At 35.5% G+C, this 72,089-nt stretch overlaps 1 protein-coding gene across 2 annotated transcripts; it reads left to right on the top strand.

The window, feature by feature from the left end:
• Nucleotides 1–3,842: 3,842 nt before the first annotated feature.
• Nucleotides 3,843–36,744, top strand: LOC131971017 (carbohydrate sulfotransferase 11-like). Of its 2 annotated transcripts, none has more exons than XM_059332283.1 (4): nt 3,843–4,251; nt 33,009–33,085; nt 34,126–34,284; nt 35,561–36,744. In XM_059332283.1, exons 1-4 carry the CDS (start codon nt 4,158–4,160, stop codon nt 36,242–36,244), a joined length of 1,014 nt encoding a protein of 337 aa, XP_059188266.1. In that variant the 5' UTR covers nt 3,843–4,157; the 3' UTR covers nt 36,245–36,744. The 2 variants fall into 2 exon arrangements, with proteins under 2 accessions (XP_059188266.1, XP_059188267.1); XM_059332284.1 differs by having other exon boundaries at nt 34,129–34,284.
• Nucleotides 36,745–72,089: the final 35,345 nt, after the last annotated feature.

Consider the following 72,089-nt stretch of genomic DNA (forward strand, 5'->3'; position numbering starts at 1 on the left):
AATGCAGACTAACTAACTGAATTTCCTTTCGGGGATCTCTCCCCATGATTCGGCCCAAAACATGCCTCACCACCTCCTTGCTGACGTCGTAGCCTTGTTGGGACATGGTGGCCGTCCACCAACCATCCACCACTCCATCCATCTGGACCATCCAGGGTTGCACGGCACTCATCAGTGAACAAGACTGTTTGACGATTAGTCTTCATGTATTTCTGGGCCCACTGCAGCCATTTCTGCTTGTGAGCATTGGTTAGGGGTGGCCCAATAGAATAACTGAGAGAATAACGCATAACTCTCTGGAGGATCTACACCTTGATGTTCGTGGGACTCCAGAGGCACCAGCAGCTTCAAATATCTGTTTGCTACTTTGTAATGGCATTTTAGCAGCTGTTCTCTTAATCCGATGTTTTTGTCTGGCAGAAACCTTCCTCATTGTGCCTTTATCTGCACAAACCCGTGTGTGCTCTGAATCAGCCACAAATCTCTTAACAGTACGATGATCACGATTAAGTTTTCGCGAAATATCTAAAGTTTTCATACCTTGTCCAAGGCATTGAACTATTTCACGCTTTTCGGCAGCAGAGAGATCCTTTTTCTTTCCCATATTGCTTGGAAATGGTCATCTGCTTAATAATGTGGAACGCCCTTCTTAAGTAGTTTTTCCTTAATTGGGCTCACCTCGCAAACTAATTATCACAGGTGTCTGAAATTGATTTCAGTGATCCAAAGAGCCCTGAGACACAATACCATCCATGAGTTTAATTGAAAATCAAAAAATGTAATCTTTATGACACTTAAATACTATTTGCGTAATAATTTGGAACGCGGTGTATTTAGCTAATTTCTTGCTAAGTATTTAGCTAAGTAGCTAGCTAAGCTAACTACTAAGCTAACTTCTTGGCTAAGTAGTTAGCTTGGCAAGCTACTTAGCCAAGTAGCTAGCTATGTTATAATACAAAAACGTTTTTTATTCATCAAGTATGAGAAGCAAAATGGAAATAATGATCTGTTGTTATCAAAAACAAGATATTTAAAGAATACTTGGAATATTCAATCATAAAATAAGTTGATATCAAAAGATAGAGCACAGAAACACACAGCAGCATTAAATAACATGAAGGGAATGAATGAGGGTCATTTTAGACACATGTTGTGCATCAAAGGGTTAATCATACTGGATGCTTTAAGGCCAAGTGTATTTTTAGTCGTCCCTAAACTTTTTGTGTTTGTCGTCATCCTCCGTTGGTAATGTTCTACCATTCATCAGAAATGTTCCCCTGTAGCCGCGACGTGTGATTGAAAGCTTCAGTTCAAGCTGTAATAACTTCTCTGAGAAGGAATGTGCTCTTCTTGTCAGAAAGGGATTATGAAAAAGACTGAGGGGAAAATGCAATTTATCTATAAAGTCAGAAAGATCTTGGAATCTGATCATGTCCAGACAGCGAGGTTTAAGAATGTCACAGAAATGATCAAAGAATACTCTTCAGGAAAACACACACGTTTAGTCTTTCAGATATCAAATCTATACAACTGATAATATATATATGTATATATATATATATATATGTGTATATATATATATATATATATATATATATATATTCATGTATATATATATATATATATATATATATATATATATATATATATATATATATATGTATATATATACTGTTCTTGTTCTTTTATGTTATATGTTGTAAGAATCTAGACCAGATTGTGCTGTGTGATTATGAGCAGACTTATTATCTCATTATTTATGATGGAGCACATAACAAAGGAAAAACTGGGTCAGTACTGCAGCCATATTAAGTTTCACAGTGACACAGAAGCACCGCGCTTTCCCTGCAACTTCTACAGTATGTTCTCAATCAGCAAGTTAAAAAAAATGCAGATATTTGACTTTCACAGCAGGTCATATGGCCATATTGTGTGTTTTGTTTATTTTATGTGCCTATTTATTTACCCTGGTGCAGTAATGTGCTGCCCACTGCTCCTTGCATGGTGTGTTCAGGGTCGTCTGTGGCCTAGAATTTAGGAATCAGGCTTGTAACTGGAGAGTCGCCGGTTCGAATCCCACTACTGACAGGCCAAGGACTGAGGTGCCTTTGAGCAAGGCACTAACCCCCCGGGCGCAGTAATGTGCTGGGTGCATGGTGTGTTCACTTTTGTGTAAAAAAAGAAGAAGGATGGGTTAAATGCAGAGGTTGAATTTCCCCATTGTTTGGATTAATAAAAGTAATTCATCTTAATCTTATTTTCCCAAATTATGTTTTGTCTGGAAGTGACATGTGGCTGCAATTTACTTTTTTTAAATTACATAATTACTGCAAATGTTTTTTAACAATCAGTTATTGCATTAGATGGGACATGATGTTCCTTTAGCTCATGTTGAAATCTCTCTAATGCTGCCTTCAAATGCTCCCTGTAAGTGTAAGTACTTCTGAGAACTTTTGTCATAAGGTGCAGGCGCAGACTGTGAAAAAAAAGGCATGTTAACTTTTGATGATTAGACGGAAAGACTGACTGCAGTTTTTTTTATGACCAGTAAGTGATGACATATCTTGATGGTAGTAGGTTATAAATACCACACACAACAACCATCAGTGGAGCATACTTTAAAAAAAAAAAAAAGACACAAAATGACTAAAAAAAGACACAAAATGACTAAAATTGACACAAAATAACTAAAAAAAGACACAACAACAGACACAAAAAACACAAAATGACTAAAAAAAGACACAAAATAACACAAAATGACTAAAAAAGACAAAAAAGACACAAAATGACCAAAAAAAAGACACAAAATGACTAAAAAATACACAAAATGACACAAAATGACTAAAAAAGACACAAAATGACTAAAAAAATACACAAAATGACTAAAGAAGACACAAAAAGACACACAATCATTAAAAAAAGACACAAAATAACACGACAATGACTAAAAAAGACAAAAAGACACAAAATGACACAAAATGACTAAAAAAGACAAAAAAGACACAAAATGACCAAAAAAAAGACACAAAATAACTAAAAAAAGGCACAAAATGACTAAAGAAGACACAAAAAGACACAATGACGAAAAAAGATACAAAATGACACAAAATGACTAAAGAAGACACAAAAAGACACACAATGACTAAAAAAAGACACAAAATTACCAAAAAACCCCCAAATAACTAAAAAGACACAAAATGACTAAAAAAACCCACAAAATTACCAAAAAAGACACAACATAACTTAAAAAGGCACAAAAAAGACACATAATGACCAAAGAAGACACAAAACAACAAAAAAAGGCAAAACAAAAGACACAAAATGACCAAAAAAAGACACAAAATGACTAAAAAAAGACACAAAATGACAAAAAAGGACACAAATTAACTAAAAAAAGGCACATTAAAAGACACAAAATTAAGAAAAAGACACAAAATTACCAAAAAAAGACACAAAGGGACCATAAAAAAGACACAAAATGACTACAAAAAGCCACACAATGACTAAAAAAGACACAAAATGACAAAAAAAGACACAAAATAGCTAAAAAAAAAAGACACAAAATGACAAAAAAATACACAAAATTACCAAAAAAAGACACAAAATAACTAAAAAAGGCACAACAAAAGACACAAAATCACCAGAAAAAAAGACACAAAATGATAGTATAAATACCACACACAACAACCGTCAGCGGAGCATACAAATGGAAACTACCACTTTAGTTTGTAATATTTCCGACGGTCCTCGAACGCACCACGCAGCCCCAAGAGAGGAGCTGCTGGAGAGGGGTGGGCGTGACGTCATGGCACGGTGCCCCGTCCATGTTTGGCGAAGAAGAAGAAGAAGTTTGTAGTTTGTGTAGTTTGGAGAAACTCGAGACACTAAACAGCGACTCGAGCTCCGCAGAGAGCAACAAATGATGATTTATTATTAAATATCAGCGGAGAATTAACTCATGTTTCACCCAAGGGGTTAATCAGGCTTCATTACTGAGTCGCCGGCTGTGGATTTCTTCTTCGTCTCCCTCATTTGTTGCATCATTAAGTGGTGGAGGGTCCCTGGCCGGGTGGGGGGCTCCTGTAGGAGCCGTGTCCGGCCACAGAGCACCGCTCCGGGGCTCCGGGGCTCCGCGGGCAGCAGAGCGGGGCTGCAGGATGAAGATGCCCAGAGGAGGACGCCTGTTCCTGGCGACGTGCCTCGGATCTCTCTTCGTCCTGGTGCTTTACTTCCAGAGCATCACCAAGACAGGTAAGACTTAAATCTGCACAAATAACTACACACAGCGGGTTATAACGGAGATATTTGGATGTTTTTATATTTGCATACAACCGAAATGCTGCTTTGCATATTATTCTCTGCAAGAAAGTGCAAACTATACAGGTTGTAGTGTAGTGCAGGTTGTGTTTAACCCTCTGGAGTCCATCTATTTATTGAAAATACACGTTTTATTTACACTAATAACTTTATTTATATCTGATATGTAGACAAGCTGAGAAAGCCGGTTAAAGTTCAATCATAGGAGCTTTCACAGTGTCACATTTATGTTTCTAGACCATTTTTAAAATGTGGATTTTCTTTCTACAATGAAAACTTTTACTGTTTTTAATTTACATGCAAATAGACTGTTTTGGAGTTGTATTATTTTATTTTTTTCTGCTGTTTTTGTGTATGAATGGTAAAAAAAAAATTGACATATATGACCAAAAAAAACACAAAATTACCAAAAAAAGACACAAAATGACTAAAAAAGACACAAAATGACTATATAAAGACTGTTTTTGTATGTATAAATGGTAAATATATGTGTATGTATAGTTATATATAGACACCTGTGTCTTTCGGTTCCTGGCAGCTTTATACTTTTTTAATTAAAATAAAATGAAAAATCTGACTGCTAGCCAAAGGAGCCATGCATGTGATGTAAGGACAGACTGAAAGATGCTGAACAGAGACAGAAATTAATGCAGAGGAAGTTGACAAATTTGAACCAAAATTTTCTGGACTTCAGAGGGTAATGGACATTTGTAACATCATGAATGCTCATAATTACATTCATGGTTATCAGAAAGTCACTTCCTGTAGGAATATATAGGCCGTATATGAGGCGACATACAGACATTATACAATATAGAAGTAATAACTTGTGGTTTATGGTGTATGCACCAATTTTTTCCACATGCTCTCTATCACTATAAGTTTCAATTTTTGGTAGGAGCCACTTCATCATGATTGTGGATCAGATATGGCAGCCATATAAAGTCTATGAGAACCAATATATGTTCCAAGCCACTCAGAAGGTCAATCTTGGTGTCAAAATATACATTTTCTCGGTCAAAAAATCATTTAAAGTGATTGAGAATATCATTAGAAGATTATTTGACTGTTAGGCAACTCATTCTTCTTAAATCTGGTCCTAAGCTGTCCTAATGTGGGCTGTGTGGTCTTAACATCATTTTGGAAAATGGAAAATACGACATTTTTTTTTTTTAAAGACATAAAATGACACAAAATGACTAAAAAAGACATTAAATAACTAAAAAAGACACAACAATAGACCGAAAAAGGCACAAAATGACCAAAAAAAGACACAAAATGATTAAAAAAAGACACAAAATGACCAAAAAGACACAACATTACTAAAAAAAAGATACAAAATGACTAAAAAAGACACAAAATGACTAAAAATAGATACAAAATGACACAAAATGACCAAAAAAGACACAAAATGACTTAAAAAAAGAAACAAAATGACCAAAAAAGACACAACAGACACAACAACAGACACAAAAAGACCAAAAAAAAGACACAAAATGACCAAAAAAAGACACAAAATAACTTAAAAAAGACACAAAATGACAAGAAAAGACACAAAATGACCAAAAAAAGACACAAAATAACTAAAAAGACACTTCTTACCATCGTTTTACCATCATTTTGACACAGTAAGCAGCAACACCTGTGTGTTACTGTGTAAAAAAGACAGAAATGAGAATGAAATGAAGTCTGAATGAGCTCACTGTGAAGCCCCCCCACCCTCTAGTGACCCCCTGCATTCCTCTGTTTAACCCTCCTTCACCCCCTTTTTTTTGTTGTTTTTACCTCTTCACCTCCTTTATTTCCTGGCCCCCGGGGGAGAGGAGTCAGGAGAGAGAGAGAGGTAGAGATGATTGATTCTGAATGGCACAGAGGAGAGTTTCTACACATGTTTTCCATGTGGAGCAGAGAAGAAGAGGAGGAGGAGCAGAGAGGAGAAGTTCTGGTTATCTGGTAGAGAACGAGGAGCGATCCATGTGGGTTTTTGGTGAAATAGTTTGAATAATTTCGGTTAGAGTTTGGCAGATTTTTGACACTGATACTGATTTTAAAAGGGAAAGAGACACAGATTACCAACATGGCAGTATGTGTACTAATTTAGAATGAAAACAGACCTTTTCTATGTGGATTTCTCCGTAGAGGAGGTGTGGTTTACGATCCTCCGGAGCCGTTTATTGGCCGCTATGAATGTCTATCATAGCGTCTGTAGGTAGTAGGGTTGTCATGATACTAAAAGGTTCAACTGGATGCCGATACTCAGGAAAATATTCGATACTCGATACCATTTTCGATACCACCAGGATAAAAACAAAGACCCCAAAATTTAACAGAAATATTTTTATTAACAAGAAAAATGCAACATGTAAAAATGAACAGAACCGAACAGGTTAAATATTTATAATAAAAACAGTTGTGCGAAAAGAAACTGCAACTATGATAACAAGCTTCAGATACTCAATACTTTTGAAAATGAGTATTGTATCCGGATACAACGTTTTAGTATCGATACTTTTTTGAGTATCGATACTTTTGACAACCCCAATAGGAAGCTCTTAGCCAATCGTATCAGTTATACCAGATGACGCATGTAGAGCGACAGAAATTGATGTTTACATAGCCAGACTAGCCCATCGCTACTTTGAGACTAAAATGCTCAATTGTGCTTCTGCACCGTTTTTCTGCAGCATGTTCTGACTCCGGCTGCTCCGTAGTTTCAGCTCTCAGTCTACCGCCAGTGTTGGTGTGTGTGTTTTTAGTGTTTTTAAGCCCCAAAAACGCCGTCACCGTCTCAACGAAAGGCACTTCACATGAAATATTTTGTCGTTTTTACCTGCAAGCGTCCTGGTGTAGACGCCTGAATTTCCTCTCAGGGGTAAATAAGGTCATTTTGATTTGATTTGAATAATTGAGTAATCGCTGCCAGTAAAGCACCAGCTGCCACATGTAACCAAACCAACAGCTCTCTCATTGACCCTCCTCCACTAACTAGGTGTAGTCTGACCTGTTGAGGCTTGTCTGTTTTACGGAGCCACCAGGAGACATGAACGCCTCATGAACAGCATGTTGGAGCCACTAGAGACGACAAAGCTCAGGGCTTCATTAACCCTTTAATGGAGTCTTTGGCTGTTCTGTTGGTTTTGGACTCCTTTTCATTCCGTCTGTATAAACCACTTAAACAGTGTTGGTGTCATTGTTTTCAGTACAACCTCACCTGTATGACCTGATTATTATTTTTTCATTTTGACTTACTGGATCAACATTTTGAAACACACCAAAAAAATACAAAAAAAACCATAAAAAACACAAACATTTACAAAAGAAACCCACAGAAAACACACAAAAAAATTGCAAAAAACACATAAAAAACACACGTAAAAATTACACAAAAAATTACAAAAAACACACAAGAAAATTACAAAAAACACACAAAAAAACCCATAAAAATCACAATAAAATGACAAAAAACATAAAAAAACACACAGAAAACACACAAAGATTTGCAAAAAACACATAAAAATGACACAAAAAACACATAAAACACACAAAAAATTGCAAGAAAAACACATAAAAATTACAAAAAACGCAAAAAACATTAAACACAAAAGATTGCATTAAAAATGCATTGAAATGCTGAATGCACACTGCAAAAAATCTCTTCAAAAACTTCAGTAAAATCATGTTGACTTGGTCGAGGCGGTTTTAACCTTTGCTGAAAAAGAGTTGATGTGATAATGAGACGTGGAAACTTGTAGAAAAGTCTAGTCTGACTAAATATCTAGTCAGAGACAGTTTCAAAACCAACATAAAATGTCTTGTTTTGTTCTGTACTGTCCTTGTAATTTCCATTCTCTTTCATTTCTCACATCTGCTGTGATCAGTCTGACTGGAACACAGTGAAGTGAAACCAGCCAGTTACAAACTGTTACATACGGGAAGTTAAAGTAAAAATACATCAACATTATACATTATAGATGTAAATATATGTATTTGACACCCAGGTCCCTGTATAAGTTCTGTCTGGTATAATGACACACTGCTAAAAAGGTGTTTAGTCTAAAAACCAGATCAAACAGTAAATCTGAGGGAAATGATCTTGCTGCATGGACAGATAATTTACCTTGACAAGATTTATTCAATTAAGATTATTAAATCTAGAAATAAGCATGTTGAACACTTAAAATCAGAAATTAACTCTTAAAACAAGGTCAATTATCTAACACTTCTAAATCTAAAGTTGTTTTTTTTATCTTGGTAAGAACCAAATAATCATCAGGTCACTCTGCTCGGGCCAGTTCATCACTGCTGGCTGCTTTCATTTATCTCTTTTGTAATTTTTTTGCCTTTTTTGGTCATTTTGTGACCGAAAGAAGATGTAAAATGACACAAAATGACCAAAAAAAGACGCAAAAAAGACATAAAAAAAGACATAAAAAAAGACACAAAAGACGTGAAGTCACAAAAAAGACATAAAAAGACAAAAAATGACCCCCAAAAAGACACAAAAGACGTAAAAACACCAAAAAAAGACACAAAGTTTTTTTTATCTTGGTAAGAACCAAATAATCATCAGGTCACTCTGCTCGGGCCAGTTCATCACTGCTGGCAGCTTTACTTTATCTGGTTTTAAGAGTTAATTTCTTATTTTAAGTGTTCAACATGTTTATTTCTAGATTTAATAATCTTAATTTCATAAATATTGTCAAGGTAAATTATCTGTCCATGCAGCAAGATCATTTCCCTCAGATTTACTGTTTTATGTGGTTTTTAAACACTGTTTTTGCAGTGCTGATACTTTTGAAGGAGAACCTTGAGAACCTTTTCATTAGAAACGTCTAACAGCTCATATTCATCACTCATGTTGTAGACAAATCATAGAGTGTCACACATGGAAATATCTGGACCATGATGATGTCACGCTCCAGACGGGATGATTATGTGTTCAGCAGCCTTTTCCTTTAGCTAATACCAGCAGCTTTTACTGTGTTTTCCTACTGAGTTCATATGCCAACAGCAGATCAGACAGTTAGATCTGACGGCTGGAGGTCTGGTGTTGACCCAACCAGCCTCCACAGTACAAAGGAGAGTTTCCTTCCTGTAATGTTCTGGTTGCTGGTGGAGGGATGGTGCTTGGTGGAGATTACAGAGAAGAAAGTAACCGCTGTGATGCTGTGGTTGTGGTTGGCTAATGACTGTTGTACTGTTATAACACAGGGCTGTCACGACAAGTTAGAAGCTTCATTCAAAACATTGACGTTTATATTCTATATCAAGGTTCACATATTACACAGCATGACTATTATCTGTTAAATCTCATCTATTACACTAATAGTATTAGTATTAAGGCTGCACAATTAATCAAATTTTACGATTTTACGCCACAATTAAATTAACCTGATCGTCGGTGATATTTCCATTTTTAAATGCTCCTGCATATCTAATCATCACTTTCTACACCAGTAGTCCACCAACCACCAGGGGGCGGGCCGTTTTTCTATCCTGTAAAAAGCCTGGTTGCTGATTGGATAGAACGCTAAGCAGGAAGTGACGTAGTACTGGACACCACAACAACACGCGACATTTGTAAAAGCTGGTGAAGCAGTGTTGACAACTTAGCAACTTTGTTGCTATATTTAGTGACTCTTCAGACCCCCTTAGAGACTTTTTTTTTTTTTTTTAAAGCGACTGGAGACAAATCCTGTGACTTTTTCTGGTGTTATTGGAGACTTTTGGAGACTCCTTCTTACTCTTGTTAATGAGCCACGGGGGCCGGAGGCTCGTTAAGAAGAGTAAAAACGAGTCGAAGTGGCACAGTCCTCCTGCAGCAGTCTCTCCCAGCTGCAGAGCCAGAGGGGCTGTTAACCCCCTTAGCGTCCAGTCTGCAAATTGCTAGCAGGCTAACAGTTAGCTCTGTAGCAGTACAGTGTGTATGTGCTAACAGGCTAACAGTTAGCTCTGTAGCAGTACAGTGTGTATGTGCTAACAGGCTAACAGTTAGCTCTGTAGCAGTACAGTGTGTATGTGCTAAAAGGCTAACAGTTAGCTCTGTAGCAGTACAGTGTGTATGTGCTAAAAGGCTAACAGTTAGCTCTGTAGCAGTACAGTGTGTATGTGCTAAAAGGCTAACAGTTAGCTCTGTAGCAGTACAGTGTGTATGTGCTAACAGGCTAACAGTTAGCTATGTAGCAGTACAGTATGTATGTGCTAACAGGCTAACAGTTAGCTCTGTAGCAGTACAGTGTGTATGTGCTAACAGGCTAACAGTTAGCGCTGTAGCAGTACAGTGTGTATGTGCTAACAGGCTAACAGTTAGCTCTGTAGCAGTACAGTGTGCATGTGCTAACAGGCTAACAGTTAGCTCTGTAGCAGTACAGTGTGTATGTGCTAACAGGCTAACAGTTAGCTCTGTAGCAGTACAGTGTGTATGTGCTGCTGCTGCAGGAGGTGTTCACTTAGCGATCTCTGTTTTGGCTGATTTCTAATTGCTACGGTTGCTAACTGAAGTTGCGTCTCCAGAGCTACTATCTCCACCCAGCAGCATGGCGTGAGGTGGAGGCTCCGCAGGGCGTGCTAGCTCGCTAATTCTTGTCTTATTTGTGATCTGATAAACAGGAAGAGTGACAGCAGGGCAAGGAGTGCTGAGCTAATTAATGTACTGCCCACAACTCAACAAGGAAATAATATTTAATCCTATATTTAGGACAAAATAAGTCAGTGTTCATATTGTAATGGGCGGCCAGTATAAAAGCTTTTCTTTAGCCTTCTCCTGAGTCTCCTGTCATCTGTTTAGTTTCATTTTTTGCCAGTTTGTTGCTTCCATAAAACTCTCACTTCACACCAAATTTTGTAATGCTACAAAAATCATATAGCATGAACTTAAACACACACATTTTCTACTGTAGATGTGATTATAAAACATGTTTCCAAACCACTTCTCTCAATTAAGCTTTCTGTTTGATAGCAGACAGGAAGCTATTGTTGTGCTTCTATTGTCTAACTTCCTGTGCCAACTCCCTCAGAGGGAAACACCAGTCTTATCTAGTGTGCTATTATAAACTCATCAGTCAAGTCATGTCAGGGTTACTGCTCCTTTAACTCTTTATTTATTGAGGAATCTGAGCTGACTAGAGGTGTCGCCTTGTTTTGAGCTTTAGCTAAAGTTCCTTTGTGGGCAACATGGTGTCATTTTATTCAAGGAAGTGAGATGCAGAACTTCCTCAGGTTTTATTTGAATGAGATCATTGGTGTTAAAGATGCTGCACACATGATAGATACATTATATGTAGCATTGTGCTTCAAGTTAAACCAATGCAAAACTTTAGCAAAGTGTTTCCCAACCTTTTTTGAAAATCACATGGCATACCACCAAACAAAAATGTCACAAAAAGTATTTATAATGAAATATAATGGAAATCTAGTCTCAATTTACTGACTCGGTGTTAAAGCTGGGCCTGTTTAGTTGAACACAAAGCTGATATTCTGGCAGGCATTGAAGAAAGACAAACAGGAAGATCTTCAACAGCTCTGAGTCTGTTTTCTCAGTCTTTACAGTAGTAATGTTTGAAAAGCCCAGCTCACATAGAAAGGTTGTGGAGAAAGGGAGAAGAGCTGAAACTGCTTTGTTCCTCAGAATAGGGAACTTCTTGGCAGAAGTCACCCAAAAACTGTCCAAAGATAGATCAGCAAAGTTCAGCTTTAGACCACAATTTTGTCCCAGTTCAGTTATTTGTTTGTCCCTTCAACTGCAGTTAGCTACATGGGTTCCTAACCCAGTCAGGACAGTTAGTGGGAAGTGAAGGAAAGAACATGACAACTTCTGCTCAAGACTTTGCAGATGTTTATCTATCTCACAAACTGCAGCACTCGATAGCGTGCTAGCGTTAGCGTGCTAGCAAGACCAAGACTGACTTGGTGCCGTTGAGAGACACCAGCTAAAACGTGTATCATTAATTTATTTGATTTGTTTAACTGTAATGTGATTGATACGGGCTAGCGGGCTAATGCTAGCGGGCTAGTTAATTTTACATCTTTTTTGGAGTCATTTTTTACATATTTTTTTTTGTCATTTTACATACTTTTCGAGGTAATTTAACATATTTTTTGGGTAATTTTACATAATTTTCGGGGTAATTTTACATATTTTTTTTTCAATTAATTTTACATATTTTTGGGGTAATTTTACATATTTTTTTCTGTTAATTTTAAATTTTTTTGGTTAATTTTATATATTTTTGGGGTATTTTTTTACATCTTTTTGGGGGGTAATTTTACATATTTTTTGGGGGTAATATTACATCTTTTTCTTCTTGAAGCTCAGATCTCTGGACATCTGTAGTAAGATGCACACTTGTGTGCCGCGGAACTGTGTCTGGGAATAACTGCTTTAGCATCCTGTAGCTTAGTTACAACCAGATTTATGGAAAAGTGTTTAGCAGAATGGCTTGACAAGTTTTTCGACTTTAATGAACATTTTGTCTGATAGAATAAATCCTGTGTTAATTACCTACAGTAATGCATTTACAGTTTAAGTCCAGGTCTTGACTCACATCACTGGCCAACTACCATATACCATTATGTAATATTATCTAATATTATTATTATGTAATTTATTTTTAAAAAAGTGCTTTGCTTTGTTAAGGTCCAGAGACTGCCAGGAGCACTTCTTTCACAAGTTGTTCTCATAAGTTGATGGATAATTTATGTTTCTAGTGACTGCTGTGTTTTAAACTGTGTGTGAATACTGAGACATTATTTATACGATGATCCATTGAAAAAAAAAGTGATTAGTCATCAGTTATGCAAAAGTGCCCACTGGAAAACAATCACTGGTTGCGACTTGACGGTTTCCAAGATCGTAAACTGCAAAATGAGACAATTAAACACATCACATTGGACTTGAACAATATTGTTTGATTTGATTTGTGATGGATTCAGGCTCTCTCAGTTGTACCGGCCAAAATATATCAGCCAGTAAAATGCCATGTCAGCGGGATCTGTTCAAGCATGGATTTAATAAATGAATGTAGATCATTGCTGTTTTTTGCGCGGTGGGCTTATATTTTTGGGTTAAATTTACATATTTTTTTGGGGTCATTTTTTACATATTTTTTGGGGTCATTTTTTACATATTTTTTGAGGTAATTGAACATATTTTTTGGTAATTTTACATATTTTTTGAGGTAATTTAAAATATATTTTTTGGTAATTTTACATATTTTTCTGGTTAATTTTACATCTTTTTATTAATTTTAAATATTTTTTTGGTAATTTTACATATTTTTTGGGGTCATTTTTTACATATGTTTTTCGGTTAATTTTACATATTTTTTGAGGTAATTAAACTTTTTTTTTTGGTAATTTTACATATTTTTTTCGGTTAATTTTACATATTTTTTGGCTAATTTTACATGTTTTTGGGGGTAATTTAACATACTTTTTTGGCTAATTTAACATACTTTTTTGGCTAATTTTACATATTTTTTGGTTAATTTAACATATTTTTTTGGCTAATTTTACATCTTTTTTGGAGTCATTTTTTACATATGTCTTTCGGTTAATTTTACATTTTTTTACGGGCAAAATATTCTTTATGGTGGTTCGTAAGACCCCGACACGGACCACAACACAAGATCCGTGGATCTTGTGGTGCAGTTTTTCAATCTCAGTTTCAGAACTGTAACCCATCTATTGCCAGAAACATATTCCCATCACTGCTTTATTGTTTAATTCCCAGCCCCAAAAAACGTTTGACATACTGGGAAAAAAAACCTTGTGCTATTTCCAGTCATGCCCTCGTATTAGATACATCGTAATTTCAACCAAAATAGAGATGAACACCCAGTTTCTGTTTCCTGTCAGACTCTTTCATGTGGCTGCATTGACTCAGCAGTAGCATGGTGTGTGTGCCAATTAAGGATATATGTTACCAAGAATCTGAGCTCAGCATGAAAGGGCGGTGTGCAGCGTGTGCACTTGTCAAAGGTGGAATGAACTTGTCAGCATTCACAAGTTAAGTGGAATCCAAACTTGTGCTAATTTTAAAGTGTGTAGCTCTGCTGTTTGACACAGGAAACCGTTTGCTGTCATCACCCTGAGAACCAAAACCGACTCACGCATTTAAAACTGAGATAAAAACAAGAGAGATAGTACGACTCGGCTACAGAAGCACAACACGTCTCTCTTTAATCAACTTGTGTTGTTGTGTTCGTCACAATATCAATAAGTCTTTCTGATTAGAGCCCGGCAGGTATTATGAAAGACATATCTGTATCTGTGTATGTGCTGTCTGATATGTGCAGTTATGAAAACTTTTTTTTTTTACACAATAATGCAGAAAATGTAGCTTAGTGTGAATTAGGGATGCTGTTAGCTGCTCCTACTGAACAAGGTGTTTACCTGGATAATAAGTTGGACTGGTCTCTAAACACAGACACTCTCTACAAAAAAATGGTAATTTTTACATCTTTTTTGTAATTTTACATCTTTTTGGGTTAATTATTATTATTTTTTTTTTTACATTTTTTGTGGTAATTTTACATATTTTTCGAGGTAATTAGGGCCACGGGGCAATCGCACCGAGCGCTGGTCCCATACAGCAATAGCTGAAAAACTGCCCAAAATTTTGCATTGAAGTGAATGGGACGGCCGAAAAAAAATGAGCGAAAAAGAACAATAATTGGAGATTTTTAAACGTCTACTTCTCCGGCATAATTTCACCTAGAGACTCCATTTAAACTTTAAACAGTAGACACAAGTCTTGTGTATCGGTGTATTAATCCACGTTTCGATAGGTCATATAGTTTTTTATCAATCCCTGTTCAATGACCATGATCATTTTTGGAGAAATTCTGAGATTATAATGGGTGTGTATTGCACGGAATGTTCGTGTCACAGTGTGTGACATCATCGCTCAGAGTGTAGAGGGAGAGAAGAAATTGTCAAAAAATAAATTTGAAAACTGCGCTCCAGGCCGCAAATTCCACTCTACAGAAATAATTTATACATAGAAACGTAGGAAAATTAGTCTTCTCACTCACAATCCTTTGGTAAAGTGAAGTCGGATCAATGATAGGTATTATGGTTTTGCCAAAAATGCTTTCTGTTCGAGGCCAGAAATTTCAGTCTGTCCACCTCTGCTGTCACTGAGCCGGAACAGGTGTCAGTTAATTCTGTTGATTGCTTTGATCTGATTGCCTTTGATCTTTGATGTGATTACAGTTACAGATACACACATGCGTGTAAGCGCGCACACTCCTCACACATGCATACACATGCTTCAAACACACACACACACACACACACACACACACAGGTTAAAGGGCATAGTTTGAAATCTCTGAAGAATCTCATTGAATCTCATTTCCCCAGAGGAAATTTTCTAGTTATTATTATTATTATTATTATTATTATTATTATTATTCTCTCCTACAGCCATCAGGCTGTCTCATTCTAACAGGGATTCCACCAGACTAACTGATTTTCCCCTCGGGATAGATAAAGAAATTTTGATTGATTTAATTTTGATTTCTGATATCACATGGTTTCCATCATGGCTAGGAAACTAAACTGACAGATGATGTAGAACCAGGACTTTTTGGGGATTTACTCTTGGTAGAATGATCATTTCTGACCCATTAACATTCTCTCAGTTTGTGGTGCTGTTTGCTACTAATTCAAACATGGCTTTCCATACTGGAGGGTGGGAACACTCTTCTTTGTTTTCTCTTTCCCAGCTGCAGGAGGCATTAGTGAATTGTTTGATCAAGCCTGTACGCCCACAGGCATCTGTACGACATATTTTAAAGCATCCTTTACACCAAGCCACTGTGTTAGATCTGGAGCATTTTGTCACAAGTCTTGTCTCACATGCTGATCAAATCTGAGCCGAATGAAAAAGTGAAGTGCCACAGATGGATGACAGCTGTTTGCAGACTGTTTCTGCCAGATATCACTGACGCTCCACACTCTAGTCCACAAACGCAGAATCCACTTCGCTGATGTTTCTGACAGTGATGGATTCCACCCCACAACTCTAAACAGAGGCAACATCAAGGCCTGCTCTCATGCATCTCGGCCACACACTCAGTTTTTAAAATCTCAACATGCTGCTTTGCACAAACACACACTGTAAATACATGTGTTCAGTGACACAAAACGCTTACAAACAGCCATTCACAAACACGACATGGAACATTTTAACCAACGCTACAGTAGGGCTGCACAATTAATCACATTTTAATCGTGATCACGATTGTGGTCGCCACGCCATTTGTAAAAGCTGGCGAAGCAGTGTTGCTAACTTAGCAACTTTGTTGCTATATTTAGCGACTTTTCAGACCCCCTTAGTGACTTTTTTTTAAAGATTGGAGACAAACCCAGAGACTTTTTCTGGTGTTATTGGAGACTTTTGGAGACTCGTTCTTACTCTTCTTAACGAGCCGCGGGGGCCGGAGGCTCGTTAAGAAGAGTAAGAACGAGTCGAAGCAGCACATTCCTCCTGCAGCAGTCTCTCCCAGCTGCAGAACCGGAGGGGATGTTAACCCCTCAGCGTCCAGTCTGCAAATTGCTAACAGGCTAACAGTTAGCTCTGTAGCAGTACAGTGTGTATGTGCTAACAGGCGAACAGTTAGCTCTGTAGCAGTACAGTGTGTATGTGCTAACAGGCTAACAGTTAGCTCTGTAGCAGTACAGTGTGTATGAGCTAACAGGCTAACAGTTAGCTCTGTAGCAGTACAGTGTGTATGTGCTAACAGGCTAAGAGTTAGCTCTGTAGCAGTACAGTGTGTATGTGCTAACAGGCTAGCAGTTAGCTCTGTAGCAGTACAGTGTGTATGTGCTAACAGGCTAACAGTTAGCTCTGTAGCAGTACAGTGTGTATGTGCTAACAGGCTAACAGTTAGCTCTGTAGCATTACAGTGTGTATGTGCTAACAGGCTAACAGTTAGCTCTGTAGCAGTACAATGTGTATGTGCTGCTGCTGCAGGAGGTGTTAGCTTAGCGATCTCTGTTTGTTTACAACAAGCACCGGATACTAAAAACTGTTCCTATTGTTTGTTTGAAGTAGTCCAATAAAAATACAGATGTTTTCCATAACATGATGAATAATCATGATTAATAATCGTGATTACAATATTGATAAAATAATCGTGATTATCATGTTGGCCATAATCGTGCAGCCCTATATACAACGCTGACAAACAGCCATTTGTAACCTTTTAACAAGGCTACAGTGCAGCACATTGCTACTTATCATCTGACTCTGACATCAGTGCAGCTGTTGTGCAACAAACAAAGATATTTGTGAATCCTCTCAGCTGAGCGCTGTGCACCACATGCTTCACCTGCTGGCTATTTGTTCTGCCACTCTCTGTAGGGAGCCTCAACAGTGCATTTGTTAATATCCCTAACATGCTTTATCTTGTAAATCGTGAGGCCTTCTGGCTGCTGGCTTTATAAAACGACTCGCATTAGGGATCGTTTTAAAAAGAGGAAGCACTAAAGCATAAGTGGTTTTATATGCAAAGAGCAGAGCTGGAGGCTCGTGTGTTAAACAGCTGAAGATGATGTTGTGGTTCCTGGTCAGACTGTGGCTCTGGTTTTACTGCTTTTGTGAAATAGTAGCGCTGGTTGTGAATGTTGTGTCGTTGTTGTGCTGTCGCAGGTTACCTGGGATCAATTTGTAGCTTCTCTGTTGTTTCAGGTATAAAGGAGTAAATTGGTTCAAAGTACAATTATGTAGCTGATTGAAAAAAATACAAATCAACTTAACTCTACCAGGGTTCTGAAACTTCATATGCAAAGGTCCAAATCAGATTTCTATACAAGTTCAAACATGGTCTAAAGTGACCCGACAGAGTTTTTATGTTCTATATCTTTGCAATAAATTATTTTCATCATTCAGTATTCCAGGTTTTCCTCAATTAGTTTGTTTTTGATCATCATACATCCTAATTTTATGTTTTCCTTCATTCATTTTGAAATAAAATCCCTTTTTGTGTCACTACTCTTCTAATGCACAACATGGGTCAAAAATTACCCGTATCCATTTTTTAGCTGAGTAGCTTGTTAAGCTAACTACTTAGCTAACTTCTTGGCTAAGTGTTTAGCTAAGTAGCTTGTTAAGCTGACTACTTAGCTAACTTCTTGGCTAAGTATTTAGCTAAGTCGCTTGTTAAGCTAACTACTAAGCTAACTCATTGGCTAAGTAGCTTGCTAAGCTAACTGCTAAGCTAGCTTATTGGCTAAGTATTTAGCTAAGTAGCTTGCTAAGCTAACTACATAGCTAACTTCTTGGTAAGTAGTTAGCTTAGCAAACTACTTAGCCAAGTAGTTAGTAATAATACAAAAACGTTTTTTTCTTCATAAAGTATGAGAAGCAAAATGGAAATAATGATCTGTTGTTATCAAAAACAAGATATTTAAAGAATACTTGTAATATTCAATCATAAAATAAGTTGATATCAAAAGATAGAGCACAGAAACACACAACAGCATTAAATAACAATATTATATTAAATAACATGGGGAATGAATGAGAGTCATTTTAGACCCATGTTGTGCATTAAAAGGGGTTAAAATATGTTGTGCATCAAAACATTAATATAGGTCGTGTGTACAGGCAGCGTAAAACAAGCTGTATTTACGAATTTCACCGACCGCACCTGGAGAGCGGGGGTCGAAACGAAAACGAAAGGAAACCATTTTTAACTTAAGTTACGTGAATCACATAACTTTCACTTTGAACAAACGTTTTTGACCTAAATTGCAGCAGTCACGTGACCCTTGTCACGACCTCATTTCTGGCATTTACATACATTTATTTACTGTTTAAACTGTCTTTTCTACAGGGTTGACAAGGGTGCTTGAAATCCTTGAAAATGCTTGAATTTAAATGTTGTATTTTCAAGGTTTAAAAAGTTCTTGGATTTTGGATAAAGTGCTTGTAAATGCTTGAAACTCTTCCTGTATTTCTCTTGTATCTGACTATATCCATCTATAGACTATCGATAATCACATGTTTGAAAATTAACCTTGAAAGTCCTTGAAAAATGCTTCAATTTGACCACAGCTAAAGTGTACAAACCCTGTTTTAACGCCTTACCATGAGTTTTTTGCCCTAAACCTAAGGTCAGTGGTTTTACAACATAAATCCACAGAAACTGCAGCCTTTTTTACAACCGCGGCCGTACGTGTGTGTTATTTTTAGAACGTGCCGTTGTACCGCGAGCCGTGATACGAGCCTGCATGTCGTAATTTGTGGTTCTGACACACGACCTCTTCTGCTGTTTCTGTTGGAGAACTGGTTGTCCAGACTGGTGATCAGCAAATTACTGGCTGCTCGTAAACCTCCAACCAAGCAGCTTCAACTTCTAACACAAACTCTATGGAGTCTTATAGGGCAATTTGTTCCATTTTTCAATCCTTTTCATGTCTTTGTAAGTCTTTTTGTGTCTTTTTTGGTCATTTTGTGTGTTTTTTTTGTCATTTTGTGTGTTTTTTTGTCATTTTGTGGCTTTTTTTGGCCATTTTGTGTCTTTTTTAGTCATTTTGTGTCTTTTTATGTCTTTTTTTGGTAATTTTGTGTATTTTTTGTTGTGTCTTTTTCAGTTATTTTGTGTCTTTTTTGTCATTTTGTGGCTTTATTTTAGTAATTTTGTGTCTTTTTATGTCTTTTTTTGGTCATTTTGTGTCTTTTTTTTAGTCATTTTGTGTCTTTTTTAGTCATTGTTTCTTTTTTTAGTCATTTTTGTGTCTTTTTGTGTATTTTTTGTCTTTCTTGGTCATTTTGTGTCTTTTTTTGGCCATTTTGTGTCTTTTTTTAGTCATTTTGTGTCTTTTTGTTGTGTCTTTTTCAGTTATTTTGTGTCTTTTTTTGTCATTTTGTGTCTTATTTTAGTCAATTTGTGTTTTTTTTGTCATTTTGTGTCTTTTTATGTCTTTTTTTGGTCATTTTGTGTCTTTTTTTTAGTCATTATGTTTCTTCTTTTAGTCATTTTGTGTCTTTTTGTGTATTTTTTTGTCTTTTTTGGTCATTTTGTGTCTTTTTAGTCCAACATAAAATGTGATTTTGAATCTATATTTTACTTTCAAAACACTATCATGCTCAATAAAGAATTTTAAATGTGACCAAAGGTGTCAAATCTACCATATAAGAGGGTTCCATCCAGTTCTATCATTTGATACTAAATCTATTTGAGCTTGTCTCCAGTTTTACTTGGTATATCATCATCAAACTGAAACTGGCCTCATGGAGTTTACAGCCAGAACTTTAGAGGTAAATGTACAGTAGGGCTCCACGCTGCTTTGTTTTCTAGTCTGGTGGAGGCAACAAGTCTGGATTATTTGGAGCTCCAGGACACTCCACAGGGTTAAAGTGCACTTTGTAGTTTTAGAAGAAATTGTATCTTCATTGACTGATCATCTGTTGCATAATCCACCTGTAGCACTCTTCACACTGGCCTAGATTAGATTAGATCCACTTTAGATAGACCGTTGAAAGTGAACTAACCACAGAAAGTTGCCCGTTTCATGAACTCACTCTGGTGCAATAAAGGGGAAACATTTGGTGATATTTTCCATTATTTTTGGATATATAAAGAGCTGTGTGTTATCAAGACTTCATTCAATTGGTGATACTTTGACTTCTTAAAGACCAGGGGCTGGGTTATTAAAAGTGTTCTTAAGATAAAACTGAAGAAAATTCCTAAGAAAAAAAAAAATAGGATGTTCCTAAGAATGTTCTTAAATGCTATTCACCTTTTTTTTTTCTTAAGAATTGTCATTTGTCTTAGGAACTTCTTGGTTTTCTCACTTAGGACGTTCTTAGGTTTTAACTTAAGATCACTTGTGTGGTTTCAGTAACTTGGCCTACTTAAATAATATGTTTATAATGATTAATTAAGTAGTATCAAATACAAGAACTGCCTCCGTGATTTACTAAGAGTACATTGGAGTGTATATGTCAACTGCCAGAATATATTTATTTTATTCACAAAAAACTACCCTGACCAACTTTTTTTTTGTCATTTTGTGTCTTTTTTTAGTCATTTTGTGTCTTTTTTTGGTCATTTTGTGTCTTTTTTTAGTCATTGTGTGTCTTTTTTAGTCATTTTGTGTCTTTTTATGTCTTTTTTTGGTCATTTTGTGTCTTTTTTTAGTCATTTTGTGTCTTTTTTAGTCATTTTGTGTCTTTTTATGTCTTTTTTTGGTCATTTTGTGTCTTTTTTTAGTCATTTTGTGTCTTTTTATGTCTTTTTTTGGTCATTTTGTGTCTTTTTTTAGTCATTGTGTTGCATGGTTTCAGTAACTTGGCCTACTTAAATAATATGTTTATAATGATTAATTAAGTAGTATCAAATACAACAACTGCCTCCGTGATTTACTAAGAGTACGTCAACTAACAGAATATATTTATTTTATTCACAAAAAACTACCCTGACCAACTTCAATTAACAAAACTCGTTACCACATTTTCTAGGGCTAAACATAAATATTAAAGAAATCAAATAAATATCATACAAATGTGTTCATGTAAATAAATATCAAGACTTCTCTTTTCCGTGGAGCTGTTTTCAGACTGCTGAGGTCATTTTTTTCTCTTAAAGTTGTGAAGAAATGTAAGAAGAAATGTAAGAACTTTGTTTTCAAGAATCTCATTTGTTCTAAGAAGAAAGTTAAGAAAACGACTAAAGAAAAGATAAGAATTTCTTCCTGAATACCAAATACTCTTAACTTTTGTCTTAAGAGCAAAGTTAAGAAAAAGGTGGCACTTAAAGATGCAAAGAATGCTTTGTTTGTTTGTCCACAGAGTGAATCAGATGGTCCCGACAGGGCTGGGCTACTTTGAGTCAATCTGATGATGCATATTTCTGTTGAAAACCTGCCAGCGAAGACAGGAAATTGCATGAATTAAGGTTATCATCTCAAACAGAAAGCAGAGTGCAAACGCTTCCACTCTTCCAGTTTGGGAAGACCGGGGTGACTTTATCCTCTGGGGCCTCTATAACCCTGACATCATGCTGTATTTATAGCTTAAGCTATTCTCAACCTCGGGGTCCCGACCCCAGTTGGGGTCACGAGATGATTTCTGGGGGTCGCCAAATCATTTTGGAAGTCAGCTCTGTCTCCACTGTGTTAAAGTGTTCATGTGTTTTAGTCTTTTTGGTCATTTCACGTCTTTTTTTTGGTCATTTTATGTCTTTTTTTTGTCATTTTGTGTCTTTTTTTGTCATTTTGTGTCTTTTTTTGGTCATTTTGTGTCTTTTTTTGGTCATTTTGTGTCTTTTGGTCATTTTGTGTCTTTTTGGTCATTTAATGTCTTTTTTTGGTCATTTTATGTCTTTTTTGGTCATTTTGTGTCTTTTTTGTCATTTTGTGTCTTTTTTGGTCATTTTCTTTTCTTTTCTTGGTCATTTTTTGTCTTTTTTTAGTCATTTTGTGTCTTTTTTTGTCATTTTGGTTCTTTTAAGGGCCATTTTGTGTCTTTTTTTTGTCAATTTGTGTCTTTTTGTGATAATTTTTCGTCATTTTGTGGTCAATTTGAGTCCTTTTTGCTTAATTTTATGTATTTTTTTGGTCCTTTTGGTCAGAGAGATGTTTTAGTTGTTGTCTTCTTCATTATTTGTCCAAAATTCGTCGTATCAGTTGAGTTTGTATGATCTGAACTGTGCGTGTGTGTTCTTGTAGATTATCCACTTTAATCTAGTAAATTTGCAACTATTTTCTTGAAATATTACCTCCTATAGCCACTGAAGTTACCAAATATGGTTAAAGGAAGTGCCTGCTGAACTCCAGAGGATGTGAGTGATTGTGAAGTCTCATGTTGCTGCTCTAATTAGCATCATGTGCAGCTCTGAGCGTGTTGACGGTGTGAAAACAAACAGAGAGTCTGTTACTACTGATAACCACCACCATGTCTCTTCCTGTCATCACTGGTTGTCTTTTGTGGCGTCCTTTCTCTCTTTCACTCACTTTCAGTTGCACCAGTAAACAGACTTTTATAAACCTCCATCAAAGCTTTGTGGTGGTCTTCAGCTCATGGAAACTAAAGTTACATAGCCCTCATAGAGACAGGGGTTCATTTCAAGTACATTGTACAAGTATATGTATATATTTTTATTTTTATTTTATTTCCCACATAAAGCACTCAGATGACAAATTACAGAAAAGGGGGGAAAATAAACAAATAGCACAGCACACAGACAAGGAATACACCAAAAAAATAAATTAAATAAATAAATATATAAATTAATAAATAAATAAATAAAATAAAACAAATGTAATATTTTTATTTGTAATAAACGTAATATTTTTCATTTTATTTTACAAGTACATTTTTGGTCGAAATTGAGTTATAACTAAATATGAACTCCTTGATGTCTGTTTTATCTTGTGACAAAGTTTTAGATTTAAATGTTGCTTTATTTCAGAGAAATAATGATATTTAAAAATTGCAGTAACTACAAAATCCAACTCAAAAGCTGCACTTTATGTCTTTTTTTTTTTGTGATTTTATGTCCTTTGCTTCTTTTTTGGCAATTTTATTTCTTTTTGTCTTTTTTGTTCTTTTTTTTAGGTCTTTTTGTGTATTTTTTGTTTTAAAAAAAATCTTTTTATGTCTTTTTTTGTTGTGATTTTACGTCCTTTGCTTCTTTTTTGGTCATTTTATGTCTATTTGTGTCTTTTTTTGTTTAAAAAAAAATCTTTTTATGTCTTTTTTGTGATTTGACGTCCTTTGCTTCTTTTTTGGTCATTTTATGTCTTTTTTGCTTCGACTGTGAAACAGTTTAGTCTTGTATTACTTCATTGTGTTGAATAATGAAGACAAGAATAATAGAAAGTAAAAGTTTATTTGAAAGGGAAATTATTATCTAGATAGTGATCAAGGAAAAAAGTGACCTAGAAATATATTAAGACTAAAATATAACATTTCTTTATAATATTAAGTCTAAAACACACAAATCTTTGAATAGAGTTGTTAAGCACTTTTAAATACATTTAAAACAAAATCAATGTGAAAATGTTTATTGACTGAAAACTAAATCTAAAAGCTGAAAGAAGACAACAACATCATAGTTCCTGCTCTTTATCACCATCACAGAGAGGAAGAGGGTGTGTTTGTTTGGTTTTAAAGGGAAGCTTATCTATCAACAACGGCAGAGATTTGTCCTGATAAAAAAAGATTCATTAATATAACCGACAAAAAAAGCTTTGGTGTATTGGGCCCACACACACACACACACTGCAAAAAGGTGTTTAGTCTAAAAACCAGATCAAACAGTAAATCTGAGGGAAATGATCTTGCTGCATGGACAGATAATTTACCTTGACAAGATTTCTTAAATTAAGATTATTAAATCTAGAAATAAGCATGTTGAACACTTAAAATAATAAATTAACTCTTAAAACCAGATAAAATAAAGCTGCCAGCAGTGATGAACTGGCCCGAGCAGAGTGACCTGATGATTATTTGGTTCTTACCAAGATAAAAAAAACTTTTTGTGTCTTTTTTTTGTTGATTTTTTACGTTCTTTGCTTCTTTATTGGTCATTTTATGTCTTTTTGTCTCTTTTTTGGTGTTTTTTTTAATCTTTATGTCTTTGTTGTGATTTTACGTCCTTTGCCTCTTTATTGGTCATTTTATGTCTTTTTGGTCTTTTTGTGTATTTTTTTGTGTTTGTTTTTTTAATCTTTATGTCTTTTTTGTGATTTTATGTCTTTTGCTTTTTTTTTGGTCATTTTGTGTCTTTTTTTTGGTGTTTTTGTGTCTTTTTTGGTGTTTTTTTGTCTTTTTTTGTGATTTTTACAAATCTTTTAAAATCTTTTTTGTGATTTTATGTCTTTTGCTTCTTTTTTGGTGTTTTTGTGTCTTTTTTTGGTCTTTGTGTGTCTTTTTATGGTCTTTTTCTGTCTTTTTACATCTTCTTTTGGTCACAAAATGACCAAAAAAGACAAAAAATGTACAAAAGAGATCAAATTAAAGCTGCCAGCAGTGATGAACTGGCTCGAGCAAAGTGACCTGATGATTATTTGTTTCTTACCAAGATTTAAAAAAACAACTTTAGATTTAGAAGTGTTTGATCATTTATCTTGTTTAAAGAGTACCAAAGTTTTGTTGTATTGGGCCCACACACACACACACACACACAGTGAAACACATTTTGCTGTATTTCTAACAGACTGTCAGTAAGTTTGTGTCCTCAGATGAGTCATGAGATAAAGTTCCAGTGTCACTAACATCAGCAGGTTAATCAGTCAGGCGCCGTTGGGCCTCTTCTTCTTCTTCTTCTGCTCTTTAACTGTCAGCGTTGTGTCACTTCCTGGGTCTGAGAGGAAGCGCTGCGTTCCTGTGATAGAACAACAACACGACACAGAACGAGCTGTGGTTAGTGATGATCAGAGGGAAGTGGCCTCTCAATCTACTTTTACTGTTCAACACAGAACATTAGACCGTGTGAAAACAGGTGAAAGCTTTGATGTGTTATAAAGGACAAGAGGAACATTCCTGGGTTTAACTTTTTATACACAACAAAAGATTTTAAACCGCTAATGGAAAAGAATATCAAAGCTGGCTGCAGATAGACAGAAGACTTTATAAAGGCTTTTAACATTTAAGAGAAAGGAGCAGTAGAGTGATTTAAGATGGATTTTATAGTAGAGATAGAGGTCTACAGATGGTGCATCTGAAACAAAGCATTTATTTAAACAAAGCAAAATCAAATTACCTGGGGGCCTCTGGAGGCAGTATCAAAATGACCACAAAATGACACAGAATTACTAAAAAAAGACACAAAATGACTGAAAAAACAATAAATTACTTATAAAAGACACAAAATGACCAAAAAAGACACAGAATTACTAAAAAAAAAAGACACAAAATGACTGAAAAAACAATAAATTACTTAAAAAAGACACAAAATGACCAAAAAATACACAGAATTACCAAAAAAGACACAAAATTATTTAAAAAAGACACAAAATGACCCAAAAAAGACACAAAATTATTTAAAAAAGACACAAAATGACCCCAAAAAGACACAGAATTACCAAAACAGACACAAAATTATTTTAAAAGACTAAATTATTTTAAAAAGACACAAAATTACTAAAAAAAGACACAAAATTACCAAAAAAAGACACAAAATTACCCAAAAAAGTAATTAAAGGGACCTTCCACACACAACACGGTAAAGTGCCATTCATATAAAACTCACATTAAACTTTCATATCAAGGTGGGGGCCACAAAATATCGTCACGAGGGCCACAATTGGTCCGCGAGCCGCCAGTTTGAGACCCCTGGACTAGACTGTGGAGCTCCAGAGTCTCATGTGCTGCTATAACGTCACATTTCAACCTACTGAAAGTTTATCTACACTATTCATCATATAAAGTTATTTCACGTTGTGTCTCGGCTTCAGCTGGAATACCTTGAAATGAGATGAGTCAAGTAGAAGCTCTGTCCTTATAAGGACAACTTAGGAGGACAACTTAGAAGAGGGCAGCGGAGGGGCAGCCTTGGTTAGCCCCGCCCCCAAAACAAAGATTACTCAGTGAATCTGTCACTTCCTCACCCACTCGGCCAGTGACTCAGTCAGTCAGTCAGTCAGTCCGTCAGTAAGCCAGAGGTCAGCCAAAAATAGAGCCTGCTACAAAGCTAACTGTTAGCCTGTTAGCACATACACACTGTACTGCTACAGAGCTAACTGTTAGCCTGTTAGCACATACACACTGTACTGCTACAGAGCTAACTGTTAGCCTGTTAGCACATACACACTGTACTGCTACAGAGCTAACTGTTAGCCTGTTAGCACATACACATGGTACTGCTACAGAGCTAACTGTTAGCCTGTTAGCACATACACACTGTACTGCTACAGAGCTAACTGTTAGCCTGTTAGCACATACACACTGTACTGCTACAGAGCTAACTGTTAGCCTGTTAGCACATACACACTGTACTGCTACAGAGCTAACTGTTAGCCTGTTAGCATATACACACTGTACTGCTACAGAGCTAACTGTTAGCCTGTTAGCACATACACACTGTACTGCTACAGAGCTAACTGTCAGCCTGTTAGCACATACACACTGTACTGCTACAGAGCTAACTGTTAGCCTGTTAGCACATACACACTGTACTGCTACAGAGCAAACTGTTAGCCTGTTAGCACATACACATGGTACTGCTACAGAGCTAACTGTTAGCCTGTTAGCACATACACACTGTACTGCTACAGGGCTAACTGTTAGCCTGTTAGCACATACACACTGTACTGCTACAGAGCTAACTGTTAGCCTGTTGGCACATACACACTGTACTGCTACAGAGCTAACTGTTAGCCTGTTAGCACATACACACTCTACTGCTACAGAGCTAACTGTTAGCACATACACACTGTACTGCTACAGAGCTAACTGTTAGCCTGTTAGCACATACACACTGTACTGCTACAGAGCTAACTGTTAGCCTGTTAGCACATACACACTGTACTGCTACAGGGCTAAGTGTTAGCCTGTTAGCAATTAGCAGACTGGACGCTGAGGGGTTAACATCCCCTCCGGTTCTGCAGCTGGGAGAGACTGCTGCAGGAGGACTGTGCTGATTCGACTCGTTCTTACTCTTCTTAACGAAGAAGAGAAGAGCCGAAAAGCCGCTAAATATATCGACAAAGTTGCTAAGTTGCCAACACTACTTCACGGTCTTTTACAAATGGCGCGTGTTGTTGTGGCGTCCAGTACTACGTCACATCCTGCTTAGCATTCTATCCAATCAGCAACCAGGCTTTTATCAGGGGAGAAAAAAGACCCTGCTCTTCTACAGGGACTCATGAAACTTTCCAGCCACAAACTGTAGATCAATCAGAGGATGTGTTGCCACTAAGGGGGTTTCACAGCAGATTAAAGAGCAGAAGTGATTCAGACACATTGCAGACATCTCCAAATGTCAAAAGTTTATGACACCAAATCATGGCAGGGGATTTCTGTGGTGTTCACCAAGGTTTTGATGCCATAATGTGACTTTTTTCACTTGAGTTAATTTAGCACCAAATATGGGTAAGAAATGAGAAATCAAAAAGAGCAAAAATTGCCACGACAACTTATGAGACATAACTGAGCATGGGAATGTCCTTCAAGGTGTTTCCCCTACATTCATTCAGCAGCGGCTGAAATTTCACATGATCATTAATATCAATGCGCCACTAATGATTTGTACTTGCACTGTGTGAGCACAACAACACATGACACAAAACCTTTAGCGACTATTTTTCAAAAAAAGTGACTAGCTAGAAATCTAGCGACTTTTTCTGGTGTTATTGCAGACTTTTTGGAGACTCGTTCTTACTCTTCTTAACGAGCCGCGGGGGCCGGAGGCTCGTTAAGAAGAGTAAGAACGAGTCGAAGCGGCACAGTCCTCCTGCAGCAGTCTCTCCCAGCTGCAGAGCCGGAGGGGATGTTAACCCCTTAGCGTCCAGTCTGCAAACTGCTAACAGGCTAAAAGTTAGCTCTGTAGCAGTACAGTGTGTATGTGCTAACAGGCTAACAGTTAGCTCTGTAGCAGTACAGTGTGTATGTGCTAACAGGCTAATCGTTAGCTCTGTAGCAGTACAGTGTGTATGTGCTAGCAGGCTAACAGTTAGCTCTGTAGCAGCACAGTGTGTATGTGCTAACAGGCTAACAGTTAGCTCTGTAGCAGTAGAGTGTGTATGTGCTAACAGGCTAACAGTTAGCTCTGTAGCAGTACAGTGTGTATGTGCTAACAGGCTAACAGTTAGCTCTGTAGCAGTACAGTGTGTATGTGCTAACAGGCTAACAGTTAGCTCTGTAGCAGTACAGTGTGTATGTGCTAACAGGCTAACCGTTAGCTCTGTAGCAGTACAGTGTGTATGTGCTAACAGGCTAACAGTTAGCTCTGTAGCAGTACAGTGTGTATGTGCTAACAGGCTAACTTTTAGCTCTGTAGCAGTACAGTGTGTATGTGCTAACAGGCTAACAGTTAGCTCTGTAGCAGTACAGTGTGTATGTGCTGCTGCTGCAGGAGGTGTTAGCTAAGCGATCTCTGTTTGTTTACAACAAGCACCAGACACTAAAAAGTGTTGCTATTGTTTGTTTAAAAGTAGTGCAATAAAAATACAGATGTTTCCCCTAACATGATGAATAATCATGATTAATAATCATGCAGCCCTAGTACCTGCAGGCATTAAAATGAACAAAAAAGTTAAGTAAACAAGGGTGGTCTAATACGTTTTCCCATGACTGTCTGTGTATATATATATGTTTCCTTTTCCCCTCAATATGGATGAATCACTTAAACGTTTCCTCTCCTTCATGCACTGTTTATACTCGAATACAGACAATAAACCATTAATATAACTAGAGCTTTCACAAGTGTCTCTTGACCTACTTTCCAGTTTCCTGAGGAAGCGTCCTGAGTTTGTGGAAGGCTTAGCTGCTTATGATGTGAACTTTTTTGCTGTTGACTGAGAGCTTTTACACCCCATCCATTAGATTCAGAGCCACCGGGGACTTACACAGTCTGATTTTTATGCATAAACTTTGGATCTGAGTGATGCATTTCAATCACATACTAAAAACAGTCCTATGTGTGTGTGCTGTATCCATACATAAGCTTTCAACATGCTGCAGGAGGACATAGATGCCTATCTCTGCAGGATAATCAGATGATGTGGCACAGATTCAGCCAGAGGAAGTTGAGGATTTTGGTGATTCATGTGAGCTCAGAGCAGCAGAGAGAGAAGCTGCAGCCTCTCAGATCCTCTTCTACTACAGTTTCTACTATATTTGCTCAGTCACCATCACAGCAACTCTTCTCCTTTTTTTTGTTTTCTGCTTCCTCAAAAAAGCAGGAAGCATATATGATTTACAGTTAGATTTAAATCTTGAACTAATAGTGGTTTAAATATATATGTTTTTTTACAAGGCTTAAGCAGACACATAGATGTATTACATTTGGTATACATATCCTGGAGCTCCAAATAATCCAGACTTGTTGCCTCCATCAGACTAGAAAACAAAGCAGCGTGGAGCCCTACTGTAAATTTACCTCTAAAGTTCTGGCTGTAAACTCCATGAGGCCAGTTTCAGTTTGATGATGATATACCAAGTAAAACTGGAGACAAGCTCAAATAGATTTAGTATCAAATGATAGAACTTGATGGAACCCTCTTATATGGTAGATTTGACACCTTTGGTCACATTTGACACATTTACAATTCTTTATTGAGCATGATAGTGTTTTGAAAGTAAAAAAAAAGATTCAAAATCACATTTTATGTTGGACTAAAGGACTAAAAAAGACACAAAAAGACACAAGATGGCCCAAAAAAGAAAAAAAAATACCCAAAAAGACACTAAATGACTAAAAAAAGATACAAAAGGACCAAAAAAGACACAGAAAGACCGAAAATGACTAAAAAAAGACACAAAAATTACAAAAAAGACACTAAAAGACACAAAATTACAATAAAAGACACAAAAGGATATAAAAAAAGACACAAAATGACCAAAAAAGACACAAAATGAGTAAAAGAAAGACATGAAAGGGCTAAAAAAAAAGACAGAAAGACTGAAAATGACCAACAAAAGACACAAAATGACCAAAAAAGGACTGAAAATGACAAAAAAGACACAAAATGACTAAAAAATGACACAAAATGACAAAAAAAATGACCCAAAAAAAAGACACAAAATTACCAAAAAAAGACACAAAATTACTAAAAAAAGAGACAAAAACACACACAAAAGACACAAAATGACTAAAAAAAGACACAAAATGACCCAAAAAAGACCCAAAATTACCAGAATTGTTTTAACGCTAAACACACAAGACCCAAATCAAATAGAGTCCCACTACTACAAAAGGGGAGAAACAGCCTCAGTCTTCTGGGTTCCACACTTTTCTTTCTTCTTGCTAGCTGATATGTTTTCCATATGATGGAATGGCATGTCCCCATCATTCCATAGGTCCTCTCTCTCTCTTTCAAGTAGATTCCCTCATGCTAACATACATGAAGCACATTCCTTCATCTGCTCTCCTTCATCTCCGTCCAGATCAGCCCTATACATTGTTTGGCCACATGTGCAAAAAAAAAACGTGCATTAGCTGCAGACCCAAACACTGACCGCCACGGGCCGGGAGGGGGAGGAGAGAGGAGGAGGAGGAGGAGGAGGAGGAGGAGGAGGAGGAGGAGGAGGAGGAGGAGGAGGAGGAGAGACGATCAGGTCTCCAGCCAGATATTTAATTTTCTCAAACGAACAGAGCAGCCAGGCATTGTTCTGACCCGTACACTGCAAAAAAAAAGTTGTGTCTAAAAACCAGATCAAACAGTAAATCTGAGGGAAATGATCTTGCTGCATGGACAGATAATTTACCTTGACAAGATTTATTAAATTAAGATGATTAAATCTAGAAATAAGCATGTTGAACACTTAAAATAAGAAATTAACTCTTAAAACAAATAAATGATCTAACACTTGTAAATCTAAATTTTTTTTTATCTTGGTAAGAAACAAATAATCATCAGGTCACTCTGCTCTGGCTGCTTTAATTTTATCTCTTTTGTACATTTTTTGTCTTTTTTGGTCATTTTGTGACCAAAAGAAGACGTAGTAAAGACCCAAAAAGACCAAAAAAAAACTGAAAAAAGAAACAAAAAGACATAAAATGACCAAAAAAAGAAGCAAAAGACATAAAATCACAAAAAAACATAAAAAGATTTTAAAAAATCACCAAAAAAGCCAAATAAAGGACACAAAAAGACAAAAAACTCCACAGAAAAGACACAAAAAGACACAAAATTAGTTTTTTTTTAAAATCTTGGTAAGAACCAAATAATCATCAGGTCACTCTGCTCGGGCCAGTTCATCACTGCTGGCAGCTTTACTTTATCTGGTTTTAAGAGTTCATTTCTTATTTTAAATGCTTATTTCTGGACCATTTCACTCAGATTTAGAGTTTTTATCTGTTTTTTAGACTAAACACCTTTTTTGCAGTGCAGCTAACCACTGATGCATATTTATCATTGAAATGTAAAGAAATTGGTAGTGCGTGTTCTCCAAATCTGTTTTCTCCTCCAGTTAGCTTGCTGTGGATAGATTAAGTAGAGAAAAGTCTCAGCTGGAGCAAAGACAGACCTAAATGTGAGAGATGCTTCTTATGTAAGAGTTAGAGAAAGAGTTGGGAAGGAACACTGTGTTCTTATGGAATCTATAAATGAAGGAGGGAGGATCACGTCATGACAAAAAGAACCAGAGGCTCGGAAAGTTGGCTCTGAGACTGACCGTCCCCATAACCCTGGACAGACATCTTTAAAGTGTAATTTAAACCTCTGGGTGACACACTGTAAAATAAAAGTGTTTCTCATTAGTGAGCAGCTTAAGCTTCGGAAAAAATGAAAGTAATGTGGTCGGGGCTTAAATCGGTGGTGACAAAGTCAACAAAGAACCCACAATGAAGTTTCTCAGACATGATCTTTTGTTTGACTTATAACAGACAACACGTTGTGATTTATAGTGGTAATATTTAACTTTAATCCTGTGGAAAAGAAAAGAGAAATGAACAGGAACGATGGGAAGACAATAGAAGCAGAACTCTTCTGCTGAATGGGGATAAACGATCAATAAATGTTGGGAGCAGCTGTCATAACATGGGATTTTGATTTGTGTTTTTTAACTGTAGAACTTGGTGTGAAGACAGACAGCAGTCCTGGGAAAAGCAGGAGGAGTCCTCTTCAGACGCTCTACAACGGAGACCAGGTGAGACACAATCACACAGACACCGAACTCCCTGAATATTCACTCAGTACGTTTACAGGACACAATTATTGCCTTAATCTGACTATAACTGGACAACTGAAGTGCATGTAAACATGTTAGTCTGACTAATGTAACCGGCTAATGTGACTGGCTAATGCGACCGACTAATGTGACTGGGTAATGTGCAACCGGCTAATGTGACCGGCTATTGTGACCAGCTAACGTGTGACCGGCTAGTGTGCAACCAGCTAATGGGACCGGCTAATGTGCAACCGACTAATGTGCAACCGGCTAATTTGACCGGCTAATGTGACTGGCTATTGTGACCAGCTAATGTGTGATTGGCTAATGTGCGACCAGCTGATGCGACCGGCTAATGTGCAACCAGCTAATTTGACAGGCTAATGTGTGACCGGCTAATGCTACCGGTTAATGCGACCAACTAATGTGCGACTGACTGACTAATGCGACCGGTTAATGTGTGACCAGCTAATGTGTGACCGGCTAATGTGTTACCGGCGAATGTGACCGGCTAATGTGCACCCGGCTAATGTGCAACCGGCTAATGTGACTGACTAATGTGACCGGCTAATGTGCAACCGACTCATGTGCAACCGGTTAATGTGATCGGCTAATGCGATCAGCTAACGCGACCGACTAACGTGCGACTGACTAATGTAACCGGCTAATGCCACCGGTTAATACAACCGGCTAATGCGACCGACTAATGTGCGACTGACTAATGCGACCAGCTAATGTGACCGGCTAATGCGACCGGCTAATGTTACATGCTAACGCGACCGGCTAATGTTAAATGCTAATGCGACCGGCTAACGGTATAATCGTGAACAATACGTTATGGCACACCCCTAATTATAAATACTCTGTAATGTAAAATTGCATATCGTTAAACCAATGTTAAGAATGTTATCATAAACAGTATATGTTGCCCACCTCTACTTTGGACAACAACTTACCTGCAATAATGTATAAAAGGTTTTTTTTCTGTTTCTTCTCTTTTCCTCTTTCACGTCTCTAAGCAGCTGGAGGAACCTCAGAGGAACCTGCAGGGCCGCAGGGAGCTGCTGGAGCAGGCGTGTCTGAGCCACACCAGGAAGCGCCAGGTGCTTTCACCTGAGGACCTCAAACACCTCATAGTGGATGATAAACACAGCCTTATTTACTGCTACGTACCCAAGGTTGGTTACAATCAGATTAAACAGTGCAGCTGAAAATCATAACCACATTTTCAATAATTTTGGCTGTGATGCTGCAAATGTTATGATTTTTGGAAGAAGGTTTTTTCTTGATATATTTTGAAATTCAAATTTCAATTTTCTTCGGGCTGAAAATGCCCACTTCCAAGAAATGCTACAAAAACTTTACAGATCAATATTTATCTTTTTACTTTTTTCTGCATAAACGTTCATGAAACAACTTCCACCCTGCTAAAACAACCAACATTCAAACATTTTGATTATTTTAACCCTTTAAATGCCAGTTTGATTACATGAGGTCACTGTTTTTCAACAGTGCATAAAATGTAGTTATTTTCCACAAAATATTTTTTGGCTGGGGCATTGTTTTTTTGTTTTTATCACAGCCTTGGATAGTCAAAGATTAGCAACAAAATTTATTTTGATGCATTTTTAGTTTTTGTGAAGTGTCATATTTAAGATGTAAAAACCCCTTTATGGCCACTAGAAGGCAGACATGTCCACTTTTAAAAAAACGCAAAAAAATATTACTGATATATATTTTTTTCAACATTTTTTTTTGGTTACATTTTTCAATCAACTTCAGTCCTGAGCAAAACTATCAGCCAAAAAATATTTATTATATGAAAATTAACTACATTTTTGTGTATTTTTCCCCCCATAAAAAACACCAGAGACACCATGCAATCAAACTGGCATTTAAAGCGTCAAATTGCCAAAAATGTTTCAACATTTGGTAGTTTTGAGCAGGGCGGACATTGTTTAAGAGGTTTATAGAGAAAAAAGTACACTGTAAAAAAATTCTGTTGCTTTTACAGAAAAAAACTGGCAGCTGTGGTTACCAGAATAATTCTGCAAAAAATACAGTACAAATGTAAACAACTTTACAGAACAACTTCACCCAACAACTCCTACTCCTACACTAATGTATTGGCATTGCTGTAGGTGGCCTATATTTAGAATTTTGTTGTCCAAGTAGCTGTTACTTTGTTCAGCGACAATAAAGTTCAATCTAATCAAATCTAATGACTGTTGATTGAGGGTGGGTGGTGGCAGTGGGGCTCAATGGGTGAGATGCAGCAGGATAAGAGAAAACATAAAATAATAAAAAGCACAAGTCAAACATTCGTATATATAATACAAGAAACAGCTGAGAAACTTTCTGGTAGAATTTCTTTAGGATTAGGTGTTTTTTTTTTCATATATGCACCAGCCTATTTGGTTCGAAAGACTTATTTGTGTCTTTTATCTCCTCCAGGTTGCCTGCACCAACTGGAAGCGAGTCCTTATGGTCCTCAACAGTAACGGCCGCTACACCGACCCCCTCGCCATCCCGGCCAACGAGGCCCACGTGGCCGGTAACCTGCGCACCCTCTCCGAGTTCTCGGTCCCGGAGATCAACCAGCGGCTCCGCAGCTACCTCAAGTTCATCTTCGTGCGGGAGCCCTTCGAGCGCCTGGTGTCCGCCTACCGCAACAAGTTCACGCGGAGCTACAACACGGCCTTCCACAAGCGCTACGGCACCAAGATCATCCGGCGCCACCGGCCCGACCCGGAGCACGAGGCGCTGGAGAAAGGCAATGACGTCAAGTTCAACGAGTTCGTCCAGTACCTGGTGGACCCTAGGACCCAGCGGGAGGAGCCGCTCAACGAGCACTGGGAGCGGGTCCACTCGCTGTGCCACCCCTGCCTCATCCACTACGACGTGGTCGGGAAGTACGAGACGCTGCAGCCGGACGCCCGGGCCGTGCTCCGGTTGGCCGGAGTGGACGAGATGCTCCAGTTCCCAGCGTCCGGGAAAAGCACCAGGACGGACGGCAACATGGCGGCACGTTTCTTCAAGCACATCAGTCCGTTCTACCAGAAGAAACTGTTCAACCTGTACCGGATGGACTTCCTGCTCTTCAACTACTCCACGCCGGAGTACCTCAGGACTCGATAAGATGGAAAGAAACAGGATTAGACATAAATCCCATGGACCATTGGGATGGTTTTCCTTTTTTTTTTAATGACGATGATGATTTTGCACTTTTTTTGGTTGCCAAGGGCAATGTCGGGCTTCATTAATATATATAAGGAACAATAATGGCCCCAGGATTGATCCCTGGAGGACGCCACATTTGGTCACAATGGGGTCGGGAATTTATTTTTCCCATTTTTCTCCTCCTCTCTTTCGCTTTTCCTCCTCCTCCTGCACTTTTTGGTTGCCATGGGCAATGTCGGGCTTCATTAATATATACACTACTGGTCAAAAGTTTTAGAACACCCCAACTTTTTCAGAATTTTATCTGTTTATGTCTCAGTTGCAGAAAACGTTGCAGAATGTTTATTTACTTCTCAAAACCCATTTTTACAGACTTGCATTCATGTGATGTTGGTCCTTCTTGTGTGGTATGTATATATATATATATATATATATATATATATATATATATATATATACACTACTGGTAAAAAGTTTTAGAACACCCCAACTTTTCCAGAATTTTATTGAAAATGATGCAGTTTAATGTGTCAGTGTACTCTGAAATTAATGCATATAACAAATAAACAACTGGAGTAAAAAAATAAATCATAGAATCAGTTTAGAAAGGAAAATGTATTCTAAACTGTTGACTCATGGAAGTAGCACCTTAACAGATAGAACAGCTGAACACACTCAATGGAAATCAAATATTCTTCAGGAAGTTCTTCCCAACTCTGTTGCAGAAGTTCCCTTAAATGTGGAGCAACTTGTAGGTTGTAAGTGATCAAGAAAAGTTGGGACACCTGTAGGAATTGGTAGCAACTTAGCAACTTTCAAGGCTTGATCAACCTCCGTTGCGGCAGAACTGCTTTAAGTTTTTAACCCATTTCTTGTTCCCTGAAAAAGGCCTTTTTCTATCATTCTGATCTTTTGGTTAACCTTACCTTCAACACTTACCTTTGGACCCTTTCTAGCTGTTCATTTGACTTGAACTGCTTGAATTTCAATAAAAAACTGGAACAATTAGGGTGTTCTAAAACTTTTGACTGATGGTGTATAAGGAACAATAATGGCCCCAGGATTGATCCCTGGGGGACACCACATTTGGTTACTCCCATTTTTCTCCTCCTCTCTTTCGCTTTTCCTCCTCCTCCTGCACTTTTTGGTTGCCATGGACAGTTTTCATCCCTGACTTGTTGCTGTAACTCTCCAACAAAAACAACTGTGGAGATGTTTTGGTTTCAGTGAATGGAACTTTATAAACCGAACCAAAAGAAAAGACAGACAGTTGGCGCTGTAATCTACCAAACATCTGTCCTCGTGGGTTGTTTTGCTCCCAAAGTGTGTTTTTTTTTTTAAATGCAGGAGACACATTAACTGTCCTTTTCTGTCTGTTGGAGCTTCAGCTTCACTTAGAATTTAGTATTTATTTTTTATTTACCTGATTGTAATTCTTAGCGAGACATTTACATTACAGGTACATCTAAAAAAAAAATTAGAATATTGTAAAAAAAGTTCAATATTTTCTGTCAATTATTTCAGAAAGTGAAACTTATACTATATATTATATAGATTCATTACACATAGAGTGAAATATTTCAAACCTGTTTTTATTGTGATTTTGATGATTCTGGCCTAGAGATAATGAAAACACAAAACTCAGCGTCTCAGAAAATTAGAATATTACATAAGATCAATACAAAAAAGGAGATTTTAAACACAAATGTCAGGCTTCATTAATATATATAAGGAACAATAATGGCCCCAGGATTGATCCCTGGGGGACACCACATTTGGTCATAAGGGGAATTTACTCCCTTATATGCAACATAATGTAGTCTATGTTCCAGATTACTAGAGAACCACTCCCAAGTCCTCTCAAGTCCTCCTCATCTCCTCCTCCTCTCCTGCTCCTCCTCTCTCTCTCTCTCTCTCTCTCTCCTCCTCTTTTTTCTCCTCCTCCTCCTCCTCCTCATCTTTTTCTCCTCCTCCTCCTCCTACTTTTGTCCTCCTCTTTTTTCTCCTCCTCCTCCTCCTCCTGCTCTCCTCCTTCTTCACAATATTCTCATTTTATACTGACACACAGAGTTTTATGTTTTTTCAAATTTAAGAGAAAAAACTCATAAATCTACAAGAAAAAACTCATAAATTAACCAGAAAAAAAACTAAAATTTAAGACAAAAAAATACAAATTTATGATTTAAAAAATATCTAAAAATTCATGAGAAAAATAAAAATGTATGAGAAAAAGACAAATTTACAAGGAAAAAATGACAAATTTTGTGAAGAAAAAAAAAATCACAAATTCAACTGAAAAAACTCATACATTTACAAGAAAAAAAAATACAAAGTTACGAGAAAAAAAAATCTCAAACTTTTTCACAATATTCTCATTTTCTGACACACTGAGTTTTGTGTTTTCATTATCTCTAAGCCAGAATCATTGAATGAAAATTACAAGAAAAACAGGCTTGAAATATTTCACTCTGTGTGTAATGAATCTATATAATATATGAGTTTCACTTCCTGAAATAACTGACAAAGAATATTGAACTTTTTCACAATATTCTAATGTTTTGAGGTGTTCCTGTTCTTGTGGAACCTTCCTTTGACTCTGTTTCATGTTGGTGTAATATTGGTTATATTCCCACTACAGCTGCACCTCCTCACATGGCTCCTTCTTCTCATGAGCCGTAAATTAAAGAAGTCCCCGTTGGGAGGAGCAGGTTCTCCTCCTGCTGGGTCAATGTGCTGACTGTGAACCTGAGCACAGCTGATTCATTCAAAGCCCCTCTAGTAGAATATCTGGACAGCATTTATTTATGTATGTCAGTGCAGAAAGTATTTATTGCTATGTGTGTTAGTTAGTTCTGGGCTCATGCTTTTTGTGAAAATGAATTTTATATAAAAGAAGGGAGCAGTGATTTGTTTTTCTTTGCATGGAAAGTTACTTTGCTTTCCTGGCTTTTGCACATGAACTCAATGCCAAATAGAAAATGTTGTTGAAAACTCACAAGTGATCAAACTGCAAAAAAAAACAGATAAAAACAGTAAATCTGAGGGAAATGATCTTGCTGCATGGACAGATAATTTACCTTGACAAGATTTCTTAAATTAAGATTGTTAAATTCTTTTGGGTCATTTTTTTGTCTTTTTTTGTCATTTTTGTGTCATTTTTTGTCTTTTGTGTCTTTTTTTTGGGCATTTTTTGTCTTTTTACATCTCATTTTGGTCACAAAATGACCAAAAAAGGCAAAAAATGCACAAAAGAGATAAATTAAACTGGCCCGAGCAGAGTGACCTGACAATTATTTGATTCTTACCAAGATAAAAAAAACTGTCTTTTTTATGACTTTACATATTTTTTGTGTCTTTTTGTTTCTTTTTTTTGTCTTTTTGAGTGTCTTTTTTTTTGTGTCTTTTGTGTCTTTTTTTGGTCTTTTTGTGTCTTTTTTAGTGTCTTTTTTGTGTCTTTTTAGTATCTTTTAGTTTATTTTTTGTGTCTTTTTAGTATCTTTTTGTTTATTTTTTGTGTCTTTTTAGTGTCTTTTTGTGTCTTTTTTGGTCTTTTTGTGTCTTTTTTTAGTCATTTTGTGTCTTTTTACATCTTCTTTTGGTCACAAAATGACCAAAAAAGGCAAAAAATGTACAAAAGAGATAAATGAAAGCTGCCAGCAGTGATGAACTGGCCCGAGCAGAGTGACCTGATGATTATTAGTTTCTTAATTCTTTCTCAAGATAAAAAAAACTGTCCTTATTGTGATTTTACGTATTTTGTGTATTTTTGAGTGTCTTTTTTGGTCTTTTTGTGTCTTTTTTTTGTCTTTTTGTGTCTTTTTTGGTCATTTTGTGTCTTTTTACATCTTCTTTTGGTCACAAAATGACCAAAAAAGGCAAAAAATGTACAAAAGAGATAAATTAAAGCTGCCAGCAGCGATGAACTGGCCTGAGCAGAGTGACCTGATGATTATTTGGTTCTTACCAAGATAAAAAAAACTTTAGATTTAGAAGTGTTACATAATTTATCTTGTTTAAAGAGTCAATTTATTATTCTAAGTGTTCAACATGCTTATTTCTAGATTTAATAATCTTAATTCAATAAATCTTGTCAAGGTAAATTATCTGTCCATGCAGCAAGATCATTTCCCTCAGATTTACTGTTTGATCTGGTTTTTAAACACCTTTTTTACAGTGTTTGGGTAATTTCCATTAGAACTTTGCAGCCACTTCTTAATTCCAGCAGCAGCTCGTCTCCTCTATCAGCGTCTGTATTTAGCTCCGGTAGGTCGGCTGAACAAACACACACATATTTGTGGTCCGGCCCAGCCGGCCGGCTCACAGCGGCCCTTGTTAGCATGAATGAATGAACATGAAGGGGTTAATCCTCCTGCAGGCGTCTCCACTGCTCCGCCTTGTTCTGCAGATTGGACGGAACACAGATGTTAATGTAGGAAAAATGTTTATTAACCACCTGAACTGTGGAAGTTTAAATCAGTTTTAACAAACAGTTTTTAAACGTTTAAAGGGAAACTGGAACATTTTTACATGTCAAAGTTTGTTCACAGGTTCTTCAGGTTAATTAATCAGCTACAGTTTTAGTCTGAAGACGGCAAGTTAAGGTGTATTTTTGTGGAGTTTTATTTAATTTCTCCTTTATTTATTTCCCTAACCCTCATTAAAATGATGTCAAGAGTTCAGAGAGAACACAATGAAGAACAAACAGCACAGACAGAACACTTAGGGCTGCAAATAATGATTATTTTTATTATGGATTAGTCTCTCTATTATTTAAACGATTAATCGATTAGTTGTTTGGTGAATAAAACATATAAAAATATCAATGAGTGTTTCCAAACTCAAATCTCTTGTTTTGTCCACAAACCAAAGAGATATTCAGTTTATTGTCATAAAGGAACAAAGAAACCAGAAATATTCACATTGAAGAAGCTGAAATCAAAGAATTTGGACTTATTGTCTTTAAAAAAAAAACATGTAAAATTACCAAAAAAGACACTAAATTAACCAAGAAAGACCCAAAAAAGTCACAAAATGACCCCAAAAAACTGAACTTTTTAAACCGGTTTCTTGTCTGAATGTTGCCTGGAGGAAACATTGAACCATTGAACCAACAACCCATTGAAATGAATGTCTTCAACAGTCTAATTGCATGAAACTATCAGAAATGAAGGTTTACTCTCCTATCAGTAGGAATAGAAAAGGGCCACGAAATGACGTTTTGAGTGATTTTTTGTGGCGCAAAAAGCTGTTTCCTTTGGAAAAGTCTGCAAAACAGTGTTTCAATATGGCCGCCTGGAGGTCATGTGACAAATTAAAGCATTGCTATTGGTTCCCTATACTCTTTTTTTAAAAAAGAAGCATTGTAGAAATTTAACAGGCCAAAAATGGGGCAACACCGTCCCATAGAGGGTTAATGAGAGAATGTTATCAAATTGTGACTTGTGACAAAATTAACTTGAATTATGGATTTGGAGTATTAGGACACTCAACTCCTCAACTGACTTTTGTTTCCATTTTCCACTTTGACAAAACCAAATTTTGTTCTTCCTTCCAGAAAACCTGCATGGAAATGATTGGTGGAATAAGTAAAAGAAACCATTTTACCATTAGAAACAGCCTCTCACACCATCACACACACTGTTTGTATCTTTTTATATAATAGTAATAGAACTATCCTGTTGAATTGGAAACATTCAAAGCTGTGATTCATCTGGAGCTGAAAAAATAAACCACAAAACAAGCAAAACAAGCAAAACAAGCCAACATTTCCATTAAAAGAGCCGTCAGCTTCCAGTTTTACTCAGAAAGAAAGAAAGAAAGAGTGTGTGCATGTCAAGACAAGTTGGCGTTGAACTTGCAGAAATGTGTGTTTTTTTCTCTCTTTATCTCCTTCAACTCTTTCTTTTTGTCAGATATTTCCTGTTTCTGTAGAATATTGTGTCACAGGTCCAGACAGGCCCACTCGCCTGCAGAAATTTTAAATCTTTTGTACATTTTTTGTCTCTTTTGGTCATTCTGTGACCAAAAGATGTAAAAAGACACAAAATGACCTAAAAAAGACACAAAAAAGACCATTAAAAGAGCCGTCAGCTTCCAGTTTTACTCAGAAAGAAAGAAAGAAAGAAAGAAAGAGTTTATGCATGTCAAGACAAGTTGTTTTTTTCTCTCTTTATCTCTTTCAACTCTTTCTTTTTGTCAGATATTTCCTGTTTCTGTAGAATATTGTGTCACAGGTCCAGACAGGCCCACTCGCCTGCTTTAATTTGAAATCTTTTGTACATTTTTTGTCTTTTTTGGTCATTTTGTGACCAAAAGAAGATGTAAAAAGACACAAAATGACCAAAAAAAGACACAAAATGACCATTAAAAGAGCTGCCCAGCTTCCAGTTTTTACTCATTAAGAAAGAAAGAAAGAAAAAAGAAAGAGAGTTTATGCATGTCAAGACAAGTTGGCATTGAACTTGCAGAAATGTGTGTTTTTTCTCTCTTTATCTCCTTCTTTTTGTCTTTTTTGGTCATTTTGTGACCAAAAGAAGATGTAAAAAGACAGAAAATGACCAAAAAAAGACAAAATGACCATTAAAAGAGCCCTCAGCTTCCAGTTTTACTCAGAAAGAAAGAAAGAAAGAAAGAGAGTTTATGCATGTCAAGACAAGTTGGCATTGGACTTGCAGAAATGTGTGTTTTTTCTCTCTTTATCTCCTTCTTTTTGTCTTTTGTGGTCATTTTGTGACCAAAAGAAGATGTAAAAAGACACAAAATGACCATTAAAAAAGCCGCTCAGCTTCCAGTTTTAAGTTTTAAAGAAAGAAAGAAAGAAAGAAAGAGTTTATGCATGTCAAGACAAGTTGGCATTGAACTTGCAGAAATGTGTCTTTTTTCTCTCTTTATCTCCTTCAACTCTTTCTTTTTGTCAGATATTTCCTGTTTCTGTAGAATATTGTGTCACAGGTCCAGACAGGCCCACTCACCTGCAGAAATTTGAAATCTTTTGTACATTTTTTGTCTCTTTTGGTCATTTTGGGACCAAAAGAAGATGTAAAAAGACACAAAATGACAAAAAAAAAGACACAAAAAAGACACAAAATGACCATTAAAAGAGCCGCTCAGCTTCCAGTTTTACTCAGAAAGAAAGAAAGAAAGAAAGAGTTTATGCATGTCAAGACAAGTTGGCATTGCATTTGCAGAAATGTGTCTTTTTTCTCTCTTTATCTCCTTCAACCCTTTCTTTTTGTCAGATATTTCCTGTTTCTGTAGAATATTGTGTCACAGGTCCAGACAGGCCCACTCACCTGCAGAAATGCTTTAAAAAGTGCAATATGTGTGTCTGTAATGTTTCTTTATAGGTGACTTCCTCCTTTGTGCTGTTGTGCTTGAAGGCCATGTTTTATGTTGTGTTTGCTATGAAGCAGTCATGGATTACAGGGTTTTTATTTTAATGCTCCCTTCGTCTCAGTTTGTGATCTATAAGCCATAATTTTACAAGATGTGAGTTAAAAACCAGAACTAAATCACAGCCTTCATGGTTTTTCTTCCTTCTGGCTGCACCAAAATACAGGTTTTACCTTTTAATTTCTTCTCTTTTTCAACTGGAAAATACAGAATACAAATAACAATAAGTGTCTTCAAAGCGATGAAATTGTGTGCACAGCAAAAAAAAGAAGAAGGTGTGTTTAAAAACCAGATCAAACAGTAAATCTGAGGGAAATGATCTTGCTGCATGGACAGATAATTTACCTTGACAAGATTTATTAAATTAAGATTATTAAATCTAGAAATAAGCATGTTGAACACTTAAAATAAGAAATTAACTCTTAAAACCAGATAAATTATCTAACACTTCTAAATCTAAAGTTGGTAAGAAACAAATCATTTTAGCTTTAATTTATCTCTTTTGTACATTTTTTGCCTTTTTTGGTCATTTTGTGATCAAAAGGAGATGTAAAAAGACACAAAATGACCAAAAAAAGACCAAAAAAAGACACAAAAAGACCAAAAAAAGACCAAAAAAGGACCAAAAAAAAGAAACAAAAATACGTGAAATCACTGCTGGCAGCTTTAATTTATCTCTTTTGTACATTTTTTGTCTTTTTTGGTCATTTTGTGACTAAAAGAAGATGTAAAAAGACACAAAAAGACCAAAAAAGACACAAAAAAGACACAAAAACACCAAAAAATAAACAAAAAGACACAAAAAGACCAAAAAAAGACACAAAAACACCAAAAAAAGACACCAAAAGACAAAAAAAAGACCAAAAAAAAGACACAAAAAAGAAACAAAAAGACACAAAAATATGTAAAATCACAAAAAAGACAGGTCTTTTTTTTCATCTTGGTAAGAACCAAATAATCATCAGGTCACTCTGCTCGGGCCAGTTCATCACTGCTGGCAGCTTTAATTTATCTGGTTTTAAGAGTTAATTTCTTATTTTAAGTGTTCAACATGCTTGTTTCTAGATTTAATAATCTTAATTTAATAAATCTTGTCAAGGTAAATTATCTGTCCATGCAGCAAGATCATTTCCCTCAGATTTACTGTTTGATCTGGTTTTTTAGACTAAACACCTTTTTTATGCAGTGTGTGTGTGTGTGTGTGTGTGTGTGTGTGTGTGTGTCCATCTCAAGACGCTGCTGTGAATGAACACAGCTAGTTGTGAAACAGTAACAGAAACATCTGAAGAATCATTCACCAGTTTAATTTGTGCCACAAAACTGTGAATGTGAAAACTGAAGTGCACTTCCTGATGTGATGATTGACAGACTGACACCTTGAAGTTTATACTCATTAAAGCCTGAACAGTCTGTTTGTCTGTTTGTCTGTTTGTTTTCATTAGAACCATCGACTGTTTATAAATAATGTTTGTAGTCAGCGTGACGTCTCGTTGTTGCCAGTTTCAGTTTGATGATGATATACCAAGTAAAACTGGAGACAAGCTCAAATAGATTTAGTATCAAATGATAGAACTGGATGGAACCCTCTTATATGGTAGATTTGACACCTTTGGTCACATTTGACACATTTAAAATTCTTTATTGAGCATGATAGTGTTTTGAAAGTTAAAAAAAAGATTCAAAATCACATTTTATGTTGGACTAAAGGACTAAAAAAGACACACAATGACTTAAAAAGACAAAAAATGACCAAAAAAGACAAAAAAATGACTAAAAAAGACACAAAATAACTTAAAAAGACACAAAATGACCAAAAAAAAGACACAAAATGACTAAAAAAAGACACAAAATGACAAAAAAAAGACACAAAATGACCAAAAAATACACAAAAATGACCAAAAAAGACACTAAATAACTTAAAAAGACACAAAATGACCAAAAAAAAGACACAAAATGACTAAAAAAAGAGACAAACTGACCAAAAAAAGACACAAAATGACCAAAAAAGACACAGAATAACTTAAAAAGACACCAAATGACTAAAAAACGACACAATATGACCAAAAAACGACACAAAATGACAAAAAAAAGACACAAAATCACCCAAAAACGACACAAAATTACCCACAAAAGACACAAAACCACCCATAAATTACCAAAAACAAGACACAAAATTATAGATGTATCATAGAAACACTCAGCCAAACATTAAAAATAACATTGAAAATAGATATGGGTAATTTCTGACCCATGTTGCGCATTAGAATAGTGACACAAAAAGGGATTTTATTAAAAACTGTATAAAGGAAAACATAAAATTAGGATGTATGACAATCAGAAATAGAATAATTGAGGAAAAACCTGGAATACTGAATGATGAAAATGATTTATTGCAAAGATATAGAAGATAAAAACTCATATCGGGTCACTTTAGATAACACACATGAAATATGGACGGACTGACATGAAGATTTTCGTATGGTTTTAACCCTTATTGGACTGGTTTTAGAAGGAAAGATGGAAGATAACAGAGTTTGTGTTTGTTTGAAGCAGTTGATCATGTAACATGTGCAGCACATCAGCAACATGTTTAACATGTTTAACATGTTTAACATGTTTACAGAGACAGAAGGTTGGTGGTATTGATGTGAGACAGATTAGAAGGCTGCATGTATTTAAAGGAACGTAGTTATTACACGAGAACATTAAAGAACCAGACGTCGTCATGTTGTGAGGTTTCTGTGGGAGTTTTTTCTTGTTCTCACTTTGGATGAGAGGGTTAAAAGATTAAAAGAGGAGCTGTTTTAGGAACTGGGTTCAGTTTGGACAGTTCAAGAGACTTGAGATGTGTTTAACCTCTGGAGACCACGAAAACACCGGAGCAACAGAAAACCTCCAGCAGCTGGAGTCCTGCTGGCAGCTGTTACAAGTTTCATCAGTGTCCAATTTAGTGCATCAACTCTTTTATAGCAAAGGTAAATAAAAAAAACACCTCGACCAAGTGTGAGTTTTTGCAGGTTTTTCAAATTTTGCAGTTTGCATTCAGCATTTTTAATGCAATATTTTGTCTTTAATGTTTTTTTTTTGTGATATTTGTCAGTTTTTGTGTGTTTTTGATGTATGTTTTATGTGTGTTTTTATGTCATTTTTGTTTGTTTTTGTGTTTTTTTGTCACTTTTTGTTTGTTTTTGTGTGTTGTTGTGTGTTTTATGTGTTTTTGTATGTTTTTTTGTCATTTTTGTGTGTGTTTCATGTTTGCTTTTATGTCACTATTTGTTTGTTTTTGTGTGTTTTATGTGTGTTTTTGTAAATTTTTGTGTTTTTGTGTGTGTTTTGTGTGTTTTTTGTCATTTTTGTGTGTGTTTTATGTATTTTTTTTGTCACTTTTTGTTTGTTTTTGTGTGTTTTTGTCAATTTTTGTGTGTGTGTTTTATGTGTTTTTTGCCGTGTTTTATTTGTTTTTGTGTGTGTTTTATGTGTGTTTTTGTCAATTTTTGTGTTTTTGTGTGTGTTATGTGTTTTTTGTCATGTTGTGTTTGTTTTTGTGTGTTTTATGTGTGTTTTTTGTCAATTTTGTGCGTGATTTTTGTGTGTTTTTTTGTTTGTTTTTAGTCTTTTTTTGTGTGTGTTTTTGTGTGTGTTTTTTTGTCATTTTTGTTTGTTTTTGTGTGTTTTAAGTGTTTTTTATGTTTTTTTTTGTTGTCATTTTGTGTGTTTTCGGTGTGTTTTTGTGTTGAAAATGTTGATCCAGTAAGTAAAAATGAAAAAACAAATAATAATCAGGTCATATAGGTAAGGTTGTGCTGAAAACACAGTTTAAGTTGTTTATGAAAAGTCGTTTTTTGGTTTTCTCACTAATGTGACCAGGTACTTTTCATTTGACGTGCTGGTCTGAAACAAGCTGATATTATAAAGTTGATTATTATTATTATAGGCTGAGCCTGCAGCCTTATGATTAAAAACAGTGTTCCTGTCCAGGAAAGTGTCTCTGGTGCTGCAGCATGTTTCAGCTCTTATTAATGTCTGATTTTTACGGGGACGTCTCCTCACTCGGCCCATCCCAGCACCACAAACACACAACCAGATGAGATCAAAGGCTGCTAATGAAGCTAACCGCTAACTGCTAACTGCTAACTGCAGGTCTAAAGCACATGTTTAGTCCCATCAGCCACTCATTAAATACATTTTAAGACTTTGGTTTCTTCCACTTTGGATTTACTGATCTGCGTCATGATCTATGACTTCTTTCTTTCTTTTTTCATTTCACTTTCTGGTTGCTATGGTAACCTTTCTCTCTCTTTCTGTTTTGGTCTCAGTGCTGAAAACATTTTTATGAGACATTTAACCTTGATCTCAGTCTGTTAGTTGGAAGTTATTAGTGGACATTTATTGGCATTATAATTAAGCTGGAGAGAGGATTAAATAATCAAAATACAATAGAACATTTCCCAGGAGGATTTTTTTGGTAACACTTTACAATAACCATCATTTATAAATGGTAAACAGATAGTTTATTAATGTTTAATCATCATTTATAAACCAAATATAGGCCATTTAGAATGGTAAATACATAATTTATTAATGTTTAACTAACTAAATAATTTATAAATCGCAAATAGATTTGTAAGTTTTTTAGTTACTTTACCATTAACAAACAATTGAATTATAATTAATAGTTTATTAATAGTTTTAGTTGCACTCATTATAACACTTTTAACATCATATTAAGTATGTTAATGATTTTGAAATGATTCATATACCTTTATGAAATGTATAGCACTTTGTAAATGGTTTATAATGGTTTATAAACCATCTATAAACATCACTTAGTTGGTTATTGTAAAGTGTTACCAATTTTTTTAATCTGTTTTGTGTATTTTTTGTTTGTTTTTGTGGGTGTTTTTCGTCATTTTTTGTGTTTTTTGTAAAAAAGAAATGTATGTGTTTTCGGTGTGTTTTTGTGTGTTTTAAGTGTGTTTTTATATGGAAGGGTTTGTAAAAAAAAAAGTGTTTTTTATGTGTGTTTTTGTTGTGTTTTTGAACACACATAAAAATAATAATAAAACCAGATAAATGAAAGCTGCCACCAGCGATGAACCGGCCCGAGCAGAGTGACCTGATGATTATTGTGTGTTTTTGTCAAATTTTGTGTGTGTCTTATGTGTTTTTTTGTCATGTTGTGTTTGTTTTTGTGTGTTTTTTGTAATTGTTTGTGTGTTTTTTGCAAAAAAAAATAATGTATGTTCTTGGTGTGTTTTAAGTGTGGGGTCATTTTTTGTTTGTTTTTGTGTGTGTTTTTTGTAATTATTTGGGTGTTTTTGTGAAAAAGAAATGTATGTGTTTTTGTGGTTTTTAAGTGGGGTTTTTTGTTTAAAAAAATGTATTTTTTTTAGAGAACTGGGGATTTCCAACGGCAGCGTAGCGAGCCAGCCGTCTACACGCAGTAGGAAGCGGCACAGTCCTCCTGCAGCAGTCTCTCCCAGCTGCAGAGCCGGAGGGGATGTTTCTCTCAGCATTGGCTTTCCTAAAGACTCAATGCAAAAACTTCCTACCTCATACATGACCTAAGGACACAGGTCACTCATTTACACGTACCCCTCTCACATGGAGTTAAGTTCACAGTTTCAGTTCCCACAATGCCTTGCTTCTCCAATATCAAGCAGGTTGCCACCCACTATTGTCCCACCATGACAGGAAGCACAACATTTCCTTCACCCTGGACAAAATGATGCAAGGCTGCACCAAAGATTCATCTTCCAACCTTTTGTTGGGGCCTTGACTCCAGGTTATGAATCAGGTCACTCCTACTGTGACATTTGATCTGATCTGATCTTTTATTAAACCCTGTGGAGTGTCCTGGAGCTCCAAATAATCCAGACTTGTTGCCTCCATCAGACTAGAAAACAAAGCAGCGTGGAGCCCTACTGTACATTTACCTCTAAAGTTCTGGCTGTAAACTCCATGAGGCCAGTTTCAGTTTGATGATGATATACCAAGTAAAACTGGAGACAAGCTCAAATAGATTTAGTATCAAATGATAGAACTGGATGGAACCCTCTTATATGGTAGATTTGACACCTTTGGTCACATTTGACACATTTAAAATTCTTTATTGAGCATGATAGTGTTTTGAAAGTAAAAAAAAAGATTCAAACTCACATTTTATGTTGGACTAAAGGACTAAAAAAGACACAAAATGACTAAAAAATACACAAAATGACCAAACAAAGACACAAAATTACAAAAGAAGACACAAAATTACCAAAAAAAGACACAATATTACAAAAAAAAGACACAAAATTACTAAAAAAAGACACAAAATGACCAAAAAAGACACAAAATGACAAAAAAAAAGACACAAAATTACCAAAAAAGACACAAAATTACCAAAAAAGACAGAAAATGACAACAAAAGACACAAAATAACTATAAAAGACACAACAAAAGACAGAAAATGACCAAAAAAGACACAAATGACCAAAAAAACACACACAAAAAGACCAAAAATAGACCCAAAACCAACCAAAACAAAATTACCCAAAAAAGACACAAAAACACACAAAATGACCAAAAAAGACACAGAATGACTAAAAAAGACACAAAATGACCAAAAAAAGGGACACAAAATAACTAAAAAAACACACAAAATGACCCAAACTGTTCCTCTAAACACACCAGAGCCAAATCAAACAGAGTCCCACTAGAATAAAACCAGAGTTGATGACAGGATCACACACAATCACAAGATCACATTTATGTTGGTTTTTCTTTGTTTCTTTTTGGTTCTAAATGTTGATCCAGTAAGTCAGAATAAAAAATCTATTATTATTATTATCAGGTCATATAGGTGAAAAAATATACCAACATGGTATTTAAACATGTTTTAAGTGGTGAATACAGGCGGGATGGAAAGATTCAGACATGGAGGAAATAGAACAAAACTACACAGAGTTAACTTACACAATGGAAAGCTTGATTCACAATGTGTGTGAATGCTAATTTCCTGTTAGCTTCTGCTACGCTACATGTTATTAAATACTGCAAAAGAACAAATTAAGCAAACAGCATTCTGGGCGTTGTTCTAAAGGAAGTTTAGGGACTAAAGGCTTCATAAACTGAGTGTTTATAACCTTCAGATAAGTGCCAGAATAACACGACATGACTTAATAGAGTGTTGGACTTTAATAAGAGGCCAGAACACCTTCAGTCTGAGTCTGAACTCAGCTGGAGACCCTGAACCATGACATCATGTTGTTGTGTTGATGACGCTGGAAAATACCAGCAAACTCTCCCCGAAGCCTTCAGCTGGTCTAAGATCTGAGGAGACATATGGGTTTATTTGTCTTGTTTTCATAGTCTTCAAACCGTTTGGAGGCCATTAGACCAGGGGCCTCACACTCAAATTACCTGGGGGCCGCTGGAGGCAGGATCAGAGTGACCAAAAAAAGACATAAAATGACCAGAAAAGACACAGAATGGCTAAAAAAGACACAAAATTATTAAAAAATAAACAAAATTAAAAAAAGTCAGCATTACCAAAAAAGACAAAATTATTAAAAAAGACACAAAATGACAAAAAAAGACAAAATGACTGAAAAAACACTAAATTACTCTAAAAACACACAAGATGACCAAAAAATACACAGAATTATTAAAAAATAAACAAAATAACAAAAAAAGACAGAATTACCAAAAAAGACACATAGTTATTAAAAAATACACATTATTATTAAAAAAGACACATTTCTTAAAAAAAGACACAAAATTACAGAAAAATAAATAAATTACTTAAAAAAAGAAACAAAATGACCAAAAAAAGACACAAAATTATTAAAAAAGACACACAATTACCAAAAAAAGTAATTAAAGGGACCTTCCACACACAACACAGTAAAGTGCCAGTCATATAAAACTCACATTAAACTTTCATATCAAGGTGGGGGCCACAAGTTTGAGCTAACCCATGGGCTTAAGGGTCAAACCAAACGGGGGATAATTGCTTCAGTTTAGTTCATGAGGTAAAACGTTGTGTGAGTTACACAATTAACCCTCGAACCAAAGTAACCACAGTAACTGTCAACCTTTCATCAGGTTCTCCTCTTCAGTGAGCTGAATGGGCCCCCGGCCCCCTCAGACAGGATGGACCTTCTCACCTCGTTTCCTTGTGTCTGTGTAACACTGGCTCATTGTAGCTGCTGCTGCAGAGCTCTGACTCTAGACTTCAGCTCAGAGAAAGCTGCTAACCTCAAAAACCCTCAAATTAAACCGTATATTTAGAATAATACTGTAAAACATATTGTTAACATAACTGACGAACCCTAACAAATATGCAGTGCTGCTTCTCGTACACATATTAAATCCCTTTAGTGCGCTGATGACTCTAAACTGAGGAAGCTGATTGTTTGGATTGTCATGTTTGACCCAGTGCCCTGCTTACTGGGACAGGAATGTTCTACCTAAATGTGTTCATGGTGGACTGGGATCTTTACAAAAAAAACAAAAAAACATTTGCACTTGACTGCAGTCAAATAAAGTAAATAAAGGAGGAAGGATGAGTTACATTTTTCACACACATTTATGATTCTGGCAGACTTCGATCTAGAATTATCCTCCAAAGAGTCTCTTCAAAGCCATATATATGCTGGCACTGAATCGGATTTCTGCAACCCCAAGATTACATTCAGTGACAAAGGGTCTCATGCAAAAATATGTTCATTTTCTTGTCCTATACCTATCGAACATACTATTCATATCGAATTTTAATCGTGATCACGATTTTGGTCGCCACGATTAAATTAACGTGATAGTCGGCGATATTTCCATTTTAAAATGCGTCTCTCCTGCATATCTAATCAACACTTTCTACACCAGTAGTCCACCAACCACCAGGGGGGTTTCTCCCCTGAAAAAAGCCTGGTTGCTGATTGGATAGAACGCTAAGCAGGATGTGACGTAGTACTGGACGCCACAACAACAACACGCGCCATTTGTAAAAGCCGGAGAAGCAGTGTTGCTAACTTAGCAACTTTGTTGCTATATTTAGCGACTTTACAGACCCCCTTAGTGACTGTTTTTCAAAAAAAGCGACTGGCGACAAATCCAGCGACTTTTTTTGTTGTTTTTGGACTTTTGGAGACTCGTTCTTACTCTTCTTAACGAGCCGCGGGGGCCGGAGGCTCGTTAAGAAGAGTAAGAACGAGTCGAAGCGGCACAGTCCTCCTGCAGCAGTCTCTCCCAGCTGCAGAGCCAGAGGGGATGTTAACCCCTTAGCGTCCCGTCTGCAAATTGCTAACAGGCTAACAGTTAGCTCTGCAGCAGTACAGTGTGTATGTGCTAACAGGCTAACAGTTATCTCTGTAGCAGTACAGTGTGTATGTGCTAACAGGCTAACAGTTAGCTCTGTAGCAGTACAGTGTGTATGTGCTAACAGGCGAAAGGTTAGCTCTGTAGCAGTACAGTGTGTATGTGCTAACAGGCTAACAGTTAGCTCTGCAGCAGTACAGTGTGTATGTGCTAACAGGCTAACAGTTAGCTCTGCAGCAGTACAGTGCGTATGTGCTAACAGGCTAACAGTTAGCTCTGTAGCAGTACAGTGTGTATGTGCTAACAGGCTAACAGTTAGCTCTGTAGCAGTACAGTGTGTATGTGCTGCTGCTGCAGGAGGTGTTCACTTAGCGATCTCTGTTTGTTTACAACAAGCACCGGACACTAAAAACTGTTCCTATTGTTTGTTTAAAAGTAGTGCAATAAAAAAAATACAGATGTTTTCCCTAACACGATGAATAATCATGATTATCATTTTGGCCATAATCGTGCAACCCTAACTTAACTCTTAAAAACCTAGATGGCCATTACTAAAATGCCCAACACAAGTCTTTAAAATGATAGTCCCCAAACCAATGGTGGCACAGTTTTAGGTTTCCTTTTAAAACAGACAAACTACTAGCAGCGTTGGCTCTGAATGTGGCATGGAATGTAAATCCTGAGGTGGGGAAGTGTCCAATACAACCATAACTCCTAGAGATATCTGGCTACCATTCCTGCAGTGACTCATCTATGTGCATCATTGTTCCCTTCCTACCAAGCAGCATCTGTTAGGATGATTATGTTAACCACACCTTTAATGTGGTAGCGGTGGGTCTTCTTCCAGGAGGCTGATATGTCCTGCTACACTGACTGGCCTGGCTCAGTATGCAGTGCTGACACTGAAGCCCATCAGGGCCTCTCAGAGTTTTCAGCAGCCTGAAAAGCCTCTTGTGGTCTGGCCTACTGTGGGTCTGGAATGAACCTCGCTTTACAAATCCTACCGTGATTAAAGCTGAATACAGCAAATGGATAAATCCCAAGTGAAGTCAATTAAGAACTTGTCCGCTGTGGTCTCATTTTGCACAGTTTTTCAAGATCATGTGCACCATTGATTCATCATCAGTCCTTCCTGCCCTGCCAGGACTCTTCTCAAAGTCTGGCCTTCAGTCTTCAAAATATGGAATATATGAATAGACTTTCTGTAATTTTGTGTCTTTTTTGAAAATAGTGTTGTGTCTTTTTTTGGTAATTCTGTGTCTTTTTTGTCATTTTGTGTCTTTTTTAAGTAATTTCGTTTTTTTTTCTTTCATTTTGTGTCTTTTTTGGTCATTTTGTGTCTTTTTTTTGTTGTAATTTTGTCTTTTTTGGTCATTTTGTGTCTTTTTTAAGTAGTGTAGTTTTTTTTTCTGTCATTTTGTGTCTTTTTTTTAATAGATATGAATAGACATTCAGGTGCTCGATATATCCTGTTTTTGAGACGAACATTAAAGGGTAAATGCAAACGATAACCAATTCACCTAAATCAGTCTTATAAAGTTACTAAACTATCAATTTGGAACACTGATTAATAATTAACTTAATAATTATTCAGATTTAGTAGTGGTTGACGGAATTTGGAGTTCTTTTCATAGAAGAGGCTGGCATATCGTTCGTAGTGTAGAACAAGAAAGTTAGTTAGTTTTGTTTTTCAAGATCATGTGCACCATTGATTCATCATCAGTCCTTCCTGTCCTGCCAGTCTAATAAAGAGATGTTGTTACACTAGATTATGAACTTTTATTTTGATGTTTATTAGGAAATTGCGGATAACTTTTATTTTGAAGGCGTAAACTGAGAATGTAGGATTGTGCATTTGTAAGGGGTAACTTCCTGTTTTTATATTTCGTTTTTACAAAGTATTGTGATTAATTTGTGACAAAATAATTTCCTGTATCAGTTGGATGTAAACATATAAAATACGTAAAACATATAAGTTTTAGTCAGTAATTTTGCCCTGATAAAAAGTTAAAGAAATGGATTTTCCCATTTTCCTGCGTTGTGTTCGCTTTGTGTTTTGGGACTTTGAGAGCGAAAGGATGTATTTCTCTACTCCGCTATTTTATTTATATTTATTTAACTTTACTTTAATACTGTGTATATATTATCTATTCCTTACCATCGTTGGTATCGAGAGAAGTGATGTTTAATGATGTCTTGTGTTGCAATTTTCACATATTCTGTCATTTATTTTCATGCCATACTCTGTAAATAACTATCAGTCAGACACACTAAAGTAGAGTGAAGGTGCATTGATCCCGTTATTGAGACGAACATTAAAGGGCAAATGCAAACAGCAAAGCACAAAACAAGTTTTTAAAATAAACAGTGGAAAAATAGACTAAGGAGGCAAATCCGTCAAAGGGCACTTACTCTCTTACACATAAATCAATGGTAGCTTCAGTATATAATAGATGTTTATATTGGACTATTAAAATGCCAGAAAGATTATCTTGGCTGTCAAGACTGAATTTCAACCGCAATATAAAGAATTACTATCTTGGGATTGCCGTGGGCTGTAAATATAGCCAACTCCCTCCTTGTCTTGTAAGCTTTCCCAAATCATTTTTCCATATGCCAATTATTTGATTTTGGCAATGACACACTGAAAATAAAGCAAGATGATTTGTTCACTTTTAAAACAATTAAAAAACACACAAGTGCAGTTTAAAATGCATAAACATAGAGACTACACACTTATTCTACCTTGTTGGAAAACAGCATGGTTGGTTCTGCATTTTATTTAACAGAAGCTTCTTCCTTGATTTGGTTTTTAAAAAACTGGTTTGACTTTTTAGAAAATAGGCATATTAGCTTGTTAGTTAGAAGAAGATGTATACCACCCTCATATTTGTCTGTTATAAAATATAAATATGAAACTGCTGTTAGAAGACATCTAAGGCAGGAAGAAGAAGGAACGGCTAGCTTAGCAGCCCATATTAAGCCAATAAAAATCGTATAACTTGTTTGTTTAATTTGTGCAAAAAAAAAATCATCACTTTGGATAATACCGTTAGCTTAATCTTGATGCTAACCTTAGCTAAGACCTTTATGCTAACCTTTACTAGCCTTCCTAAAACCCAGGAATGAGTTAGCATTTTTGAGGGTCATCCCTATGTTCCACATTTTTCTGAAAAAGGCGATCGATATCGTGCTAGCGTTAGCGGCTGATCATAGTGTGCGAACATTAGTCAGCGATCGATAGCATGCTAACATTAGCCGGCGATCAATAGCGTGCTAGCATTAGAGGCTGATCACAGTGTGCTAACATTAGTCAGCGATCGATAGCATGCTAACGTTAGCCGGCGATCGATAGCGTGCTAGCATTAGCAGGCTATCAAGACCAAAACCAACTAAAACGTGTATCATTCATTTATTTGATTTGTTTAAATGCAATGTGATTGATATGGGCTAGCGGGCTAACGCTATATATATTGTTATAATATGAAAATATCGTGAAATAACGTGATAATTTCAAATTCTAACGTTATAACATGAAATAATCATCATCTTGAAACAGCATGATAATATCAAGTGTGTCCAGATGTGTGCATCACTTTTAAGTGTCCCCTGGAAACACTTCTGTTGTGTTGTGGTCTTTGCAGCGTTTTATAAATGCTGCTCTTCTCAGTTTGCTTCTCAACTTGCAGTAGAGGCCTTGTGCACCACAACCCTATCAGTACGTGTCGTCTTGATGGATACGTCATGTTTTTCATGGGGAAAAGGAAAATATAACCCATCCGAAATACTCTCACGCCAAATAAAAGGAAAAATAAACACTTTCCGAGCTATGAATAGTTTTTTGGAGGTTGCCTGAGAAATATTTATTTTCTGTGGCAAAGCTGATGTAAAAATGTTTTTTATGTGCTGCACATAAAAGTTCTTATTAAATATAAGAATTCAGGATTTGTAAGGTACTAAAAAGGCATAAAGTACACAAACTACGCAATGTTGCGTATTATGATTTAAGTTTATGACTGTTTTACACTGTATGAGGGGAACATTACCACAGAAAACAAATACAATTCCAGACCTTCCAAGCATTTGGCATCTAGCAGCATTCTTAAACCAGGCGAGTTAAATCTGCCAAATATGACTAAAGCCTTTTATTGTGTTGTGTTCCTGCGGCTGACCGCCATGATGCTAGATCACACTATTAACACGTCTTCACCAGAGATGCAGCTGAAAATAAAATCAACACAGACACAGTAGGGATCTCTCTAATATAAAACAGATACTCCAAACAGAAAACAGCAATGCATCAAAGTCATGGACAATCAATGTTTCATATTAAGTACTTTATTTTAGATTTATTGACATTTTGAGCCAGTTCTCAAAATTCTCCTATTGTTTGACTAGCTCAAGCTTGGCTCAATGAATTACAACTTTTGTAAATTAAAAAGAGAAGCTTGATAAATCTCTCATAATTTTAATTTTACACGTCTATTTGAGTAAATGGCATCATTCTTCATCCATTTATTCCAAAAGCTGTTTTGAACAACTATGCATTTATAATTAAAGTAAATTATATATTCTTTAAAAAAAAAATAGTAATACGAGAGAAGCTAATAAAGTTCAATTAAATGTATGGATGTTATTCATTTTTCAGACTATATGTACCGTATATACCTATATTAATAAGTTGGAAATTACGTAAATACATGGCCATAATGAACATATCTATTGCATCAAATAATCATCTAGTGATATTCTCCAGAGCTTTAAATTATTCTTTGACCCAGAAAATGTAGATTTTGACACCAAGATTGACCTTCTGAGTGACTTGAAACTTATAATGATGGAGAGCACATGAAAAAAATGTGGAGCTTTTGTCTGATGTGTCCCCTTTATTTAGCTCCGCCTCCTGACTAAAAGTAGTAAGGCAAATTTGTGTGAAAAAAGTCACAGATTTAAGAGAGTTAAAGTGGCAAATTTCGAGAAAAAAGTTGCAGATTTATGAAATTAAAAGTGCAAAATTTGCGAGAAAAAAGTAGCAGATTTACGAGATTAAAAGTGGCAAATCTATCAGAAAAAAGTCACAGATTTAAGAGATTTAAAGAGGCAAATCTGCAGGAAAAAAGTTGCAGATTTACGAGATTAAAAGTGGCAAATCTATCAGAAAAAAGTCACAGATTTACGAGATTAAAAGTGGCAAATTTGCGAGAAAAAAGTCGCAGATTTATGAAATTTAAAGTGGCAAATTTGCGAGAAAAAAGTAGCAGATTTACGAGATTAAAAGTGGCAAATCTATGAGAAAAAAGTCACAGATTTAAGAGATTTAAAGAGCCAAATCTGCGGGAAAAAAGTTGCAGATTTACGAGAATAACAGTGGCAAATTTGTGTGAAAAAAGTTGCAGATTTACGAGATTAAAAGTGGCAAATTTACGGGATTAAAAGTGGCAAATCTACGAGAAAAAAGTCACAGATTTAAGAGATTTAAAGTGGCAAATTTGTGAGAAAAAAGTAGCAAATTTACGAGAGTTAAAGTGGCAAATTTGCGAGAAAAAAGTTGCAAATTTACGACATTAAAAGTGGCAAATTTGCAAGGAAAAAGTTGCAGATTTGTAAGATTTAAAGTGGCTAAAAGGAGTAATGGTCATTTCAAAGACCTGGAGGTTTTGAAAATGGGGCATTTCTTGGAGTCAAAAATTGTTAAACTTTTAGTCTGTTTTTAAGTCCACCTGATACGACTGAAAACCACTGAGAAACCTTTTGTTAGAATTCTTTTTAGGGTTAAACCATATTTGTACCTGACTAATAAGAAAGTAGAATCCAAAGGCGACTCCGGCTGTGATCTTTGTTCACTTCGGCTCACAGATGTCACATTGAGTAAATCTGTGTTCCCTCACACAGCTTTGATTATCTCTTCTGCAGTAATTGCTGTTCTGGTGGTCTTCAGAGGGGAGTAGCCCCAACAGCCTGAGTACTTCCACATGCTGCATCCCAGCTAATGGTTTGGCGCTCTGACTTTAATGGGAGCCTCGACCTCAGCGTGTCCTGGTCACTTTCTATAATGCCACATCAACACCAGGACACAGGGCTTGGCATTATATTGATCATATCAAGTTTGGAGAAGTTAAGGAAGAAGATAAGGACCGGATCACAGAAACCTCCACCGGTTGACCCGGGGTCTTCCTTTCTGTTCCTACCAACCGTTTAAACTACTTCAACCAACTCCTGCACTCTCAGAAATAAAGCTTGGTTAGAATTGTTTCCTTTGGAGAACAAAAGCTTGTGTGCATGAGCTGTAGCTCATTTATCACTGACACCTCAACCTGACTGACTCCTGTTAGCATTAACTGGGATGTTAGCTTTGGCTTGCAAGAACAAAAACAAGACTTAAGTTACTTACCTCTTTGGAAGTTATTTTGTGTCTTTTGTTGTGTCTTTTTCAGTCATTTTGTGTCTATTTTTCGTCAATTTGTGTCTTTTTTTTGGTCATTTTGTGTCTTTTTTGGTTATTTTGTCTTTTTTAGTTATTTTGTGTCTTTTGTTGTGTCTTTTTTTGTAATTTTGTGACTTTTTTGTAATTTTGTGTATTTTTTTGGTCATTTTGTGTATTTTTTTGGTCATTTTGTGTCTTTTTTGGTCAATTTGTGTATTTTTTTGGGTCATTTTGTGTCTTTTTTGTAATTTTGTGACTTTTTTGTAATTTTGTGTATTTTTTAGTTATTTTTTGTCTATTTTTGGTCATTTTGTGTCTTTTTTAGTTATTTTGTGTCTTTTTTTTGGTCATTTTGTGTCTTTTTTGTCATTTTGTGTCTTTTTTAGTCCTTTAGTCCAACATAAAATGTGATTTTGAATCTTTTCAAAACACTATCATGCTGAATAAAGATAGTCTCAATAGTCTGGATGGAGGCAACAAGTCTGGATTATTTGGAGCTTTGGGACTCCACAGGGTTAAAGTTATTCTGTTGTAAAATCCTTCAGCTGTTTTCAGCTTTTGTAATAGCTCTTCCATTCATCTGACTCACGTCTCTGAAGTCGCTTGTTTCAGTTTGTAATCAGTCCGTCCTTTGTGGTCACTTCTTCCTTTCCAAATGTAAAATGAAATCAACATTTCGTCTTTTCTAATTAAGGTGCTCTAGTGTTTGAAATGCCTCGACCTCAGCTCAGATTGCTCAGCCTGAGTGCCACATGAGTGCAGTTGTATACTTTGGGAAGTATTCAAGTGGTTCCAGTGTGGTTAGACGAGCCATTAGCAGTTTGACTCTCCAGCTGGAGCCAAGGAGAAGAAACTGAAGCTTTATGGATGAAATGCAGCAGCATTCCACAGCCGTGAGCTACTCTAAACATTTGGAAAGGTACGAACTCTACAATAATCTGCAGCGTCAGTGTGGACAATAAGCCAGTCACCTGGAACAGCTTCTACACTGCAGGAAAGGTGTTAAAAACCAGATCAAACAGTAAATCTGAGGGAAATGATCTTGCTGCATGGACAGATAATTTACCTTGACAAGATTTATTAAATTAAGATTATTAAATCTAGAAACAAACATGTTGAACACTTAAATTTCTTACAGACAACTTACATTTTTTTATGTTAAAGTTAATAACAATATTTAAGGAGGCCATACTTAATTCTATTCTTACTGTGAAAAAAACAAACAAGTGAAAAGTACTTAAACAAGAAAGTTCGTCTAACTTATAAAATGTAGTTATTGCCACTTAAAATAACTTAGTTAAAGCTACTTAATTTAAAATGTCAATATAACACACAAAGTTGAGTAAGTGAAACTAGAAAATGTCCATGTAATCAGTTTCACCAATTTCTTTGAGTTATATTAACTCGTCGGGTTTTTATAAAAACTTTTGATCTATTCTGTTCTCTTCCAGTTTAGTCCTGGATTGGATCATACATTTGTGTTCTTTTTCTTTCTTAAAATGCAATTAGTCGGCTTTTGGTGTTGTCTTATGAAAGATCATATAAAAGATGTGTGTACAGTATATATACATGGAGTAAAATCAGAAATAATAACTGAAGCAGAGTTCATGCAGGAGCCTGATTGTACCACCAGGAGTCACTGTTGTTCATCCCACAGACGTCATCTTCAGACTGGGAAAACAAGAAAAAACACAAACAAAAAAAGACTAAAAATGACTAAAAAGAGACATTAACAAAAAAATGACAAAATATGATGTAAAATGACAAAAAAAGACACAAAATTAACAAAAAAACAACAAATTATGATGTAAAATGACAAGGAAAACACAGACTTTCTAAAAAGACACAAAAAACACAAAAGAAAGACAAAAAAGGACACCAAAATTAACAAAAAATGTTAAAAAAGACACATTTACAAAAATAAGATGTGAAATGACACAAAATAACAAGAAAAAAACACAGGAACTTTCCAAAAGAGACACAAAATGACAAGAAAAAACAAACAAAAAAGACAAAAAATGAATAAAAGACAAGATGTAAAATGACAAAAAAGACACATTTACAAAAATAAGATGTGTATATATATACACACACATATATATATATATATATATATATATATATATTAGTGGACGACCACTATACTTCCTGAGCACACAGCTACCTCAAAAAAATAAGTAGTAAAAAGTTTTTTTCCCATTATGAACTATGAGATTCACCCCATTTAAAACCTTTTGATCCGTTCTGTTCTCTTCCAGCAGGGATCTGTCCAAACTTCAACGCCTCAATTTAGAAGAAACAAAACATAAAATAACTTTTGTATGTATTTTGCCAGTTGCCACACAACAACAATGTACTTCTTCAGTTTGTTTGAGAAACAATAGAAACAAAAGAAACAATAGAAACAATAGTCGGTAGTGTCACTCTGAACATGTGTCCTTCATTAGAAGCTGTCAGCGCTCTGAGACCATCAGACCTCCTGCTGGACGACTCAGTGAACCAGAGACACATGTTCTTCTGCTGGAGCAGCTTTTATTATTCTGACCCTTTTCTTTATTATAACAACATGTTTGCAGCTCGTATGGAGTTTGCATCTTATAAAACACACATAAAAACACAAATAAATGATAAAAAAACACATAAAAACACAAATAAATGACAAAAAACACACAAAAACACAAATAAAGTAGAAAATTTCCTCTGGGGAAATTCTGAAAGGGCCACGGGGGCTACTGCCGGTGTGTGTACACTATGATGAGATTCTTCAGAGATTTCAAACTATGCCCTTTAACCTCAAAATGTGTGTGTGTGTGTGTGTGTGTGTGTGTGTGTGTGTGTGTGTTTGTGTGTGTGTGTGTGTGTAGCGAAAACCACATAAAGTTACCTGTGTGTGTGTATGTGTGTGTGTGTGTGTACGCGCGCATGTGTGTTTGAAGCATGTGTATGCATGTGTGAGGAGTGTGAGCGCTTACGCATGTGTGTGTGTGTGTATCTGTAACTGTAATCACATCAAAGATCAAAGCAATCAACAGAATTAACTGACACCTGCCAATGTTCCGTAACAGAGGTGGACAGACTTGAATTTCTGGCCTCGAACAGAAAGCATTTTTGGCAAAACCATAATACCTATCATTGATCCGACTTCACTTTGAGCGTCCTGAGTTCTTCCTGAATGTCTACATATGTTTGTTTTTTTAAGAAAAATGAAAAAATAGCTTTGTTAGAGCGATCTAAAAAAACTTTAAAATCTCACGTTTTCAGAAATCGTCCTGCGTTTTCAATAAGCCAATGAGGCTGTTGGTGGTGTTGGTGGATCATCTGTGCGTCCTACGCCCAAACTATAACTCTGACAGCTTTACCAGAGGATTGTGAGGGAGAAGACTAATTTTCCTACGTTTCTATGTATAAATTATTTCTGTAGAGTGGAATTTGCGGCCTGGAGCGCAGTTTTCAAATTTATTTTTTGACAGTTTTTTCTCTCGCTCTACACTCTGGCGATGATGTCACACACTCTAACACGAACATTCCGTGCAATACACACCCATTATAATCTCAGAATTTCTCCAAAAATGATCATGGTCATTGAACAGGGATTGATAAAAAACTATATGACCTATCGAAACGTGGATTAATACACCGATACACAAGACTTGTGTCTACTGTTTAAAGTTTAAATGGAGTCTCTAGGTGAAATTATGCCGGAGAAGTAGACGTTTAAAAATCTCCAATTATTGTTCTTTTTTACTTTCTTACGTCGCGAAAAATTAATATTCTGTAGAGAAAAGTAATAGCACACCGATCCAGATCAATCCGCACGTTTTGATATATAATTTGTCCTGCAACTCTTCAAGTTGTAGGACTAGTAGCGGGACGAAATTGCATCCGGAAGAGGAAGAAGAAGAAGAAGAAATCCACAGTATAACAGTAGTGCAGCACTGGTCCCTACAGCTATTGCTGTATGGGACCAGTGCTCGGTGCGATTGCCCCGAGGCCCTAATAACAAAAAACACATAAAAACACAAATAAATGATAAAAAACACATAAAAACACAAAAAAATGACCGAAAACACATAGAAACACAAAAACACAAAAAAATGACAAAAAACACATAAAAACACAAAAAACACAAATAAATGACAAAAAACACACAAAAACACACAACCCCCCCCCCCAAAAAACACACACAAAATTACAATAAACACATAAAAACACACTCAAAACACATAAAAAACATTTTTTTTTACAAAAAACACAAAAACACATAAAAACTAAAACACACATAAAAACACAAGAAAATACAAAAAACACATAAAAACATAAAAAAATACAAAAAACACATCAAAACACAAATAAATGACAAAAAACACATAAAAACACCCCCCCCCCCCAAAAAAAAAAAAAAAAACAGACACAAAATTACAATAAACACACAAAAACATATCAAAAACATTTTTTTTTTCACAAAAAACACACAAAAACACACACAAAAAACAGATAAAAACACACAAAGAAATAACAGAAAACAGTGAACACAAACAGCAGCAGTGAACCAGAGACACATGTTCTTCTGTTGGAGCAGCTTTTATTATTCTGACCGTTTTCTTTATTATAACAACATGTTTGCAGCTCGTGTGGAGTTTGCATCTTATAAAACTTTTATCTTTCAATTCCTCTGTCAGTGGAGATTATTTGACAAATGAAAAAAAAAAGTATTTGATACTTCGAGGCTTCAGTGTGAGATCGTTCTTCTGTATTTAACTCTATGGAGTTTTTGGGATATTTTGTTGGTTTTGGACTTCTTTAACATGACGTGTTGGTATCTTTGTTTTCAGCTCAACCTCGCCTATATGACCTGGATCAATATTTTGAACAAAAAAACCCCACAAAAATTATTACAAAAAAACACACATAAAACACACAAATAAATGACAAAAACACATAAAAACACGCAAAAAATACAACCCCCCCCCCCCCAAAAAAAACCCCCCACAAAATTACAATAAACACATAAAAACACACTCATCAAAAACATATTTATTTTTTTTATACAAAAAACACAAACACACACACACACACACACACACACACACACAAACACACATAAAACACACATAAATGACAAAAAACACACATAAAAATACAAATGAAAAAAAACACACAAAAACACAAATTAATGACAAAAAACACATAATAATGCATAATACCCCACACAAAACTACAATAAACACATAAAAACACATTCAAAACACACAAAAAACACCTAAAAACATATATATATATTTTTATTTTATATTATTATTATTATTTTTTTTTTTTTTACAAAAAACACACAAAAACACATAAAAAACACAACAAAAACAAAAACACACAAAGAAATAGCAAAAAACAGTTAACACAAACAATGCTGAATGCACTCAAAAAAAAAGTAAAATCATGTTCCTAAACTTGGTCGAGGTGTTTTTATTTTTTTTTACCTTTGCTGAAAAAGAGTTGATGCATTAAATGTGACATTGAAACTTGTAGAAAAGCCAAAACTTTAGAGAAAAGCTGTCAGAAAATCTTGATGCTGGATGTGATGAAGAATGATCTGGAGCTCTTGGACTCCGGAGGGTTAATATAAAGTTGAATGTGAAGCTGAACATTGAGGTTCTCCTTATTTCCAGGGAACAAATGTAACAGAACCTCATGTAGCTGCAGGGAATATTACAGTAAAGCTGATTTATGTGGCAGGAAACATGTGCTCCCAACATGTCTCATATAATAAAGTCGACATAAATGCCACTCCGGCCTTCAAAGGCAGAACAAACAGAGAAAATCTGCAGAAAATAATGTGAGTGAAGATAAACTGAGTCCCTGTGGATTTACAGCACAAAGTATCTGAGACTCTGAAGGAAAGTTTAATGAACAGCAGCTTGTTCTACTCATTGTTCTGTACGAGGAGACAGGAGATAAATCAGGTCCAACAGGAACTTTGTGCAAAAAAAATGTGTATGAAACATGAATATGTTTGATCAGAATCAGTGGAAGTGAAAGTAAAAGCTGGTGAACTCTGACCTCTGCTGGTCACCAAGGAAACAACCACCAGAGACACAAATAAATCACCAGGATTTATTTCACAATGAGAGAAATATGTTCAATTTTTGCAGCTTATACAGACATATACACACATAGACATATAAACATATAATATATAAATGTGATCTTGTGATTGTGTGTGATCCTGTCATCAACTCTGGTTTTTATTCTAGTGGGACTCTGTTTGATTTGGCTCTGGTGTGTTTAGCGGAACAATTTTGGTCATTTTGTGTCTTTTTTTGGTTATTTTGTGTCTTTTTTGTGTCTTTTTTAATTATTTTGTGTCATTTTTAGTTATTTTGTGTTTTTTTTGGGTCATTTTGTGTCTTTTTTAGTCATTTTGTGTCTTTTTTAGGTTATTTTGTGTCTTTTTTTAGTCATTTTGTGTCTTTTTTGTTTCTTTTTTGGTCATTTTGTGTCTTTTTTAGTCATTTTGTGTCTTTTTTGGTCATTTTGTGTCTTTTTTGTGTCTTTTTTTCGTTATTTTATGTCTTTTTTAGTCATTATGCGTCTGTTTTAGGTCATTTTGTGTCTTTTTTTAGTTATTTTGTGTCTTTTTTGGTCATTTTGTGTCTTTTGTTGTGCCTTTTTTAGTTATTTTGTGTCTTTTTTGGTCATATTGTGTCTTTTTTGTGTCTTTTTTTCGTTATTTTATGTCTTTTTTAGTCATTATGTGTCTGTTTTAGGTCATTTTGTGTCTTTTTTGGTCATTTTGTGTCTTTTGTTTTGTCTTTTTTTGTTATTTTGTGTCTTTTTTTTGGTTATTTTGTGTCTTTTTTTAGTTATTTTGTGTCTTTTTCTGGTCATTTTGTGTCTATTTTAGTTATTTGGTGTCTTTTTTTGGTCATTTTGTGTCTTTTAGTCATTTTGTGTCTTTTTGAGGTCATTTTGTGTCTTTTTTAGTTATTTTGTGTCTTTTTTGGTCATTTTGTGTCTTTTGTTGTGTCTTTTTTAGTTATTTTGTGTCTTTTTTTCGTTATTTTATGTCTTTTTTAGTCATTATGTGTCTGTTTTAGGTCATTTTGTGTCTTTTTTGGTCATTTTGTGTCTTTTGTTTTGTCTTTTTTAGTTATTTTGTGTCTTTTTTTTGGTTATTTTGTGTCTTTTTTTAGTTATTTTGTGTCTTTTTCTGGTCATTTTGTGTCTATTTTAGTTATTTGGTGTCTTTTTTTGGTCATTTTGTGTCTTTTAGTCATTTTGTGTCTTTTTGAGGTCATTTTGTGTCTTTTTTAGTCATTTTGTGTCTTTTTTGTTTCTTTTTTGGTCATTTTGTGTCTTTTTTAGTCATTTTGTGTCTTTTTTGGTCATTTTGTGTCTTTTTTGTGTCTTTTTTTCGTTATTTTATGTCTTTTTTAGTCATTATGCGTCTGTTTTAGGTCATTTTGTGTCTTTTTTGGTCATTTTGTGTCTTTTGTTTTGTCTTTTTTTGTTATTTTGTGTCTTTTTTTTGGTTATTTTGTGTCTTTTTTTAGTTATTTTGTGTCTTTTTCTGGTCATTTTGTGTCTATTTTAGTTATTTGGTGTCTTTGTTTGGTCATTTTGTGTCTTTTAGTCATTTTGTGTCTTTTTGAGGTCATTTTGTGTCTTTTTTAGTTATTTTGTGTCTTTTTTGGTCATTTTGTGTCTTTTGTTGTGTCTTTTTTAGTTATTTTGTGTCTTTTTTTCGTTATTTTATGTCTTTTTTAGTCATTATGTGTCTGTTTTAGGTCATTTTGTGTCTTTTTTGGTCATTTTGTGTCTTTTGTTTTGTCTTTTTTAGTTATTTTGTGTCTTTTTTTTGGTTATTTTGTGTCTTTTTTTAGTTATTTTGTGTCTTTTTCTGGTCATTTTGTGTCTATTTTAGTTATTTGGTGTCTTTTTTTGGTCATTTTGTGTCTTTTAGTCATTTTGTGTCTTTTTGAGGTCATTTTGTGTCTTTTTTAGTTATTTTGTGTCTTTTTTGGTCATTTTGTGTCTTTTGTTGTGTCTTTTTTACTTATTTTGTGTCTTTTTTTTGGTCATATTGTGTCTTTTTTACTTATTTTGTGTCGTTTTTAGTTATTTTGTGTCTTTTTCTGGTCATTTTGTGTCTATTTTAGTTATTTGGTGTCTTTTTTTGGTCATTTTGTGTCTTTTTTAGTCTTTTTTTTAGTAATTTTGTGTCTTTTATACTATCTATACACAAATTCACATTTAGTCTGCTGTTTTTCATTTGGAATCTGCTTAATAATTACTTCATACAGCATTAAAGTCTATGCATCAGGTCAAATGTGCATAAATTATATGGTTAAAATAAAATTAAAAAAATAAAGATAACATGACTTTTATTGTATTAATATGGCCATGACAGGTCTCCATCTCAAGAAGGAAGTGATTTGATCCATGTGATAGATTTCCCAGATCTTCTCAGTCCACATCTTGTATGTTGGAGGGTTTTAACCATTTAACAGTCATACATTTAACTCTATGGAGTTTTGGTCTGTTTAGTCCTTGTCTGAAGTGCAGTACAGCTATCACGAAGAGAGACGGAAGAAGTCGCTCTCCTCCGAGTCTTTTATTTCTGAAACAGTATGAAAAAGTAAAGCTGCTGCCAGTTGGTGAGCACAAAAAGAAAGGTTTCATTCCCTGGACAGCAGGGTGGAAATGGTTTGACAGGTGGATCACAGTGGCTCCAATCACACAAAACAATGTGCCAATGATGGGAAAAATACTGAAGAGAAATACAGCAAGAATAAGAAAGAAAACTGCAGCAAGAATCCTCTACTGAAACCTTTTCCTTCCTTTACACCTTCAAAAGATACACTGTAAAAAAAACCTGTTGTTTTTATGGTAAAAAAAAAAAAACCAGCAGCTGTGGTTGTTTGTTTGTTGTTGTGGTTATTACGGTAACTTTACCGTAATAAATACGGTGCAATTTTTTCTAATATTACAGTAAAATTATATCACAAAATGACACAAAAAAGACACAAAATTACTAGGAGACACAACAAAAGACACACAATGACCAAAAAAGACACAAAGTGACTTACAAAGACACAAAATGACAAAACAAATACACAAAATGACCAAAAAAAGATACAAAAAGACACGAAAAGACCAAAAAAAGACACAAAAAAGGCACAAAATGACTAAAAAAGACACAAAAAGACACAAAATGACCAAAAAAAGACACAAAATGACAAAAAAAGACACAACAAAAGACACAAATTTAATGTTTAAGATTTGACATTTGATTCCATATTTTACCGTAAAAAAATAAAACGTTTTTCCATCAAAAGAAACGCTGTTCTGCCATATAATTGACAAGAAAATACTTTATAAATGCTGCAAGAATTATTATTATTATTATTAATAATAATAATAATCATAATAATAATAATAATCATAATAATAATCATAATAAAAATAATACATTTTATTCATAGAGCGCTTTACAAGATACTCAAAGAAGCTTTACAGTTAAAACAGTGAAAATTCATTACAAATAAAAACAAACAATTAAAATCACTGATCACAAAACACTGATCATACAGTAAAAGCAGTTTTGAAGTTATGAAAATATCAGCAAAAACGGTCATTTAGACTGAATAATCACTTTTTTTGTGCCATTTTGTCCCTATTGTGTCTCTTTTTGGTAATTTTGTGTCTTATTTGATAATTTTACATATTTTTGGGGTAATTTTGTGTCTTTTTTTGATAATTTGATGTCTTTTTTTGGTATATATCCACCATATCTCTAACAAAAATATACTGTAATACATGTAAAATCTTTAATTTATGCAGCATTTATAAAGTATTTTCTTGTCAATTATATGGCAGAAAAGCGTTTCTATTGATGGAAAAACCTTCCATCACAACATTGTTAATATCTTTTTACCGTAATATTACAAAAAGTTGCACCGTATTTATTACGGTAAAATTCTGGCAACCACAGCTGCTGTTTTTTTACCATAAAAACTGTTTTTATTTTTTACAGTGTAACCCATTTATCATTTTACGTCTTTTACTGTCGTGCTTTTGCAGTTTTTCACCGTAAAATCTACAGACATTTTTTACAGTGTACCCAACTGGATCGAGGCTTTTATTTTGGTAGTTTTTTGTATGAACAGTTTCATATTGCAGGCTCTCTCTGCTGTTCTGTCTGATGTAAAACGGGGACACTTGTCATTGCGGGGACCGTGCAGCTCTGCACTCTATTAGCAACTTGCCAGAAACAATCAGTCAGTTTCCTGCTGCAGTCACAACAACAACAACAACAACAACAACAGACACAAAGAGAATTATTCTGCTTCCTGACTGTCACAAACAACAAAACGCTGGAGATGAAATTTTAATATTTGCATGTTTAGCATAATAAAATGTCACAGCTCTCTGTTTTATAAGATGTCTTCAAATTGTTTCGGCAAATAGATTGTCTTGACTTATACTATGTTGCATTTTACAACAGTTAGATTAGTTCTTCTTAGTTCTTAGATAGAAAAAATGGTCACATTTGTGTTAAATATTACTAGTGCATTGCCCGTAGGAAGTATGCATTCATATTAAGTAATAAGAGATTAAGTAGATTTTTCAATTCTGCACTGTAAAAATGTCCCGTTGTTTTTGCAGAACAAAACTGGCAGCTGTGGTTACCAGAATATTTCCGTAAAAAATACAGAACATTAGTCAACATCTTTACAGAACAACTTGTACATTTTACATCCTAAAACTGTAGTAATTAAAAAAAAAAAAAAAACATTTTAAATTGTAGATTATACCATCATTTACTGCTAATTTAACAGGACGATGCTGCTTTTATACTACACTGTAACAAATTGCTGTAAAAAAACAGGCAAATTGTGACAGTAACATGCTGTTTTCAATTAAAAAGGTATTATACTGTAGAAAACAATGCATTCTGGGCAATATTTGTAGGTAGCTTGCCGTTTCCCATAAAATACTGTACTTTACCGTAAATAGCATTGCATTCTGGGAGTGATCTTAGAATCAACAGCAGAGAGGCCGCGAAAATACGGAAAGCTACTGTATTTCTAGAGGAGACATGCCACAACACGTTGGAGCCATTCAGCCAACTCTGGACATCTATTTTAATCCTGCATTTCTTCAGCAAATCACAGGGTAAGTTGAACTGTGTTTTATTTGTTAGATGATGTTTGCTTGCTATCCTACTATTATTTTATTTTAGTTAAACAGTGATTAATCAGTCTCATATGGTCCTCTTAACTTGCCATGTGGTGACTGGACAGCTACAGCAGTAACATTTAGCATTCTTTTTTATAGTTAATTTGGCTGTAAGGCAGATTTCTATTTCAAATAAGATAGTTATTTTGGTTCTTATTTGTTCAGTGTTGTCAGGTGTTTGTTCTTTTTCGGTGAAAGTGGTGAGAAGCTGTATCCAACCTGTTTGATTTCATGTGCTGATGTTAGCCTACAGAGAGTTAGCCAACATCAACAACGCAGTGAGGCTGTTTGAACTTCTTAGCTCTTTCTTTTAACATTTGCAGTACATATTACATTAACATGAATCACACTTAAACGTGAGCTTACCCTCTTTTTGGTGTGTGTATTGGCAGTTTTTTTTATTTTTTTTAATTTTTTTATCACTGTTGGATATACTGTTTCCATGCCAGGTCTGTTCTATTGAATAGACCATTCTATCCACATATGTAAGCCACATGAGAATTCATAAGAATATTACAAATTCAGTTTTCAAGTGTGTCATGTGTGTTCAAAAGTTTAATCACAAAGATAAAAAGGTCAGTAAAAAAAGAGACCAGAAGTTAAAAAAATGTGAAAAAAAACCCATTACAGTAGTTCTTACTAAACTGTTCTAACCATGATTATCCTGTCTGTGCCCTACAGTTGTCTGCCAGTTGATGACATGGAGAAGACCGTCACCTTACCCCCAACTCCTCTTCTAATCATCCTCTGTATGTATTCAGTAAATGAACATACTGTTACTGATCATTTTTAAATAAAGGTTATATAATTGATATTTTCTAAGTCTCTTCTTGTACACATTTTTAATGGCTGTATTTTACTTAACTAACTCATTCAGTATAGGCCTATGGTATATTAAAATAACTGAGGTTACAGTGAAGACAGCGCTTAATTCATAGTAATTGGCATTCAGACAGTAATATGCTCTATTTACAAAAAATGACTGAATTGTATATTGCAACAATATTGCAACTTGCACGAGTATACTGTGAATTCATACAGCACTATACTGTGTTTTAGTCTACTGTAAAAATCAATGAAATAGAGGATTTTACTGAAATTCAGTATGTGGTTTTATCCCAGTAACATACTGTAAAGTAAATAACAGTAGCTGAACTGTAAAATTAACAGTAGAATGCTGGCAAACCTGCTGCCAGTACTTTACTGTTAATTTACAAGACAATTGTTTACAGTGTAATTATTTATGCAAAATTTACATGCAGATTTTGCTTATTGTGCATTGAATACCAGTGAATTAACATTCAGTTATTATTTATTGTACACTGAATACCAGTACACAATACACAAAATGACCCAAAAGACACAGAATTATAAAAGACACAAAATAAAAAAAAGACACAAAATTGCCAAAAAAAAGACAAAATTATTTAAAAAGACACAAAATGACCA

This window comes from Centropristis striata, chromosome 5 (genome assembly GCF_030273125.1).
Source record: "Centropristis striata isolate RG_2023a ecotype Rhode Island chromosome 5, C.striata_1.0, whole genome shotgun sequence".
Lineage (NCBI taxonomy): Eukaryota > Metazoa > Chordata > Actinopteri > Perciformes > Serranidae > Centropristis > Centropristis striata.

Bases quoted from the DNA above. Each gene is read 5' to 3' on its own strand.
- LOC131971017 (XM_059332283.1), top strand. From the start codon at position 4,158: ATGAAGATGCCCAGAGGAGGACGCCTGTTCCTGGCGACGTGCCTCGGA. The intron at 33,086-34,125 runs GTGAGACACAAT...CACGTCTCTAAG, and splicing joins CGCTCTACAACGGAGACCAG to CAGCTGGAGGAACCTCAGAG. The intron at 34,285-35,560 runs GTTGGTTACAAT...TATCTCCTCCAG, and splicing joins TTTACTGCTACGTACCCAAG to GTTGCCTGCACCAACTGGAA.